At 36.3% G+C, this 72089-nt stretch overlaps 2 protein-coding genes and 1 long non-coding RNA gene across 3 annotated transcripts; all 3 read left to right on the forward strand.

The window, feature by feature from the left end:
- The first annotated feature begins 705 nt into the window (after nucleotides 1-705).
- LOC114263001 (coatomer subunit alpha-1) lies at nucleotides 706-7535 on the forward strand. Its single transcript, XM_028203469.2, has 4 exons — nucleotides 706-1002; nucleotides 1264-1502; nucleotides 2831-3325; nucleotides 4242-7535. Exons 2-4 carry the CDS (start codon nucleotides 1295-1297, stop codon nucleotides 7190-7192), a joined length of 3654 nt encoding a protein of 1217 aa, XP_028059270.1. The 5' UTR covers nucleotides 706-1002; nucleotides 1264-1294; the 3' UTR covers nucleotides 7193-7535.
- Nucleotides 7536-30824: 23289 nt separating this feature from the next.
- On the forward strand, nucleotides 30825-34304 carry LOC145811992 (uncharacterized). The gene is made up of 2 exons (XM_082907584.1): nucleotides 30825-32307; nucleotides 33085-34304. Exons 1-2 carry the CDS (start codon nucleotides 30825-30827, stop codon nucleotides 34302-34304), a joined length of 2703 nt encoding a protein of 900 aa, XP_082763710.1.
- A 3920-nt stretch (nucleotides 34305-38224) lies between these two features.
- Nucleotides 38225-43494, forward strand: LOC145819508 (uncharacterized). Its single transcript, XR_014360257.1, has 2 exons — nucleotides 38225-38513; nucleotides 38767-43494. It is a non-coding gene; the product is annotated as an uncharacterized LOC145819508 (long non-coding RNA).
- Nucleotides 43495-72089: the final 28595 nt, after the last annotated feature.

Consider the following 72089-nt stretch of genomic DNA (forward strand, 5'->3'; position numbering starts at 1 on the left):
GCCGTACTTAGTTTTCGTTTGAAATGTGGGTTGATTTTTTAACTTTTTAGGTATTTTAATCTGGGCTAAAAAGTTTTGTTTGAGATGAGTTTTTTTGACTTTTTAACTTTTGTAAGAAAAAAATAAAATGATTATGATTTTGATGTAATATTTTATTTTATTAATTTTTTAACTTATTTTATCTTTTTATGACTATTTTAACCATAAAAATTCATCCCAAACATAGTCTTAAGATTAAAGGAATGTGATAACTAGCATAAGAGTGATGCTTCTGACCCTTAGTGGGATGACCCCCACTGACGACCCCCAGTGACTTGTCGGCTCCCCATTGGTTAAAAAAAAAAATAATAATTTTTTTTTGACCAATCACACGCGACCCTCAGTATCCCCACTGAGGGTCCGAAGCTTTATTGACTAGCATAACGATTTCAAAAAGTTGATTATTTTAGTGTGTTATTTTATTTTTTGATTATTTTAATAAATTAAAATTTTTGTATTTAAAAAGATGATTATATCTTTTTATTATTAGATGTGATATTTATAAGAAAAAAATAATTATAAATTTGATATGATTTAAATAAAAAAAAAAAAAAAAACCCAAAATCCACTTGTGAAACAAGGCCAAGATATGGCCAAAATATCATAACCATCAAAACTCAATCGGACGGACATTATTTATCTAGAGCATACCGAATTTGCGTAGTCAACATGTACATGATCATTCCCAACCAGCCTCACCCCGACCCTCAACCAAAAAATACTTCAGTTTTTTTTACACCCTCTCTCTCTCTCTCTCAAATTGACGCAGACAATCAACGAGGGCAGATCTGCGAGAGAACTCAAAACCTCCATTCACTCTCTCTCTCTCTCTCTGGATCTACGAGCCTGTAGATTACTTTCTCTATCTAAAATTATCTCTTCCTCTCTATCTCTCTATTCATCTCGTACATGTTCGGTAGTGTAATCCAATCGGATCAATCTTTTAGCTTTGCCAGATCTGAGGTAAATATTCGCATCATTTTCTGAATCAATTCATCAAAAAGAAAGCTATGATCTCTGTAGATCTGTGATTAATTTATATCATTAGGTTTTTATTTAGTGATTAAGTAAAAATTGATTAATTGGGCGTTTTCGTGATTTGTAATTCGTGTATGGTGAGATCTGGATTGAGCCTTCTGAGTTGCAAATCGCGTTAATTTTGGTACTTTTTTTTTTGGGGAGAATTGTGTGGATTTTTTTGATATAAGTGATTGTTGTGTACAGAGTTTTTGAGAATTGTTGTGATTGGGAGAAAATGTTGACGAAATTTGAGACGAAGAGTAATAGAGTGAAGGGACTGAGTTTCCACACTAAGAGACCGTGGATCCTCGCGAGTCTTCACAGCGGTGTGATCCAGCTATGGGATTACAGGATGGGGACTCTCATCGACAGATTCGATGAGCATGATGGTCCTGTTCGTGGCGTTCACTTTCACAAATCTCAGCCACTTTTTGTCTCTGGAGGTATTGAATTATTGCTGTCAATTTAAATTTTAGTCTATCAGTGACCTAGATTTTTACAGTTCTCTACATTGTAGCTGCGGTGATTCTCTGTAGTTTGTTTGTTTTTATTTTAAATTATCGGATTCTGTTTAATGAGACTATTTGTTATTGATATTCGATAGATATATTCGTGAATGGTTTGATGCATTATGTTAATGCCTAGATTTTGCATCGTCTACCTCAAATAATCATTCTTAAAAACAGTGTGTTAGTTAATTTGGAGTTTAGGTGGCTGTGATTCAGACCTGTTTGATATGAATTATGTTTTTAAATTTCTACTTTTACTGCTTTTATGTTAGTACGCCTCATAGCTGAGAAGATTCTATTTTTTTGGAGATTCTGCGTAGAAGTGGGTCAAAATGTCAAGAAATAAATGGTATGCCATTGATGAAATGCAATAAATTGGACTTTTTGTTGTATTCAATATTCACATGGAGAACAATTTGGTGGTTGTGTTTCTTTTATGCTGCTTTATTTTGACATTTTGTTTTTTGTTTTTTAAATTTTGATTTTGATTTTAATGGTCTTGGCCAAGTTGATACAAAATTTCGTATATTTTGTCAGGGAAGGATTAAAGTCTTTTGGAAGAAGTTTAATGGATCTGCATTTAAACAAAATTATAAACTTGAACAACTTGTTGAATATAAATCCTTGTTTGGAGTTATAACACACGGGGGTAGCGATGGCTTAGTCAATGGTGTCAGTTGACACCACTGAATGTTCAAATTTTTGTATAGTATATTCGACTTTTAGCAAAAAAATTTCGACTTTTACAAAGTGACCCCAATGACTTTAGGAAACATAACAATAAATTTATGGGTTTTACAAATTAAACGCAATAGAATAGAAAAAATAACATATATAAAATTATACGTTGAGGTTTGAATAGTCTTCTATTTGAAAGAGAGGAAAACGGCCACCTTAGGAAAGCAAGAGAGAGGGCTCTGTGCTGGTTCTCCTTATTTGTCTCTTTTATGCCAAGAGAAGAAGTAGTTGTTACATTGCAACCTTCGATGTCTGTCTTTATGATTTCCCAACTTTTGTTTTTACATGTAATTTTTAAATTACATTTGTTGATGTAATTAGGAAGATATGAAATTACAATGTGTCATGTGGGAGTTGCTTTTGATGGATTGTGTATAGCTAAAAATTTTACATTGATAATGACTTGTTTAATGATCCCTCTCAATTAAATTCCTAGCTACACTACTGATAACACAATGCACATTTTGTTTATGTGGAGGGTTTTGGTAGCAGTAAGCATCTTATCCACATTGTTGCTTATGCAGGAGATGATTACAAGATTAAGGTTTGGAACTACAAGTTGCATAGGTGTCTTTTTACTCTTCTTGGACACCTTGATTACATCCGCACTGTGCAGTTTCACCATGAGTATCCTTGGATTGTGAGTGCAAGTGATGATCAGACTATCAGGATTTGGAATTGGCAATCCCGTACTTGTATATCTGTTTTAACTGGACACAATCACTATGTAATGTGTGCTTCATTCCACCCTAAGGAAGACCTTGTCGTGTCAGCCTCGCTGGATCAGACAGTTCGTGTTTGGGATATTGGTGCCCTGAGGAAGAAGACTGTCTCCCCTGCTGATGACATTCTGCGGTTGAGTCAGATGAACACAGATCTTTTCGGTGGGGTGGACGCCGTTGTTAAGTATGTCTTGGAAGGTCATGACCGTGGAGTCAACTGGGCTTCATTCCACCCAACCTTGCCTTTGATTGTCTCTGGAGCAGATGATCGTCAAGTGAAGCTGTGGCGCATGAATGGTCAGTTGTTGGAGAATTCCCTTTATGTTTTTACCCCTCTTTAGTTCATAAGGTAGTTATTATGTTATTTTCAAACTGTCATAGTAATTAATGGGTCTAACCACAAGTATTGGAACATGGGAGGAGGGAAAGGGGGGTCAGGAGATCTTGGCCCCTCCAAACACTTGATAAAGCCCATTTTTATATGAGAGCTACCCTTCAAATTTATTGAACCCCATGTAATGGCCTCACCCCAAACTCAATATGGCCCCTTCAAAATTTTGAAAGCCCCCCTTTGTGCAGCAGGGGTTGCCCTCCAAAATTTAATGCCCCATGTAATGGCCCTTCAAAAATTCAATATATTCTTATGTTAAAAAAACCATTGATAATAAACCACATGAAAAATCTTGTAATAAACAAGGAAATATAGTTTCTTGATTTGAGTGAAACCATTTTAAATATATATATATATTTTGGTTTCTAAAAGCAATGAATTTTTAATAGTGAAAATACATTGGTCCGTTATGTGAGCTTCTATAATTTTTAATTAGATCGCTTGAGAAGCTTTATAGGCTTAAGGCATGTTGAGTAATATTCAAATAGATTTATGTGTAATGGGGAGCATGTCTAAATTGAGACAATCACTGGTCTTCTATGCTTTTTGATTGGTCCAATCGGGACTATATTAAATCATATTTCATAAATATTTAAACGTTTAATCCCGACCTAGCCCACCGTCCACCCATACTTTCCTTCTGCCACCCTCCCCCAACGTTGGAAGCCTAGTCTGTACCTGATTAGAAAGTTTCAAAATAATTATGACATCGCAATTGACATGGACAGCAGTGAAACTTCCAGAGAGGTTATATAATTATCATTTTAATAATTGATTTATTAGAACTATCATAACTGTTTGGGCATTCTATTTTTTTTCCAGACACAAAGGCTTGGGAAGTGGATACATTGAGGGGGCACATGAATAATGTGTCATGTGTCATGTTTCATGCCAAGCAGGACATAATTGTTTCCAACTCAGAGGACAAGAGCATTCGTGTTTGGGATGCAACAAAGCGGACTGGTGTTCAAACTTTCCGGCGGGAGCATGATCGATTTTGGATTCTCTCAGCTCACCCTGAGATGAATCTCCTAGCTGCTGGTCACGATAGTGGTATGATTGTGTTTAAGTTGGAAAGAGAAAGGCCTGCCTTTTCTGTTAGTGGAGATGCTATGTTCTATGCCAAAGATCGCTTTTTGCGGTTTTATGAGTTCTCAACACAGAGAGACACACAAGTGATTCCAATTCGACGCCCTGGTTCTACAAGCCTAAATCAAGGTCCACGCACTCTTTCATACAGTCCTACAGAAAATGCTGTTCTAATCTGTTCTGATGTTGATGGTGGCTCTTATGAGCTCTATGCAATTCCTAAAGACAGTATTAATAGGGGTGATACTGTGCAAGAGGCAAAAAGAGGTATGGGAGGGTCAGCAGTCTTTGTTGCTCGAAATAGGTTTGCTGTGATCGACAAAAGTAGCAATCAAATTCTAGTCAAGAACCTTAAGAATGAGATTGTTAAGAAGAGCAGTCTCCCTATTGCTGCTGACGCAATATTCTATGCGGGAACAGGGAACTTGCTTTGTAGGGCAGAGGACAGGGTTGTTATATTTGACCTTCAGCAGAGAATTATTCTTGGTGATCTGCAAACTCCTTTTGTTAAGTATATTATTTGGTCAAATGACATGGAGAGTGTAGCTTTGCTAAGCAAACATGCTATAGTTATTACCAGCAAGAAACTTGTGCACCAGTGCACCCTTCACGAGACGATTCGTGTGAAGAGTGGAGCCTGGGACGACAATGGGGTTTTCATTTATACAACCCTGAATCACATCAAGTACTGCCTTCCCAACGGAGATAGTGGAATAATAAGGACCCTTGATGTCCCAATATACATCACAAAAGTTTCAGGGAATAAGATTTTTTGCTTGGACCGAGATGGAAAGAACAAGGTTCTAGTAATTGATGCAACAGAATATATCTTTAAGCTGTCCTTAATGAAGAAGAAATATGACCATGTTATGAGCATGATAAGGAACTCCCAGCTCTGTGGGCAGGCAATGATTGCTTATTTGCAGCAGAAAGGATTCCCTGAAGTTGCTCTTCATTTTGTGAAAGACGAGAGAACCCGTTTCAATCTGGCTCTCGAGAGTGGGAACATCCAAATTGCGGTTGCTTCAGCAAAAGAAATTGATGAGAAGGATCATTGGTACAGATTAGGGGTGGAGGCTCTTCGCCAAGGTAATGCTGGAATTGTTGAGTATGCCTACCAGAGGACAAAGAATTTCGAGAGGTTGTCTTTCCTTTATCTCATTACTGGCAATGTGGACAAACTATCCAAAATGCTTAAAATTGCCGAGGTCAAGAACGATGTCATGGGTCAGTTCCATAATGCTTTGTATCTTGGTGATGTTCGTGAGCGTGTTAAGATTTTGGAGAATGTCGGGCATTTGCCACTTGCTTATATCACTGCTTCAGTCCACGGCCTACATGATATTGCCGAACATCTAGCGACAAAATTGGGAGATAATGTTCCTGCCTTGCCGAAGGGGAAAGTACCATCTCTTCTGATGTCTCCAACCCCCGTTTTGTGTGGTGGAGATTGGCCCCTCTTGAGAGTCATGAGAGGCATATTTGAGGGTGGGCTTGATAATATTGGGAAGGGTGCTCCTGATGAAGATGAAGAGGCTGCCGATGCTGATTGGGGCGAAGAACTCGATATGGTTGATGTCGATGGCTTACAAAATGGGGATATTGCAGCTGTTCTGGAGGATGGGGAAGTACCTGAAGAAAATGATGAAGAGGGTGGATGGGATCTTGAGGATTTGGAGCTTCCTCCTGAGTCAGATACTCCAAAGGCAGTCAATGCCCGCTCCGCAGTTTTTGTAGCCCCAACTCTTGGCATGCCCGTAAGCCAAATTTGGATCCAGAGATCTTCTCTCGCTGCCGAACATGCAGCCGCTGGCAATTTCGATACCGCAATGCGCTTGCTGAGTCGGCAATTGGGAATAAAGAACTTCAATCCTTTGAAATCCATATTTCTTGATCTTCATTCTGGTAGCCATACCTATCTACATGCATTTTCATCTGCTCCAGTGTTAACCCTGGCAATTGAACGAGGATGGAGCGAGTCTGCTAGCCCTAATGTGAGGGGCCCACCAGCACTTGTGTTCAATTTCTCTCAATTGGAAGAGAAACTAAAGGCTGCTTACAAAGCCACTACTTCTGGGAAATTCACTGAGGCTCTTCGGCTTTTCATTAGTATCCTTCATACCATTCCATTGGTTGTGGTCGAGTCAAGAAGAGAGGTTGACGAAGTGAAGGAATTGATCATTATAGTGAAAGAGTATGTTTTGGGTCTGCAAATGGAGCTCTTGAGGAAGGAAATGAAAGACAACCCAGTACGCCAACAAGAGCTCGCAGCTTATTTTACCCACTGCAACCTTCAAATGCCTCACTTGAGGCTAGCGTTGCAAAACGCAATGACCGTTTGCTACAAGGCTAAGAACCTCAGTACGGCAGCCAATTTTGCGAGACGGCTCTTGGAGACCAATCCTACGAATGACAACCAAGCAAAGATGGCCCGGCAAGTGCTTCAGGCTGCTGAGAAGAACATGAAAGACGTGACTCAGCTGAACTATGATTTCAGAAATCCATTTGTGGTTTGTGGAGCAACACATGTACCCATTTACCGAGGACAGAAAGATGTCTCGTGCCCTTATTGTAGTTCCCGGTTTGTGCCAAGCCAGGAAGGGCAGCTCTGTACTGTTTGTGATCTTGCAGTGGTCGGGGCAGATGCTTCGGGTTTGCTTTGCTCTCCTTCCCAGATAAGATGATCTAGCTGCTGAACCCTGAATATTTTTATACTCATCTTCCAGGAGCGGTGCTGTTCAAGTTGATGCTTTATCTGTGGGCAAAGGTAAGAAAATATTGATCAAGAGTTTTAAGTTTCCATTGAACTGTTTCTCTGCTTCCCTGTCTCCGCCACTTTTAATATTTTGTTTTTATTTTATTTAGTTGATTATGATTTTGAATGTAATAAACAAATTGAGAATTTTGGTTGGGGCTGTTCTTGTGAGTTGTTGATAGACAAGAATGACTTTGTTAAAAATAGACATTGGTCATAGTTAAGACGGAGGGCTTATATATTGGCATATGCAAAAATGTTGTTTGGGAAAATTTGCTTATTTTCTGTGATGTTCATCGCTGTTTCTATTGTCATAGCTTTGTTTTGTGCTTATATATAATTGAATTGAAATTACCAATCTTTGTTCATTTAGCTATTGGATTTCATTGTGATTTTGGTTGCTTTGAAATGTTCATTTGGTTACTGTTTGGCTGCTACGAGTGAGTGATGCTACGAGTGAGTGATGTTAAATTGTGGTCAACTGGATCAAATTGTGGTCAACTAGATCTACTACTTCAGAGCTTACATTGATGAATAGATTTCTTGGTGACTAGCTGTTAAATTTATAAGTCTTGTGATTTTCAATTTGTCGTTAAAGTTTTTGTTGTTATTGATGACGTTTGTTAACTTTTAAAGTCAAACTTGAATGACTTAAGACTTTGCTCGATCCGCTTGCAAGTTGCAACCCTAATTAGAATCTACATGATTAGTTAGTGTTCGTTCGTTTGGAATGTGGATTAACCTTTTGATTTTTTAGCTATTTTAGTCTAGGGCTAAGAAGCTTGGTTTGGGATAGATTTTTTGATTTTTTGGTGAGGTGTCCACATGTAAAATTATCCAAATGCCCTTGGGGTGAAGGTGTTCCCCAACTTGTTGGCCAATGCTGGGCGGGTGGGTTGAGGCTGACACGTTAGCCAATTAATTTTTTTTTTTTTTGTTGTTATTTTTGTTGTTTTTTTTTTTTTTTTAAATTTTTGGTTTAGCATGCTTTTTTATGGTTTTTTTTTTTTATTATTGGGAAAACGATAATTTCGGCTTTTTTTTTTTTATAAAGAAAATGGCAAACATCTCAAAATATTTTTGTCAACAATGGTAATCGATTGTTGGAACATTTTTAAAATATTTTTTTTTTGTTAAATTTTTTGTAAAATTATTTTGGAAAATTACTTTTTCTCTCCTTTACCCAATTTGTTGAACAAAATATGGTACAAATCATATTGGTACTTTTTATCCAAAATTTTGTTGACGGCCACATATTACGTGCCCATTTTAATGTTTTAATGTTTTTAATTTTTCTATCACAATTGTCAAATCAAAATATCACGGTTTGCCATCGTGCTATCTTGCTTAATTATTATAAGTACATAACAAAATTTGTCATTTTTCAACCCAATAATTTTATAAAATAAGGCACGTAAATCATTTAAATTTCAATTTTTCATGTACATACATACATATTGTACAGGATAATATAATCATATACATTCTGACTGTGACTTAATAATGTTACAAGCATACAAATATTTTAGTTAAATATTATATGTTTCTTAACATTATGTTATTATGCATATATACTAACTTGTCCCGTATGCAATCTCGCACCAATGCCATATGTGGATTCTCATCCCCAACCATTAAACTATCCTCATCATGTAGAATTTTCGGTGTGGCATTTACTATTGCCATAGCCTCTTTCTCGTTGAAGATAGGGTTAACAGTTGTTGGATTGCATGTATTTCAACGTATATAATTATGTAACACCATTGACGCACCTACCAACTAAACTTGCATATTTGCAAAATCATACCGAGACATATTTTAAATAAATCCTCATCGATTTTTCCATGCGCCGAAAGTGTGTTCCACTACACTCCGTAACAACGAGTGCACTTTGTTAAATAATTTCTTGGAGGTGTTTGTTGTCTTATGCCTTTCAGTAACGCGAAATTCTTGTTGGTGGTAACAGCTGTCTTTGAATGGTGCTAGGTAACCTATCCGGTTCGGATAGCCACCATTGACAAGATAATATTTTCCTATAAAAAGTACCATAATTTCAAATAAACAACCAAATTTTGTATAATTTTTTGTAAAGATATTTTTCCAAATATTATGTACCAAAAAAATTGAAATGCAATGTGTTAACTTCTTCAGGATGTGGAAAAGGGACATTTTCATTTGTTATTATCTCATTGAAGATGCGACTATCGTGCATACTTCGTTCCCATCCAAGCGATACGAACGTGAAACACATGTCAAAATCGCACGTGGCCATGATATTTTGTGTGTGATAGTATTTACTACTGAAATATGTTGGGGCATCTGGCCTTGTAACTCGCACAGTAACATGTGTTCTATTAATGGCTCCGACACAGTCCTGCCAACAACCCAGTTATCTTGTTGCTAAGGGTATATGTCATGGTTATTTTTCACATGTTACGTCAAAATAATTTTCAAACATTGAAACAAACTTAACTGAGTGAGGTTTGAAAATAGTACCTTAAAAGGTAGGTATTTTCGTTTGGACCGCACGTATGGATGTATATGATGCTGACTATATGTTGGCTTGCAATGTGCAACAGTGAACTCCTTCATCACCGCGAATACATTATGCACGTGTCGGGACACAGCCTTCCCCGAATGTTGGAATCATTCTTGGATTTCGCGATTATGAAACTCTCTCAACACATAGATAAATATGCAACGCTTTTTTGAACAGTTAAGCCATGTTCATGTTGCGGTACTTATAACCCGAAATTAGTTACTAACGTGTGACACAAAGACGCAAAAACTTCCTTCAGCATGTGCACGTTTTCCTCAAATCAACCTACATGGCCCGCATATAGTTCAATTGTCTATGTATGTCCGATCAAAATAGTAGCGCGACATGGTGTCTTACATATGTGTTTTTCGTACCACTCTTGGACATACCGTCATGCTTGGGGGAATGTGCAGTTATTTTGTTGTTGAAACTATATGACTATTTGGTTAAGCATTTCCATTGCACCGTCATTGTTGCTTCCATCCCCCGTGTTCATTACGTCGATTTAAGCAACACCTACAACATTGCAATAGTTTCAATCAATTTACACGTGATGGAGTGGGATAATGTAATAACAGTTCTCAAATACATTGTTTGACCTTCCAAAAATTTATGTTGTGTGACCACGTCGAACATGCCTAACAAACGGGTACAATTGCATATAATAATCTATCAACGCATAATAAACAAACACCGAACCTGCTGCAACTTGGTAATATACAAACCAATAAAAGATCTATTGCATTACCAACACAACTAAACTAACGATATAGAAGCCTAACAAAATAAATAACAAATAAACAAGCAAGACATGGCAGCCCGCCATTGCGAGTTTAATTCCCATAATAAAAAACAAACACAACTATCCTGTTGCATCATGAAAAACACACAAAAACATCTTAATTTCTTGAGCAAACCCATGGGAAAAAAAAAAAAAGAAAAAAAAAATAGCACACACAAGTATCAATTGTTTATTACAAGTCCAACATCCATGGTAATTAACATTTTTTGCAACCAAAGGAAGGCCATCTTCATCATCACACCGCTATCAAATCCAGCGAGCCCCAAACAGGTTCGCAAACGGCGCCGCAGCACTATATTGCAGTTGTTTCTGTGTCAGCCAGCCTATAATATGGTCGTCATCGGGCTGGCACATCATCACCTCTCGGTAATCTGCGTTATCCATCAACGTCGATGCAAAATGGAATAGTGACATACTGAGAAGGGAAAGAATGTTCCTAAGCTATTGCATGCACTCCGAAATTGTGTACAGTGATTTGTTACCTGTGAGGTGCCTGACCGTAACTTGCTGATTTTGGGTCTGAACCACGTTTGTCAAATTATTCATGCTTTCCGCTATAATTGACGCACCACTTGTTGCTTTCTTCGACTTTGCAGAACTTGTTGACGGAGTCCGTTTCCTTTTCACAGCTGTATCAACTGGTTCCATTGAAGAATCTGAATCCACGTCGTCTGCATATGCGGGTATCGGATCAACAAATGTCTAGGATCCGATTCTGTCCGACTCTGTCCATAGAATCGGATGACACAGCGGCAGCTTCAGCGACTTTCTCTCCCGGGATCCAATGGTTCTTACCCGTAGCAGATGCCCCTAAGAAGACCGTCTCCATTAACTCGTACTGTTCCAAAGTTTTTTTTCCTAAACTTTGCACACACCTTGTTTGCCTGCAAAATTGGACATTGTAAAAAAAAGAAAAAAACATTCAGTACATGCAATAAGTGGAATTTTCACTAATAACCAAAATAGAAAATTTAATTGGTAATTGGAAAATATGAAACGAAACAAACATGCGGAAATAAAATTTTACTTACCGATTCCATCTTATCCCACCACTCATCTGACGCCTGAAACATACCAGTTTCGATGTCAAAGCCAATTCCTGGCACTCCTTTGCTGGAATCCATCAACTTTCTCCAAGCATTCCATTCTTTTTTCAGACTCATGTATTTATTCTTCAACTATTTCGGCCCATGTTTCTTTCCAGTTTTTTTTTTTTTTTTTCCCTTTAAATTTCCTTGCCAACGACTTGTACCTAGCTTGGCTTAGGACTAAGAATGAGTGATTTCCTTTTGTGATCTCATTGGCAATCAGCTACAGGAAAATTCGGAGTGACTTACTGTCCTAGGATGCCTTGTGGTTGAACTGCTTGTGTGTGTTTCTTCAACATTGCTAGACTTCTCTAGGGCAATGCTTTTGTTTTTCGATGGGGTATGTCGAGAAGTACGTATGGATGCCATTTGGACTAACCACGCAGCTAAGCCAAGTAATTTATGGGCCAAAATTATCACCATCACAAAATTGCTTATTATTTACATACATATATATATATATATATGACCATACCACAGTAATTTAAATTGGTTGCTACGTAAATAATATATAACCATTGCACAGTAAACAAAACAATTGGATGCTAAGTTAATAGTATATAAACACTGCACAGTAATTAACATAAGAATAACAACACATAACATTCATGCAGAACGAGTGCACATTGGAATACAATCAATACATAAAGTAGTCATTAACGTCTCCCCCAAACTAGTCATGGAACGCAAGGCAAAATGAAAGTGATTATAGTCAACATCCTAACAACAGTCCTTGATTAGAAACTTTAAGTTTCCTTACATACGCAACAATAAAATGACGACGACAATGCACAGCACATAAACAATGGTTTTAAGAAGACGCAACGACTGTTGAATGTGTATGACATCATCCCGCAATTGCATGGCAATGTCGTTTGTGGAGAAGGCATAGTCCGTGCTCTGTCTCCTTGGTTCTTCGCATTAACCAATCTAACTGACAGCGGGCTGACGAGTGAAAATGACGAAACTATTAGTCAATTGGTTCGGAATGAAATGCAATTATGACCGTTAATGAATTGGGCACTCACCAAAGGGCAGGGACATGCAAAAGTAAAGACGCCCTGGATTTTTGGTCGATCTGAATATCTTCACAACATATTGGCCATAGTCACAGGCACACATTCGACGTGGCCTTGTAGTGGAAGTTGCAGTAGAGGTAAACGAAGCCATGGTTTGTTTTTTGACCGTGTGACAAACTAATATGTTAACATGTAGGTGCCACATCTTTCAGAGTTCAGGAATTGGTTATATATAAAATGAGAAATGCCCCCATTTGTTATTTAAAAATGAGGTTTTACAAAAGAAAAAAATGTTATAAGGACAAAGCACTCGACTAACAGTAAATAAGAACTGTGTACATCAAATGTCCTAACTGTGCTATTCCCATTCCCTTTAAGTTGTGGACTTATGCTATTTTTCTGTTAGTATAAAATATATACTTTTGAAGAGGAATACCAGTTATCTTTTCATAGATAGTAATTTGTTGAAAGTCAAAGGTTCATGAGGATTATAATTACAAAAATGTCATTAGTATATTATAAATTTTCCTATACAATTTATGTATATTTTAGTATTTTCCTATAAAACGTAATATTGGCAAATGCGTGTCTATTTGACTATTCTACACCCAAGTTGATGTAAATAAAGTATATCATTAAGACTTTAAAAAAGTATTAAAATCCAAATAATTATAACACTTAACTTTTAGTTCTGATAGATGCAGCGAACTGTTCAAGTTGTTGTTGAACTGATTTATCCATCTGAAAGCTCAGATAGATTGAACTGAGATCTTTTTTTTCCCCTTTTTTCCAAACAGCAAAAATAATAAACACTAGACCAATAAGATAGAAAATACTAGCAACAAAATTGAGAAGTAATAAAGTTGATAAAGTAGAAAATAACAAGAGTTGTATGATGATTTTTCCCCCTGTAATTCAACGAATGATTCTCTATGGGGGTTCTCAATATGAACCCCTGGGTATGAAGAATTTATTTTGTGAAGTTTAGAACAAAGTCTTTGATTTGATCAAAGGTTGTGATAAGGAAGTGATAACCTTTCATCATATTTTAGATAAATTTCATCATATTTTCACCATCTATAAATTCACACGACATACATTATCCAAAAATTAATGGGACAAACAAAAATGAGTTTTATATGTACATTTTTTGTGTGAATTCATTTAAAGATATATATATATATATATATTTATATTTAAATCAATCGATCGGACCATATCTAATAACCCTTAAAATGAAAAAAAATAAAAGTAATAGAAAATGAGAATAAGGTTTGTCTCATTAATTGTGTGTACAATAATTAAGAAAAAAATATTTCGGCAATAAAATCAAGGACTTCCATTTCATCATTGTGTGTACAATAATTTCAAGAATTACTCAACAAAAGTTGAAGATAAGCAGGGTAAATCCAAAAGAACGAACACGGATCGACATACAAATGCTGCCAAGAATGAAAGAGATGAGGAAAATTCGGTAACAGACCCCAAAAATTTCATAGATAATTTGTAAAGAAAACCGAAAGTAATAATCCATCAGAATTTGATTATGGACCATCCATCATTATACAAAACAAATAAAGAACATAAACACATACAAATATTTGGATGAAATTTTTGAATCACCCAGAGCAATGCCTTTCAGAGATAAACCCACTAGATCTGGTTGAAGGAGACTTAATTAAGCAAAACAAAAATAAATAAATTCTAGCGATCGGTGGTGTCGAGGACGCGATGGATGCATTCTCGCCACCAATGTGCACTCTAGTGGGCTTGGGCTATGGAGAGCCTTGCTATTCTTCTTCGCCGTTCAGCGTCATGTTTTCGCCTCCTTCCTTCAGCGTCTGTCAGTGCCCTAGGTGAGAGAGTGTTGTGTGGTTTGAATTGGTGCGGGTGTGAAATAGATTGGCACTATGGGGTAGTTTGGTAAATTCCATCGATGCTGAGTTGTTTCCCAACACGTGAATGTGTATTGTCTTTTGTGACTAATTTAGCCTATTTTGGACAGATGTGGCTAAATTAGCCCAAAACCGGATTGCCAAACCAAGGCTTAGTTGAGTGAGTTGAGATGATGCTACCTTTGACTATAAATAAGAACTCTTAAACAAGTATACGGGAGAAATAAAATAAAATAATAATAATAATTATACAAGTATAAGCTGAGTATCTTAAACTACACATCTTGAAAAGTATTGCTTACAGGGTTTGCAATTCCATTGATTCCATAAAAGCAATCCGTTTAATTTGTTAACCAAAACCAACCCAATAAGAGCCATGATTCATTATATCCACATCATATTCTTTTGAAGTTACATCATTTATATTTGAAGTTTAGTGATGATACTATAAAGTTCATCACTTAACGAGAGCTGTGGTGTAACCATTTAACTTTTCATAGTTAAAGAGGATACAAATAAGGAATTTTCATTCGCACTATAATTTTCTGAACTTGAATTTGAGCACTGACGACAGGGTCATTACACAAAATTAAGGTTCTAAAATGGTTAACTTAAATAGTAAATCATACATGTTTGATTTAAAAATTTAATAACTTTTAAATGTTTTTAAAGTTTATTTAATTTTATTTTGGCAGAATTACGTGTAAGTTTTAATAGGTGGACTTATTGTCCAATATGTTCTATGATAATTGATGGCGTTTTTCATCAAACACTATTAAAAAACATTACTAAGTGTTAATTTTTAGTGACATTGAAATTGTCACAAAAAAGTATCATTAATTATAAGTTTTAGTGACGGTTTTAAAAAAATGTCATAAAAAATACCACTAATTCTTAACTTTTAGCAATAGTTTGGAAAATTCGTTACAGAAAAACATCACTAATTGTAAGTTTTAGCGACAATTTATAAAAATCGTGATAAAAAAAAAGTCATTAATCTTAAATTTTTAGTGACTTGCAAAAAATTATCACAAAAAATCATTTTTAGTGACAATTTTAGTAGGACTTATTTTCAATAGAATTTAATGGGAATTAAGTTAAATTATTAGAACCTATTAATAATTTACCTTTCAATTTTTGTACCGTGTTTTAATTGAAATGGTGTAGAATAGTTTAATTCATTTCAAGATATATAAAATTTGATTAAACCAAAAAAAAAAAAAAAAAAAATCCTATCAAACCAAATTCGAACATAGTTTAAAAAACTAAATGAATTTTGTTAGAAATTGGGTGTCTATGTGGCATGACCCATGAACCTTTTGAACCTTATTCATGTAAGTTTGAATTTGAATTCAAAACTTATTTAGATAACTCACTCATGATATCTATATCTATCATATCAACTGATATGGATAGAAGATATACTTAGCCTATACATCTGATACGATATATGAGATATGGTATAATGAAACAACATATGTTTTTTAATGAAACAACGTATGTTTTTTCCCATACTGACTCTCTCCCATTAAAACAACAAACAAACTTTTTGTGTTGTGACTTGTGTGGGTGATACTCATATTGTGGTATCACTCTACTGCTGGGGGTTCGTTGTTTGCATTTTGAAGCACGTGATTTACCTATGAGATTCTTCGCTTCAGGTTCTATCACCTAAGGTATGATCTGAAATTTTTACCCACTGCGTTATACTTGATTTACATTGGTGTTAAAGCATTAATGGGTATTTTCGTGCTTATTTTATGCATTAAAATGTGTATAATTTTATATAAATATATACACGATATATGCATGAAAATTAATAATTTTACATGAATGATGGTTTTACATGCTTTAATTTCAGTCTACAAATCTTACATATTTATAATTCTTCTTTCGAGACCTTCGAAACCATATATTATTTGTTAGATTTGGATTTACGTTTGATGAGATATATTAAACCCTAATTTGGGTTCATTTTTAATTTCTTGATGGCTTAAGGAGGAAGAAATTTATGTTCATTAAACGTTATTTTTGAGACCACAAATGTTTTTATTTTGGAAAATGAAATTCGGCAGTATCAAAATTAGACCAGAAAATATCCCAGAAGGCGACACGTGAGCCGCATGCGCTAGATGACGCCGTCCGTGGTGGTCACGTGCTTCCACGCGCTGCCACACGCTTACACGCGCCCCCACGCGCTTCCACACGCCAGGTGCGCTACCACGCGCGCGCTGTCTGCGCCATCATGCGCGCGTCAGCCGCGTTGTCCACGCGCACGTCGTTCAAGCTGTCATGCGTGCCGCGCCGAGCCGAGCCGCGCCGTTTTCTGCGCTGGCTTGACTGCTGGGTGCTACGGCGCTGTTTGTTTTTTTTTAAATTCTGAATCGCGTTAAATGGTCATAAATAATTCGTTATAGCTTTGTTTTAAGCGTGGTTGGTACTGTTAGACTCGGAATTAAATTTTCTATCTTCTGTAAAATTTTCAAAATTTTATGAAAATAAAAAATATTTTTCCTGAGATAATAATTCATTATTTCTGTTTTAAAATGCATCTGGTGTTGCATGACTAATTTTCTAGGGTTGAAATTTTTATTGTAGACTACTGCAAAGGTTTACTATTTATTGGTATTTTTTTTTTCAGTTTACCAGATTCTGAAATATTTATTTCTAATTTTATGTGTGTTTATTAGTTATTTAAAATTCCAGAAAATACTAAAAAATTTCAGAAAACTTCAGAAGTGATATACTTTATATTATGGCATAATCTGAACATTAAATACAGAATATTGTTATTTTTTAGAATTTCTAATATGTTGTGATTCGAATAGCATGATTAATTTTTTATTTGTTGAAATTCCATTATTAATTGTAACATAGTATGAGTTGATTGTGAACCTATATTATGATGCTATTGTATGGAATTAGAATATTTTATCATGCTTTTAGACATGCCATAGTCAGTGGGAGGTTGTTCGGTTGAGAGAAATCTTTGTGGATTTACTCCCGAAAACTAATATTTTGCGCATAAATTAAATTAAAATTTGGATAATTGTTACTTGTGACGCAAGAGATGATTACGAGCATAGCGGATTTTCGATCTTGCGACTTGTGTAATATTGTCACTATTTAATTTAGATTTTTGTGGCAAAATTATATTATGCTAATCAAATTAATCTCAATGCAAATTTCTCTCTAAATTGACTTTGCTTATGGAAGTTAATTTGGTTGACCTAGACTTAGTAGAGATGTTCAAAGGTAAACAATGTAATCCTATTCTTTAGATAAGCAAAAGTCTTGAAGACTTTAGGTCAGACTTTAATTGAGCCAAAGTAAAGAAACATGACTCAAAGTCGTCGTGGTTTTGTTGCCTTGTTTGGCACAATAAAAATTAATGCGTGCGCTATAGTTAGCGGCAGGCTACGTATTTTTGGTTGGCGAGTTTTGGAGTTATAAAATTAGTAAGCCCTCAATAGATCTGTATATGATCTTGACTATTGAGCTATGCAAATTGACTTTGTAATTTGACTTGTAATGATATTGCATCATTGGATGAAGTAACATTTAAGAGTCACGCCATCCAAGAAATGCGAGCTTAAATGAATTAGTCATTAAGTGTAAGATGAGTAGCTAGTATGAGCAGTGCTTTGCTCTCTATCCAACTATTGGGAGTGGATGGAGCAAAATTTCATGCACTATTATAGTGTGCATTAAAGTATCACTTGAAGTTAAAAGATTAGCGCTTAGTAGCAGAAAAATCTATTAACACTAAGTAAAGAGATTAGCGCCAAGTGGCTACAAAATCTATTAGTATTGCCAACTTGTTTAAGTCTGGACACTTACTGTTTCTACACTTGAGTGTGAGACATGAGGAAGTGCTTCTTTGTATGGTTCCTTAGCTAGGCTAATGTTTTTGAATAATGTTTACCACTAAGTGCAAACGTTGTAGCATAGTAATGAAAAGGTCAAGGTCGACAAGGTTGTTATGACTCTAAGAATTTGACGCATGGCTCGTGAGAGCATTGTGTTGAATTAGACTCTTTAACCTAATTCGTGCTTAAGTTACTTCGGGAGCTGTCATAGATTGATAGCTTATTTTCTCCTTCTTGTGGATAGTATAATTGATTGCAAGTAACTATGAAGCGAGAAACAGAGATGGCAAGAGGAGCATCGTCATCTTTCAACTAGATGCAGTAAAGTGTATGGAGAATAAAATTGACTTGAAAGTGCAGGGGATTAGCACTTACTAGTTAAATTTGCGACTTAGGCGCACTTGATATCTCCGTGATATCCGTTTATGATCTAGTGAATATGAATTAGTTATGAGTCATTATCTAGTTGGGCCTAAACCTTTAAAACTTGTCTTCGAGAACTCACACATTAGGATGATTGTAATTAGTTTATGACATAGGTCATGAACCGGTAGCTTATTATACTTAATCACATTAATGAGATGATGGCAGGATGGTTTGAGTAGGCCTTCTTGGGCCCACTCGCTTGTGACATACTGCTCTCATGTGAATGTGTAACTTTGTTCGCAATGGTTGCGCACAAGTAAGTAGGAAAGCCGTAGAAGGGCATCTGTATTGGCGCATTTAGTCCACTATGATATCAATCTCGACACATTTATAGATTATAATATGCATTTGAGTCAAGACTATTTGATCTCCCATAAGTCAAAAGTTTTGAAATGATTTTTGACATTGCACATAAAAGGTCGAGATCAATGAGATAACAGCTTTCGTGCTTTTAGTTTTGACCAAGGTGGCGAGTATCTATTTGAGTTATTTTAGAAAACTCTGTAAAGAGAAATGGATGCTTAGAAAATTGATTATTCCTAGTACTCAACAATACAATGGTGTAGTAGAGATAAGGAATTAAGTATTGTTAATGTTAGGTGGATAATGGCGCAAAATGTTTCTCAATTGGGAATTGCACTTTAGTTTGTTGCCTATATCCTTGACTAAGTGCCCTCCATATCAGATTTTACACTCCATTTGAGTAATGGGTTAGCGGAGAGCCATCTATAGGCGATTTGTAACCGTTAAGTAGCTTATCTTTATTTTACTTCTCATTAGGTTGCGAAGTTAAGACCTAGGGTTCTATAGCGTATTATTGTATGTTGTCTTGTAAACATATAGGGTCATGTGGCGCATTATTGTATGCTGTCATGTAAACCCTCCGAGTGATGTGCATATAGGTAAGCAGCTTTGTGGTAGTGTAACTAAGTCACATAAAGCTTTCTTAGTAAATGTGACGTGAATAGAGTTTTGGAACTCTATAAGATAGAAAATTCAAAGCATAGCGCTTTATGTAACCTAGTTGAGAATGAAGAGAAATTTCCAATATCCTAGGGATAGTGGGAGCGATGTGCCTACTAGTGGATTATTCCATTAGAGAAGAATACTCTACATTCTTTGTTGCATGGTAGCAAATGTGAAAATTTCCCACGTCATCACTGGGTGATTGAGAAGGAAACATTCATGATTGCTCCACAAGATGATAAAGAGCCTAGGACAATGCCAAACGCTCTAGTCCCCTGTTTTTAGAAAGTGGATCAATGTTGCGCAGTTTAAGACAAAGTCTTTGAGGATTAATCATTTCTATAATTTAGTTGACTTTCCATTATGACGCGAAACTATTCTAAAGTTATGCGTAATTTGGATAGTCATTGTTGAGGCATAAGGCTCGCTAGATACCAAAAAGTCGCACCATTGAGGAAGGTGTAAACTAAGAGAAGACTTTCTCCTGGGGAGTGAGGTTATTTCAACTTAGGCTATAATTGACATAAGTTCAGAATATTGATTTGTGGACGTTGTGACCCAACTTCTCGTTGGAGAATTAGATAAGTAGATCCGTAGGGATTTGCCTTCTACTTTTATGGTGAAAAGTTGGGAGCGCAAAAAGGTTGCTAGTTCCAATAAATCTTTTACAGCCTAAAACAGTTATCCAAATAGTGGTTCTTAGATTTCGTCAAGCCATGATAGGCCAATGATGATCGATGAAGACCATTAAGGCATGATCAATGGTCCAAAAGAAGTTTTTCCTTACTTAGTCATTATGAGCCAGGAATTTATAAGGTTGTTGCCACTTAGGATGGGCAATCCTCTGTTTTAGATACGATGGACATGGGTGATATAATTTATATGCTCGGATGTAGGATCCTTATGGGATTGTTTTGGGAGAATTCCCAGTTTGTCTTTGATGACTTACATAAGGAATATCCTAGAATGATTCTAGATGCAAAATTGCAAACCCATTGACTTACCTATCGGTAAAAGTCAGAGCCTTAGCTATTGAGTGAATTCTCGGATTGTCTTTGAGAGAAACAGACGACCTATACTCCTTGATTTTTTTTGTTTTGTTGTGGGAGCCTAAAATACGCTATGTGGGCGTGTTCGACATGATAAGTGTTATCTTTGGTAAATGGTCAACTGAGTTGTTTAGACATTGACTTTGCTCATTAGACTGTAGATAGAATGCTTTACTAGTAGTATATAAATTTGCCCATTGTAAGACTCAATGTGCTAGTTAGGCGCATCCAGAATGAACGGAAATTCGTCACCAAAATATCTTTAAAGAGGTTATTGTGCAAGAGATAGTGATCTTGAATCACTTCATGTGAGGCGCACATGGTGGATTCCATTGTATATACTTATCGCAAGAGGTGCTGATAAGGCTTATGTTTGGAATCTAGAATTGCGCAAGCTGTGGTCATTTTTTTAAAATCGATCACTTATTTGTTGTGAGATGGTGAGATGTTGACATTATTATGGTTTGTGTCATAATGATTAGCAGATGATGATGTTAGTAGGCAAGATTGGCTCACTCACACGAGCAATCGCCCTTGGCGCTTAGGAGCGAGCAAGGATGAGACTAGTGGTTTATTTTTATTTGGAGCCAAGAGAGGCTTAAATTATCCACTATGTATGTCGCCTTGGTTACAACCAAGATGAGTTCGTGTTAAGGACCAAACATGGGTGTTAGTACCTATTTTTCCATGATGTGTCTGTTATGGATAGCCAGATGCGAGATCTCATTTCATGCCTGAGAGGCGAGCAAATAGAGAATTCGAGTTAGATGCTAGGAAGCGACTTGTGCGCTTAAGAGCGACTAGACTAAGATCTTTATGGTGTGTGAGTTTAATATCACTCTTTGGAAGAGTTACTCCATTATAACATGCATTCGTACTGCATGTGCTTATTGACCCGTTAGCGAGGTGAAAGAATGGATCCCTACTTCTTTACTGTGTGAGTCCTAAAAGTCATTTTTCCCTAAATGACTTCACTTTGTGCCTTTTGTGACCTTTGATTGTGTCATAAGATGAAGAGTTGATGTTCAACTACTTTGGTATGTTGTCTGCGGTTATGTATGATTCGGCTTTAAGGGACATTATTGGGAAAGCAGTCAATTTCAAATTAAATGATATGAGGGTAAAGGGAAAATCATCTAGTTCTATATCTCTACTCTATATTCACTATCGACAACTCACATCGCTCTCTATGGGATGCTGATTGGGTGTGAATATATGCGGGACCTAGGAGAGTCAAACATGCTCTTTGAGGGATTAAAGATGCTTTTTGGACCGATGTAGCTAGATGGGTCTGGGTACATGAGACACTATTTCTGTTCATTTTTTGGTTGATGTCTCTATACTGACTCATATTGAGTTTCTAGTATAAAGCTCCCACATGCAGGTGTTCTCAGCAGTCGCACGGTACATTGGCTAGTACGAGATTGTTCATTTTTGAGGAGATTGAGACAAAGATGTAGTAGTGTCATGCCAACTCATGTATGAGTGAGAGATGTTAGAAATTGGGCACTCATGTGGCATGACCCATGAACCTTTTGAATCTTATCCATGTAAGTTTGAATTTGAATTCAAAACTTATTTGGATAACTCATTCATGATATCTATATCTATCATATCAACTGATATGGATAGAAGATATACTTAGCCTATATATCTAATACGATATATAGGATATGATATAATGAAACAGCGTATGTTTTTTAATGAAACAACGCATGTTTTTTCCCATACTGACTCTCTCCCATTAAAACAACGAACAAACTTTTTACACTGTGACTTGTGTGGGTGATACTCATATTGTAGTATTACTCCACTGCTGGGGGTTCGTTGTTCACATTTTGAAGCTACGAGATTCTTCACTTCAGGTTCTATCACTTAAGGTATGATCTGAAAATTTTATCCGCTGCGTTATACTTGATTTACAAATTTGAACCTTCCAAAATTTAAAGAAAATATAGTAAATTTTAAAATTTTAATTTAATTATATTAAGTTCGTTAAAAAATTTAATTCATATAATACTTAATTTTATTTTTATTGATTGTATGAATTAAAAATAGGGATACTTATTCATCAATCTCTCTTCTCCTATGTTCCACTTAATCCAAATTATTTTTTTTATTCTAATAAATCTTAATGTTCCATGAACATTCACATTTATTCACATTATAAAATATTTAAATATGAGAATTAAGATTTGATGGATCAAACGTCTAAATAATAAAATTTATTAAAATACAAGAATATGTTATGAATTAATTAGGATATAAATACTTAAAAAAAATATTTCCGAATAAATCCTCCTAAAAAATAATATTATCATATTTTTTTAAAATTATAAGAAAATTAAATATTTACTCTAAATGGTAAATGGATTTTTAACGATCCAAATACTATTAAACTCAAATACCCATCCAAAATCGACCCAAGCGTGTAGAAATTTCAAATAGTCTGGCCCAGGTGGCAAGTTTTGCTTTCTTCTTCTTTTTCTTTTTAAATTTTAAATCAGCCACGTACAACAGGCCAATGAATAATAACTACGTAAAACACTACCCAATTCGCAATTGCCACGTCACACTTTGGCACTATTTAACATTCTATATATATATATTTTATCATTTTTTATGTCAATTTATATTTTTATTTTTTACTATGATATCCAATGATATTGAGACAGATGTATTATAAGAATTTTAATGCATTTAACATTATTCAAGAAAATAAAATTGAATATTTTATAACTAACACTAAAAGATATAATTGGCCAATGAGATTTTTAGATATATTGCTATTACTATTATACATGTGGAAAAGACTCCATTGAATTTTTTATTTTTTATTTATTTTTTTTGTGGAGAAATTGCACTTCAATACAAGTTTCCAAAGAAATTTACAAATAGGTGAATTTTTTTTTATTAATTTTAATAATTAAAATTATAAATTTTTCCTTGAATTTGTAATATTTTGTACAAATATCATTTATTTGAAATTTTACCTTCTTTTTTTTTTATTATCACAATTAGAAATTTGTAATGTTTGGTTTTATTTTCAGAGTTTATTTTTAAATAGTTGAGTTTAGAATGAATAATTCGCGTGCGAAACTCATAATCCCTCGACCCATTGCTGTAACTTGCACTGGAAACTTAGACTTGTAATTATTCACCACAATTTTCACTGATATATAATTTTCCATTCTTCTTCGTTCTATTTGGGTGGGCCATAAGCCCAAAAGTGCTTTGCCCTTCTTCATGGTTTCATGGCTATGATGGGCTCATTCAAAACTTCATGGGTTGATGTTGATTGGACACGTACAGTTATTTTCGTGGTTAAGGGGTAGACATGGGCCGTTATGGCCCATATTTTTTATGATTTGAAATCAGCCCAATTATAAAGGCCCATTGAATTGTTGGCAATGATTTAGCTCACTCCGGAGTCCATCCCGATTTTAGCCCACTTGTTTATGATCGTAAAGAAGCTCAATTCTAAAGGCCCATATTAAAATCGGATTTGAAATTTTGGCAATGATTTAGCCCACTCCAAAGTCCGCCCCCATTTTTATTTGGGTCAACTACTAATAAGTCTTAGGACAAATTACCAAGAAGTCTTCTTTAAAAAAACGTGTAACTTATTTAATCCCATAACATTTTATTTATACTCAAAAGTCCTATAACTTTTTTTTTTTCTTTTTTTGTCTTTCTTCTCTGTTTCTTTTGCTTTTTCTAATTTTCGGTGATCATTGACAGTCAACCACATTTTACTCCTTCTCTTTCTCTTTCTGATATATAATCACCGGCGACCAATGACTTACATTGATTGGAGTTCACCGGCAACTACCGACCGCCGACTCCTTACTTCACCCACATTGATGATGAAGAAGATATGTTTTCGACGAAGAAGATGAGTAGATTTATTTAAATCTGATGTAGATCTACATCAGATCCAACTAGATCTAAATAAATAATAATTGTCAGAGTGCAATCATCTCTCTATATTTGCCTCTCTCTTTCGATCTCTTAATTTTTCTATATTTTCTCTACTATACAGTTCTTTTTTTTTTTAATGGAGAAAATTTTTAGGTTATGAACAAGTTGTTTTCGAGTTTTAGTTACAGGCGGTGAAAACTATAAAATTTTGTAATTTCAATTTTTTTTGGCGCTGAAATGAATCATGGCTTAAAACTCTAAAATTTTGTAGTTTCAAAACATTATTTAAAACTATAAAATTTTACAGTTTCATAACATGTTTTCTAGTTTGATTAATAAGGATAAATGCTTAATAGATTTCTGCTCTGAAACTGTAACATTTTACAGTTTCAAAGCTTATTTTTCAGTTTGATCAATATTGGAAATTATTTGTTTAAACCCTACAAAAATTGAAAAATAACATATGTTTTTTCCCATTATTGCTATTTTTTGTCATTACATTTTTTTTTCTTTTAGTTTATCAATATTTAGCACATTTTATTATTTTTTTCGCTTTAATTTCTCAATTTATTTATTTATTTTTTTCGAAAATATTCTAGACATTTCGGTGAGTCTCCAACGATTTCCTTAATGTCCAACGAATGTTCTGGACATTCCGGCGACTGCCATTGACATTCATAACACTCCGGTGAACTTCCGACAATACTCCGACGACTTCCCAGTGATGTTGAACATTCTGGCGAATCTCCAGTGACCGTCTGATGGAAGTCCGATGGTAGTGGGATCTAACAACATCTGTAAATTAAAAAAGAAAATAATTTTTTTTTTGTAACAATTAAAAATATATATGACTAATTGGTGCAAGTGTTTTGTTTTGGGATTAGATGGGGTTTGAACTTTATATATGAGACTTTTTGGTAAGTTCTAAGTCTTAATAGTTTGATAGTTTTCATAAAATTCTATTAGAAATAAGTTCCAGTAAAATTGTTATTAAAAATAATTTTTTTGAAACTCTTTTGCGTATGTCGTTAAAATTGACAATTAATAACTTTTTTTTGTCACGATTTTTATAAATTATCGCTAAAATTTATAATTACTGACATTTTTATGTGACGATTTTTTCAAACTATCACTGAAAGTTGAAAATTAGTGACCTTTTTTTTGATAATTTTTTTAAATTGTCGCTAAAACTTATAATTAGTGACATTTTTTATAACAAAATTTTCAAACTATCGCAAAAAAATTAACAATTAGTGACTTTTTTAATGGTATTTAATGAAAAACGCCATTCATTTTGTTTGGTTTTGATTTTCAAAATTTATTTTTCAGAAAATTCTATTTTTTTTCATATTTTTTGTTTTCACTTAATTTTTTTAATATTTTAAGTAATTTTTTTTAAAAAAAATTTAAACACACCTAACATAAATAAATTTAAAAATTATAATATTTGTGAAGAAAAATCTTTAAAAAAATTGTTAAATACGAAAAAATACAAAAAAAAACTAAAATTCAATACATTTTTAGTATTTTTGTGTATTTATTAATTTTTTTAAAATATATATATTTTTAGATACATTTAAATAAGGTGTATCTTTAAAAATAAAAAAATTACTTAACATTTTAAAAATATTTACTAAAAATAAAAAAATAAGAAAATAAAAAATTCAATTTTCAAAAAATTAAATTCAAAAAATTAAAACCAAATACATTGATTAATTTTCACATGATCTATCAAGTAACTTCTTTTTTTAACTTTTCAATTCTAATTACACTTCTACCCTTGCCAAAAAAATCATTTTGTTCCCCCACTGTTGTGGTGGACTTGTAAAACAAATAATGATAAAAAATAAATGAAATAAATTATGTTATTTGGTAAAAGCTGCAACTAATAGTATTTCACTAATCTTTCTTTGGAAAGAAAGCGTGAAATTGTTCACTAATCTTTTATGAAATACCATATATGTATAATTATAATTTTTAAATTTACTTACAATAACATGATAAGTATGATAAGCGGATTAGTCTATATATAGTTGAGTTCATAATAAATAAAAAAACTAACACATGGATGGTGTTTGGAAAATTGACTATTTTAGTAGATTATTTTAGTTTTGGACTAGTTTAGTAGGCTAAAATAGTTGTGTTTGAGAAGATGGTTGGATTTTTTTGTAATTTGATTTCATATTTGTAAGAGAAAAAATAAAATTATTATAAATTTGATGTGATATTTTGATCGTTTTTGAAAAAGAGGTTAAAAGTAATTTTTTGGTTTTTAACCTCTTTTGAGTCACATAACCTCTCTATTTTTTTATAGATTTTTAAAATAAAAAATCAAAAAACTAATTTTTTTCTTTTAACATTATTTTTTTTTAAAAAAAAAAACCTAAAAAGTAGCTTCTCAAACACCCCCTAATCTATCAAACAACCATAGATAAAAGTAAAATATATTTTTTAAATGTCTCGATCTTTATATCTATATCTATACTTATAATATAAGAACAAGTTACTACTTGAAATATCACCTTAATTATTATGAGAGTGTTTGAAAAAGAAAGCGGATGTATGCACATCTAATAATATATTATTATCTCTCTCTAACGGATAGCTTGAGATCTACGCACCAACGATGGCTTCTTCCGACGAGATCACTCTGATCTCTGCCGGAACAACCTCTAATGATCCCGATCCTCCGATCATCAATGAAGATCACCCTATGGTTGAGATTTCACCGAATCCTCCCCATCTACTTGCTGGTTGCCAACCAGTGACCATTGTAGAGGAACCTAAGCCTAATACCCTGTCCACTGCAGCCGATGCTCAAATGCTTGACCCCTCTGCAAACGCAATTGAAGATTCGTCCCCAACCCATCCAATTGCAAAAGGGGATTAACGTATTAGGGCCCAAGAAACTGAAACCCAGCAAAAATCCTTCAAGCAAGTGCTGCTAGACCCAAAATTCAACGAAAAACTTTTCAATAGTGATGAGGACAATCTCTCTACCAACGATGAGCTCATGAGTGATGGAGAAATAGAAGACTTACCTGAGGCGGACTCAAATCTCAGCACCTCTATACCCAGAGTCCTGCTCCCTCAAAGACTTTTAAGGAAAATCCGAAGGCCATGGAAGGATTGCTTAATTGTTAAATTAATGGGCATGAGCATAGGTTACAAAGCTCTTCTGAATAGGGTCAAGAAGCTGTGGGAAATCCAAGGTGATTTCGAAGCTGTTGATCTGGGATTAGGATTTTTCCTATTCAAGTTTGAGGTAAAGTCAGATTTCACAAAAGTATTCACGGGAGGCCCTTGGGTTATTTTAGATCATTATTTGACTGTGAGAAAATGGAAGGCAGATTTCAAGCCATCTGTAGCTGAAGACATCTCCACAGCTGTGTGGGTGAGGTTTCCACAATTGCCTATTGAATACTACAATGAAAAGGTCCTCTTCCACATAGCCAAGTTAATTGGCAAACCAATCAAAGTTGATCTCAATACTGCTACAACAACCAGAGGGCGCTATGCTAGAGTTTGTGAAGAAATCAACCTGGGAAACCCGCTGACTTCGCAATTCGCTATAGGTAAATATGTCTATAATGTAGAATTTGAACACTTACACCCTTTTTGCTTTTCTTGTGGCAGGGTGGGTCACCGGCAAGAGCACTGTGGAAGGACTCTGACTACGAAGCCAGACAAGTCCACAGAAGCTTTAGACAGCACCAACGCACACCGGCGCGTGGAAAACTCAGCTTCTACTGAAATTATGGAGTCCGGATCAGACGAAACCAGGTATGGGCCATGGATGCTAGTAGAGGTGTGCGCGGTGCGGGTCGGTGCGGTTTGAGAGAAAAATAGAAACCGTATGGCGGGTGACGGATTGATAAAAGTGTCACTAGAATTTGTCATTTTTCTTATAAAAAATCGGCGGTTTGGTTGGCAAATAATGGCGGATTTGCCTTGGCGGTTTGGGCGGATTGGCGGTTTATAAAAAATATAATTCAAATTACAAAACTTAAATCAAAGAGTAAAAAAAAGATGAGAGATATCGTGATATTAAGCATCTTGTGAAGCTTTCTTCTAATGCAGCAAGTGTAGCAACAACATGATAATATCAACGACTATGCCATCAGTTCATTACAAGCATCTGTGGAAGCTACAATGATCAAATACAATACATAAAATTAATATCATTAAGGGTTTACAATATATTGAAAATGTTTACTGTTGAAAAGTATTTAGATTGAAAAGTGAGCTGATGCAAGTTTGCAACATGGCCAGAAAAAAAAAAGATTGAAAAGTGAATTGGAATCCAACTTTATTTTGGATTACTGACATCTTGAATTTCCCTCGAGCAGTAATGTAATACTATATTCTAAGGTATAGAACAATAAGCAAACTTAAATTAAAAAAAAAAATTAGAATCTTATAAAACATGATTTAATAGCGATGCGGGTCGGTGCAGTTTGGAAGAAAAATAGAAACCGGCGGATTGATAAAAGTGTCACTAGAATTTGCCATTTTTCTTACCAAAAACCGGCGGTTCGATTGGCAAATAATAACGAATTTGCCTTGGCGGTGCGGTTCGGTGCGGTTTCGGCGGTTTCGGCGGTATTATGCACACCCCTAGATGCTAGTAGCTCGAAAGCCCAAAAGACCAAACCAAGGGAAAAAACCTATAACCAACCAACCCAATTTGGAAAAGAACAGATTTGGTCCGCTACAAAATGCTAAAGAAGGCCCATTTAAATACAAACATTCTGAACCTAAGCACAAAACTAAAATGGCCCAAACTCAACCCTCTACTTCTCAACCCAACACTGTTTTTACAGCCACAGAAAATCAGTCAGATTCCTCTTGTATGGATAGAGATATGTTATTGACGTCGGATGTAGACACAATTCCTGAAGTGCAAATCACCACCGTCAATGCCTTATCTCCTTCTGAGAAACCTGCAATGAAGAGTAATAAAGTTGATATTGCAATGAAGAGAAATAAAGCTGATGCTTCTGTCCACCCTACGTCTACTTCTACAACCTCAACAGAGATGGAAAATTTTCATAACTCTCTTACCTCTCCAAACCATAACCAACCAGCAAATGATCTAAACTCCAATCTCACCCAACATCATCACTTTCACTTATCTCCAGTTCAATCTAACCTTAAAGAAAGACCCCCTGATACCTCAATTCGTCATGGATCCAACGGAACTAACCCATCATCGCATGAAATACAACAATGTGAGTTTGTTCATCGAGCCAGAGACCAAAGCAACTCACCTAGTCGTCGTAGAATGGTGGGTAGAACACGCAAGGATGAGTATCGAACCAAGATGGAAATGCCTCTCGGGCCACATTCAACACCTGGTGAAACTAGCATCAATGAAGTCCACTCTGGACGATTACAAGAGAGTTAATCACATCATGGGTCAACCAGACTTCAACACTCTCCCAGAACTTCCCAATAAGGGATCAATGAATTTGCTTATCTGGAACTGCCGAGGGGCTGGCAATAACACCTTCAAGAGAAACATCCGGGACCTCATCCGAAACCACAAACTTGATATGATAATTCTCATGGAAACCAAAGTCACACTTAGTTCTATGGGCACATTTTTCAACAACTTGGGCTTCACTGCCTCACCTAGTGTTGATCCAAATGGTAGAGCTGGAGGAATTTGGCTCTTATGGGAGCCCTCACAGGTCAGTGTTAATGTATTCGAAGCCAACAACCAAGTAATACATGCCACAATCAACAGAGTGGATTACGAGGAATGGGTTCTTTCAGCCGTGTATGCTAGTCCTAATCCCAGAAATAGAGATGCTCTATGGGAAGGCATTAAAGCTATCTCTGAAGACATTCAAAACCCATAGCTAGTGGCAGGTGACTTTAATGATTTTGCTAATCAAGAGGAAAGAAGAAGTTTCACCCCCAACACTAATACGAGTAGGAATTCGAAATTTCTTGAAAGACTCAGCAACTGCAACCTCATGGACATGGGCTGTTCTGGTCCAAAACTTACTTGGACCAATAATCGTCAAGGATTAGCCAATACCAAAGAAAGACTTGATCGTGCTCTTTGCAACACTCCATGGATGAACGCATTCCCTGAAAGCTGTGTCCGGAATCTTCCCCGAACATACTTTGACCATGCTCCGTTGGTGGTCTACATTGAAGGTATGCACTTTACCCCTACTCCAGTAAATAGACCTTTTAGATTTGAAGCTGCTTGGATTACCCATCCTAATTTTAAAGAAGTTATTCAAAATGCTTGGAATGATTGTAACTCTTCCTTGATTGATAAAACCAACTTCATGATGTCTAAAGTTAAAATCTGGAACAAAGACATTTTTCGCAACATTTTTCATAAAAAAAAGAGACTGTTATCTCTCATTGAAGGCATTCAAAAAGCCCAAGACTCTAAGTTTACTCACAACATGTTTCTCCTTGAAAAAGACCTCATAAAAGAATTCAATCTTGTTCTTCGCCAAGAGGAAATCCTTTGCTATCAAAAATCTAGAGTTAAGTGGCTCACCCAATGGGAAAGAAATACCAAGTATTTTCACGTGGCTACCATCACTAGAAGAAGAAAACTTAGGATCTGCATGCTTTGTGATGATAATGGTATCTGGATTAACAACCCCAATGACTTGAAATCCCTTGTTATTAATTATTTTCGCAATCTCTTTAGTCATGAAGATGTCCTAACTCTTGAGCATTACAATAACATTGCTAATGTTAAAATCAACGAAGAAGAGAATCGTCATCTTAAGCAACCTATTAGTAATAAAGAGATCTGGGACACTGTTAAGAACATTGGGGCCTTTAAAGCTCCTGGCCCTGATGGTGTTCAAGGTGTCTTTTATCATAAATTTTGGGACGTTGTTGGTTCATCTGTTTGTATGTTTGTTAAAAATTGTTTTTCTAATAAAGAAATTCCTATTGAGGCTAATGAAACCTTGATCACTTTGATCCCCAAAATTGCTAACCCTAAGAATATCAAGCAATTTAGGCCAGTCAGCCTCTGCAATGTGAGCTACAAAATAATCACTAAAATTATTGTTAACAGAATTAGACCTCTCATTGATCAGATTATCAGCCCCAATCAAAGTAGCTTTATTTCTGGTAGATCAACCACTGATAACATCATCATTACCCAAGAAATTCTGCACATTTTGAGACATAAAAAAGGCAAACTTGGCGGTATGATTCTTAAAATTGATCTTGAAAAAGCTTTTGATAGGATCTCTTGGGACTTTATTTTTAATACCCTTGTTGAATTTAATTTTAATAAAGACTTGATTGATCTTATTATGAGCTGTATCTCTTCTGTGAACACTGCTATTTTATGGAATGGTGAAGCCTTGCCAGCTTTTCACACTGGTAGAGGCATCAGACAGGGCGATCCCCTTTCTTCCTATATTTTTGTCCTTTGCATGGAAAGGCTCTCTAACATGATCAATCTTAAGGTTGATTCTGGTGATTGGAAAGGGATAAAAGCCTCTAATAACTGCCCTCCTCTAACTCACCTTTCTTTGCTGATGACCTCATTCTTTTTGCCCAAGCAAATATGGTTCATTGTGATATGGTGATAGAAGTTTTGAATGATTTTTGTGATATTTCTGGCCAAAAAATCAATTTTCATAAGTCCAAGCTTTTTATCTCTGCTAATGTCTCTAGGAATAAGGCTTGAAATCTTAGCCACCATTGTGGTATTCCTCTCACTCAAGATCTTGGTAAATACCTTGGCACTCCTCTTCTTCACAACCGTGTCAATAGAGCTCAATTCCAATTCATCATTGAAAAAATGCACAAAAAGCTCTCTTGTTGGAAAACTAATACACTCTCCTTGGCTGGTAGAGCAACCCTCATCCAATCTGTCACCTTAGCCATGCCCTCCTATGCTATGCGAACCATTGAGCTCCCCAAAAACCTTTGCAATAACATTGACAAATTAAACAGAAATTTTCTTTGGGGCGACTCTATTTTCAAGAAAAAAAATTCACCTCATTAATTGGGACCAAGTTTGCTTACCTGAAAATAAAGGGGGGCTTGGCATTAGAAAAGCTAGCCACCATAAGCATGCCCTCATTGCCAAACTAGGTTGGAAAATCCTTAATGATGATCATAGCCTGTGGACCGTTATCTTGAAAAAGAAGTACCTCCATAAACACTTCCTTTTTGACTGGCCTTGGGGTAAGAGAGGCTCTCCCTTGTGGAAAAGCATTGTTAAAACTAGAGATACTCTTAGACTAGGTACCAAATGGACTATTGGGGATGGTAATAGAGCTTCTCTTTGGAATGACTGGTGGTGCGGAACCCAACCTTTAGCTAATACTTCTCCTGGCCCTCACACTAACACTCATAACACTGTCAACACTATCATCAATGAGGAGGGGGACTGGAATTTGAACCTGATTGCTAGTCACCTTTCACCTACTGATATTGCTAACATCCATAAAGTCAAACTTCCCCAATTTGTGACTTTTCCTGATAAACCCCACTGGACAGGTTCTCTCCAAGGTAGATTCTCTTCCAAATCTGCTTATGACCTCATTATTAATGTTGAAGATCATAACTTTTGTTGGAATTGGATTTGGAAATTAAAAATTTCTCAAAAACTCAAAGGCTTCTTATGGCTTGTTATGCATGGTCGATTCCTCACAAACCAACTCAGAGTCAGCAGAGGTTTTGATAGCAATGATCTTTGTCCTAGATGCCATTCTAATGGGGAAAGCATGAGCCACCTCCTTAGAGATTGCTATTACTCAAGGGAGTTGTGGAAAAATTTGAAAAATGATCAATGGATTAAGGATGGCATTGATAAGCCTCTGGATGTTTGGCTTTCTTTCAATCTTTGTGATAAAACAAAACTTGCAAGTATCAACTGGAACATATGGTTCACTGTCACCCTTTGGTTCATCTGGAAAGGTAAGAATAAAACTGTTTTTGATAATTGTGATGTTCACATTATTGACAGCTTACGCCTAGTGTTCCAGTATACTCAAGAGATCCATGAGGCTTTCCAATGCCCCTTTAGCTCTGATCATCAAAGAATTAAACTAATCAATTGGTTGCCCCCTTCTACAAGTAATATCAAGCTAAATGCTGATGGATGTGTCAAGGAAAGTTTGGGAAAAGCTGGTTTTGGAGGACTCTTTAGAGATGCAAAAAGTTCTTGGATTCTGGGATACTCTGGAAAGTTGGATGTAGCAACAAGCCTCGAAGCAGAAATATGGGCTATTTATCGCGGAACAACCATCATTCATGAAAGAGGTTGGAGAAATGTGATAATTGAAACAGACTGTCAAGATGCTGTCAACCTCATCAATGATAGAGCTCATCCAAATTGCCCTTACCGTGCTCTTGTGGAAGACATTAAATTCCTTACTTCTCGTATGGATTGCACTATCAAACACATTTTTCGAGAAGCCAATAAGTGCGCAGATGCCCTTGCTCATATGGGAGAAAACTAAGTGGAAGATTTGAAGATCTATGAAGACCCTCCAATTTTGTTAAGGCCCATTCTTGTGGCTGATATGGTTGGAATCGTGTATGAGAGGGATTAACCCTCTATTTTCTTTTCTTTTTTCTGTTGTTTAACTTTCCTTATTATCTAAAAAAAATTACTACTTGCTACAGTAGAAGAGGCTCTCTTTTGAGTTTATCATGTTGCCTTTGTTGAGCCTTTATGCAAGTTAAACACTTGAGGGCTATTCGGTAATTTGATATGGGGTGCATCGTGTTTCGGTTTTCACTTATGGAGGGAGGATGTGGGTTTGTCTTGGGAAGCTACCGCAGCCCTTATTGCTCCTACCTCAGCAAAAAAAAATAAAAAAATAAAAAAAAATGATTGAAGTTTGATAAACATCAGACCTGTCTCCACCACTCTCTTGTCTCCTTTATTCTTTGCTTGTCTCTGCCTCTACCACTCTCTCTTGTCTCTTCCTTTATTCTTTGCTTCTTTCTCTTCTACAACGTTAGCGAGAACGGTGAGACAAAGGTGAATCCAAAACCTCAAAGGAAAAAGCTAAGAACACTATAATGATAAAGAATAAGGATTTGCAGAAAATCGTATTAGAGGGTTTTCATCTCATTTTCTCATTGGTGCATCCCATTTTACGACTATTCTCTTTTTCTCTTATTCTTCCCTCCTCTCTGCCATTTTGTTCTTTGTTTATTTTCTTACATTTTGATCAGGTGTTTCTTGTGAGTTCTACATAGGATTTCTCTGCATTCAGGTAATTTTGGTTATGCTAAAGGGTTTAATTTGTCATTTTATTTATTTATTTGTTTACTAGGCTGCAATTGAGTGCATATTGCTAATAATTTTCAATAATCATTTCCATTTGCAAGTCTGAAAGTTCAAATTTTGACCACACATTTCTTATCTCTTTGTTCATTTTTATACATCTACAATCCATCTCTCTTTGGTGACTCCTCTCGATAGCTTAACTTTTAAGAGTGATTGGTAGCTACAATAGTGCTTCAGAGTTCACCAAACAACCATTTTATTGTTTTCTCTGACTCTCTTCATACTATCTGTACAATGATCTACACTTTTCAAATCTCCATGGTTTGAGCTACACTGCTGGTTGGAGTTTTCAACCAGGTAGTACTATTCTCTTCTTATGTCTCCATTTTGTGAGTGTGTTTCTAAATTTTTAGTCAATTTTTTAGATTAACACTTTAAAACATAAGGAATAATTTTAATGAAGCATTCATAAATTTATTTATTTTGTATGTGCTCTGTTATTCCATTGATAAAATACCCACACTTACACCTACAAATCTATAATCTGATAAATTTATCATTCATAAATTACTGAGTGATAAATTTATCACTGAATTAAGTAACAAATTTATCAGATCAATTATATGTTTGTAAAAGATCAACAATACCTTTCAATGCACTGATTGGATACTTTGCATCCCAAATCGGTGATGGAGGAAGATGGTGGCAACAACGATGTCGAAGATGGTAGATCGATAATAGAGGATTACAGTGTTGAAGCTAGCAGATGAATGATGGGGGAGAAGCAGCGATGATGGTAACGAGGGACAAACACGGTGGTGTTAGGCGAGGGAGGAGAAGAATGACAACCTTGGTTGAGGCAAGTATTGTTGACAATGATAGATGAAGATGGTGGTTGAGCTGAGCTACATATATGGTGATAGAGGAGGAGGAGATAGTGTGCCAAAGACAGAAATATGAGAGAGAGAGAGAGAGAGAGAGATATTTTGGATTTAGAATAAAATCACTCAACTGAATATAAAGGGTAAAAATAGAATATCGACTAAATTATTTTGGGTCAGAATTTCTTAAGAATTAAGTCTGGTCCAAAAGACGGCCCATAACTCCCCCCTTAAATTTTTGCAATGATTTAGCCCACTCCGAAATTCATCCTGACTTTGGCCCACTTTTTTGTGATTGTAAAGAAGCCCAATTCTCAAGGCCTACATTAAAATCGGATTTGAAATTACGGCAATGATTTAGCCCATGGCCCTACGGCAATGATTTAGCCCGTGGCTCCATTTCTATTTGAGTAAATTAGTAATAGGTGTTAATAATTAGATTTAATTTTTATTTAGTTATATTAAAAATGAGTTTTAATAAAATCGTTATTAAAAATAAATTTTTTTGAAACTTTCTTACATATTTCATTAAAAATTGACAATTAGTATTTTTTTTTGTCACTATTTTTATAAATTGTCGCTAAAACTTATAATTAGTGACATTTTTCTGTGACTATTTTTTCAAACTATCGCTGAAAGTTAAAAATTAGTGATTTTTTTAGATAATCTTTTTAAATTGTCGCTAAAACTTATAATTAGTGACTTTTTTATGACAAAAATTTCAAACTGTTGCAGAAAATTAACAATTAGTGAAGTTTTTTAATAGTATTTGATGAAAAATGTCATTTACTTAGTTTGGTTTTGGTTTCCAAAATTTATTCATATTTTTTTGTTCTCACTTAATATTTTTAATTATTTAAGTATTTTTTTTAATTTTTAGACATACCTAACATAAATACACTTAAAAAGTATAATATTTATGAAAAAAATGCTTTAAAAATTTATTAAATACCCAAAATATATAAAAAAATTATATTAAAATTCAATACATTTTTTTATATTTTTGTGTATATATTAAGTTTTTTAAATATTACTTTTAGATACATTTAAGTAAGGTGCATTTTAAAAAAAATTACTTAAAATTTAAAAAATATTCACTAAAAATAAAAAATATAAAAAATAAAAAACTTAATTTTTTCAAAAAATTAAATTTAAAAAATTAAAACTAAATACACTAATTAATTTTCACAGGATATATTAGATAAGAAGTTTACCTATTATAACTTACATGTAACTTTCTTTCTTTTTTTTTACTTTTCAATTCTAATTACACTTCTAATCTTGTGAAAAAATCATTTTGCTCCCCCCGTCGTTGTGGTGGACTTGTAAAACAAATAATGATAAAAAAACAAATAAAATAAATTATGTTATTTGAAAAAGGCTGCAACTAATAGGATTTCACTAATCTTTGTTCGGGGAAAAAAGCGTGATTTTTTTTTTTTTTTTTTTTTGAACATAAAAGCGTGAAATTGTTCACTCATCTTTTATGATGCGTTGATAGAAAAGAAATACCATATATTTATAATTATAATTTTTAGATTTACTCACAATAACATGAGAGGTATGATAAGTGGATTAGTCTATATATTTTTGAGTTTATAATAAATAAAAAATTAACACCTAGCTAGTGTTTAGAAAGTTGACTATTTTAGTTTTTGACTATTTTAGTAAGTTAAAATAATTGTGTTTGAGAAGATGGTTGGATTTTTTGAAATTGGATGTTATGTTTATGAGAGAAAAAGTAAAATAATTATGGATTTGATGTAATATTTTGATCTCTTTTGAAAAAGAGGTTAAAAGCAGTTTTTTTTTTGGCTTTTAACCTCTTTTGATTCACATAACCTCTCTATTTTGTTACACATTTAAAAAAAAAATCAAAAAACTAACTTTTGTCTTTTAATATTATTTTAACCAAAAAAAAAAAAAAACAACCCAAAAAGTATCTTCCCAAACACCCCCTAATCTATCAAACCACCATGGATAAAATTAAAATATATTTTTTAAATGTCTCAATCTTTATAGCTATATCTATACTTATAATATAAGAACGAGTTATCACTTGCTACAGTAGAAGAGGCTCTCTTTTTTGTTTCTCATTTTGCCCTCGTTGGGCCTTTATGTAATTTAACCACTTGAAGGCTATTCGGTAATTTGATATGAGGTGTATTGTGTTTCGATTTTTCCTTGTGGAGGGAGAACTTCAACCACCGTAGCCCCTACTGCTCCTGCTACAAAAATAAATAAATAAATAAAACAAAATTGATTGAAGTTTGATAGACATCAGACCTGCCTCCACTATTCTCTCTTGTCTCTTCCTCTATTCTTTCCTTCTGTCTCTGTCTTCTCCTATGCAAAAACGACCAAGACCGCTCATCAAACTGTGACCATGGCACAGCGTCACCAGCTTCTTTCTCTTCTACAATGTTAGTGAGAACGGAGACAATGGTGAATCGGAAACCTCAAAGGAAAAAGCTGAGAACATTATGACGATGGAGAATAAGAATTTGCAGAAAATCGTATCAGAGGGTTTTCATCTCATTTTCTCATTGGTGCATCCCATTTTACGACTATTATCTTTTTCTCTCATTCTTTCCTCCTCTCTGCTATTTTGTTCTTTGTCTCTTTTTTTACATTTTTATCAAGTGTTTGTTGTGAGTTCTGCATAGGATTTCTTTGGATTCAGGTAATTTTGGTTACTCTAAAGGGTTTAGTTTGTCTTTTTATTTTTATTTTTTTTTTGTTTCCTAGGCTGCAATTGAGTGCATGCTACTAATAATTTTCAATAATTTTTTCCATTTGCAGGTCTAGAAGGTTCAAATTCTAATAACACATGTCTTATCTCTTGGTTCATTTTTATACATCTACGATCCATCCCTCTTGGTAGACTTATTTATTTTTGATGATTATTTTGATTTTGTTTCTGATTTATTTGGAAGAGAAAAATAGATTGAAATCTTATATTATATACAATTATATTATCTGTCCTAATCATATTTTTGGAGTGTAAAAATATGCTTAATCGGGTGTTAATTTCAGCTCAACACAGCAGTAGCCGAAGTAGGCTAGCCCAAAAGGGGCCGGACGCCCGTCCAAGGGTTTTTGGCTCAATTTTGCTACAATTCAATTTTGCTTCGCACTGATTGTCAACCTAGTAGTATATCCTTGACAATCGGGGACCCCATTGGGCATCCGGGAGGATGTTCAGGGGGACATTCGGGCGGACGTCCCTCAAGAATAAAATTTCATTTTGGACATCAGGCTGGACAACCACTTTGTACTACAATAGCTCTTTTTCAAAAATAGTTGTCATTAATCGAACCCATATTTTAACTCCTTCATGATCTAATCTTGTATGGGAAATGCAAATTTGAGTAGTGTAGATTTAACCAAAATCTTACTCAATCTTCTCATCACACGCAACAGTCAACGGTCCTTGATTTGCTGCTTGATAAATAGTAGGGCTTCTGCTAAACAAAAAACAACAAGAAAACAATAACACAAGCAAGAAATTTTCTCTGATCTTTCATCACTCTCATATTTCTCTATTCTCTGAAGTGTTCTTCATCTGTTTTTTTTTTACCTTCAGAAATTATAGGGAGCTTTAACTTTAAATATATATATATATATATATTTATGAGGGTTTTATTTTTACTGATATAAACTTAAAGCTTCAATCTTTGTAATAATTCTTGAAAGAGTTTCATTTCAAACTTTCTGTGAAAGCAAAACCTATCATTCAAATTTTGTAAGAGTGTAGTACACTCAGGTTTCTTAACTCTTTGAGTGTGATTGAGAATCAACTAAAAAGGGCAAGGTTTTGGACTTGGTATAGTCTTTGTAAAATCTGTGGAGGATTACTCTATTTGGGAAGATGTTGCTAGCACCCAGTGAAGTTAGAAGATAGTAAAAAATCTCAAGTGAAGCATGGGGAGTGGATGTAGGCTTGGTTGAATCTGAACCACTATAAATCTGTTTGCCTCATTTTCCTTAATCTCTTTACTTAACTGATATAACTATTTACTGTAATTACATACTTTACTGTTAAATTCTTCATTAAGCATTATCATTAATTGTTATTCATCTACTACTTGGAATTAATTATCTGTTGTGCAAATTGTAATTTTTATTGGGTATTATTATTTTGTATTTGTCAAAACCTAATTTACCCCCCTCTTAAGTTGTTTTTTGGGTAACAATGGGTATCAGAGCCTAGACTCTTGTTTAGATTTAACCATCTGAGAGTTTTCGATCCATGGCTATTACTAGCACTATTGAAGGACAACCCACCAATAGGCCACCCTTGTTTGATGGAAATAATTATAGTCATTGGAAAGACAAGATGACCCTATATCTTCAAGCCACAGATTATGCTATGTGGATTATAGTCACCAAATGTACAAAAATTCCTACCAAATTAGTAGACAATATTAGTGTACCTAAAACTGAAGATGAATGTGATAAGAGGGATCACAGATTATTGCAAGCCAATGCTAAAGCCATACTCACCTTTGTTTGTGGATTAAACTATAAGGAGTATAACAAATTATTTAGTTGTGACTCTGCTAAAGAAATTTGGGACAAACTTGAAATAACTTATGAAAGAACCAACCAAGTTAAAGAATCTCGTATTGATATGCTTGTTCATAGTTATGAATTATTTAAAATGAAATCTAATGAATCTATTTCAAGCATGTTTACTAGATTTACTGAAATTGTAAACTCTTTGAAATCTCTTGGCAAAATCTGTACTAATAGTGAGTTGGTGAGAAAAATTCTTGGGTGTTTACCAAAGAATTGGGAAGCTAAAGTCACTGTAATTATTAAAGCAAAGAACCTCTCCACACATGGATTGGATGAGCTTATGGGTTTCTTGATAACTCATGAAATCACTATGAAGGGACATGAAAATGATGAGGATTAAAAGAAGAATGGAATTGCATTCAAAGCCTCATCCCATGAAGAAAAAAATGAAGACTCTAGTGAAGATAAAGGATATGCCATGTTTAGTAGGAATCTCAAAAAGTACTACAAGAAAGACAATCATGGAGAAAGAAGACCTTTCAAGAAAGAATACAAGAAAGACGACATCCAAAAAAAGATCCTATTATTTACTATGAGTGCAAAAATCCGGGACACATGAAGATGGATTGTCCAAAATTGAAAAAAGTTAGAAAAGACTACAAAAGGAACAAAAAGGCCATGGTAGCAGCTTGGGGCTAAGGTGATGATAATAGCTCAAATGATGAAGCTGAATAATAAAGTAGCCAACCCGTGTTTCATGGTTTTAGGAGAAGAAGATTTCACTCAAGATGAGGTGACCTTTAATTATAAAGAACTTGAAAGTGCTTTCAATGAATAACAAGATGAGTTTAGAAAAGTTGATGCCAAAAATAATGTACTAAAGAAACCTGTTGCATCTTTATCTAGTAATGTAGAAGAATTAAAGAAAGAGAAAATTGTTTTGAAAAATGATTTTGACACCATCTCTAATGAGAAAATTGCCTGGAAAAATAATGTTATGATTTGACAAAAACACTTGAAAATTTTGTAAAATGTAGAGATAATCTCGACATGCTTCTTGGAAATCAAATATGTGTTTTTGATACGGCGGGCATTGGATATGACCCTATTAAGAAACAAAAGAATCTCAAAATAATTTTTGAAAAGGTACTTCTCATAACACACCTTCATATCACTTGTCATTATTGTAGAAAGAAAGACCATTATATATCTTCTTGTCCTTTCAAAAAGATTATGAACATGGAAATTAAAAAGATTTGGATTGTTAAGGGAACTAATAAAACTAACCAAGAAGGACTTAAGAAATCATGGGTACCAAAATCCAATATTTGATTATTATTTTGTAGGTATGCCTTAAGTCCAAAACTAAAGAAGGAAGGTAATATCTTGATAGTGGATGCTCTAGATACATGACTGGAGACAAATCGTTCTTTATTACTCTATCACCCCAAAATGGAGGATTTGTCACATTTGGAGACAACAAGAAAGGAAAAATCATTGGTATTGGTAGCATCGGTATGTCTCATAATCCTTCCATTGAAAGTGTTTTACTCATTGATGGATTTAAGCATAATCTACTTAGTATTAGCCAATTATGTGATAAGGGCAATCGTGTTGTTTTTGATAAATCACATTGCACAATACAATTGATCACAAAACCCTATTTGTTGGTAATCTCCATGATAATGTTTATGTTTTTCATCTCAATGATCTCTATACTAGTGATGTTAAATGTTTATATGCTAATAGTGATAATAGTTGGTTATGGTATAGAAGACTTGGTCATGCTCATATAGATTTAATTGCTAAACTTTTGAGAAAAGATTTGGTCGTTGGACTTTCAAAAATTAAATTTGAAAAAGATTGACTTTGTGGTGCTTGTCAACAAGGAAAACAAACCAAAACATCTTTTAAATCAAAATCTCATATTTCTATAACTAGACCTTTACAATTATTGCATATGGATTTATTTGGTCCTTCAAGGACATCTAGTCTTGGTGGTAAACATTATTGTCTTGTTGTTGTTGATAATTATTCAAGATTTACATGGGTTATGTTTTTAGTACACAAAGATGAAACCTTTTCTTCTGTCATAAAGCTGTGTCGTAAAATTCAAAATGAAAAAGGTTTACTTATTACTAATATTCGAATCGGCCATGGTACAGAACTTGAAAATGAAAATTTTGAATTGTTTTGTGATGAGCATGGTATGAGACATAATTTTTCAGCACCTAGAACCCCTCAACAAAATGGTGTAGTAGAAAGGAAGAATAAAACTTTAGAAGAAATGTGTAAAATAATGTTTTGCAAAAATTATCTTCCTAAATATTTTTGGGCCGAGGCCATTCACACCACATACTATATTTTAAATCGTGCATTGATTAGACATATTCTCAAAAAGACTCCTTATGAACTTTGGCATGATAAAAAGTCCAACATTAGTCACTTGCATGTTTTTTATTGTAAATGTTATGTGCATAATAATAGTAAGGACGACTTAGGTAAATTTGATTCAAAATCTGATGAAGCAATTTTTCTTGGCTATTCCTTAACTAGCAAAGCTTATCATGTTTTTAATAAAAAAAAACTATTGTTGTTGAAGAATCTATACATGTGGCATTTGATGAAACTAACATCTCTTCTCAAAAGTAAGTTGCTAGTGATAATATAGATTTGGAACCAAATGTGGAGGATTCAAGTATTTACAAAGAAGATGACCAACCGTGTGAGTTGAACAAAGAGGTTGAACAACCTATTCTCCCTCCTCAAGAAGAAGGAAGAAACAACAATGATTTGCCAAGAGAATGAAAGTTTGTTCACAATCACCCTAAGGATTTAATCCTAGGTGATCCCACCAAAGGTGTTACCACTCGTTTTTTTTTTAGAAACATTTGTGGTAACTTAGCTTTTCTTTCACAGATTGAGCCAGAGAATTATCAAGAAGCTGAATTCGATTAACATTGAATGATAGCTATGCATAAATAGCTTAACTAATTTGAGATAAACAAAGTTTGGAATCTAGTGCCAAGGCCTAAAGATCATTCCATTATTGCCACAAAATGGATCTTTAGAAACAAACTTGATGAATCTGACACCATTGTTAGAAATAAAGCTAGACTCGTAGCTCAAGGGTACAATCAAGAAGAAGGTATCGATTTCGATGAAACATTTGCTCCGGTTGCTAAATTAGAAGCCATTCACATGTTACTTGCATTTGCATGTTATAGAGATTTCAAAGTTTATCAAATGGATGTAAAAATCACTTTTCTAAATGGTTTCATAAATGAGGAAGTTTATGTAAAACAACCCCCAACTTTTGAAGATCATGTTTTTCCAAATCTTGTATTTAAACTCTTAAAAACTTTGTATGGTTTGAAATAAGCACCTCGTGCATAGTATGAACGCTTGAGTAATTTTTTAATTGAAAATAGTTTTACTAGAGGAAAGATTGACACAACACATTTTGTTAAAACCAAAAATGATAATTTACTTTGTGCAAATATATGTGGATGACATTATATTTGGTGCTGCTAATGAAATCTTGTATAAGGAATTTGCTAAGTGTATGTAAGGTGAGTTTGAGATGAGCATGATTGGGGAGCTAAATTATTTCCTTGGGTTTCAAATCAAACAATATAAAGAAGCGATTTACATTAACCAAGCTAAGTACACAAAGGAATTACTCAAAAAGTTTGGTATGTATGATTCAAAAATAGCTGAAACACCTATGAGCACGTCAATTAAGCTAGACAAGGATGAAAATGGTAAGTCCATTGAGCAAACAAAATATCAAGGTATGATTGGCTCACTTCTCTATTTAACCGCAAGTAGACCCGATATTATGTTTAATGTTTGCATGTGTGCTAGATATCAATCAAATCCTACGGAATCACATCTTAGTGTTGTTAAAAGAATTTTTTAGATATCTTGTTGGCACCCAAAATTTGGGACTGTTTTATCCTAGAGGTGTTGCATTTGATTTAATTGGTTACTCAGATGTTGACATTGCCGGGTACAAACTTGATAGAAAAAGTACCAGTGGCACTTGTCACTTCCTTGGTAACTTATTAGTATCTTGGTTTAGCAAAAAGTAAAATTTTGTTGCTTTATCAATGGCCGAAGCTGAATATATAGTTTCCAAAAGTTGTTGTGTCATGACCCGATCCCGCTCCTAAGGATTAAGGTCATGACCGGCCAATAATCATGAGATTATCTACAGCCTCAAACAATTTCAGAAATATTAAAGGGGTCAAAACGGTAGCAGATTTAAAAACTCTGTTCAATGAGTTGTGCTTACATGGTATAGCAAAATCATTCCGGAGGCATTTCATAATAACTCACACATATAAATAGAGTTAACATCTTACATACATCCAGGAACATTCAGATATGCAGCCAGCTAAACAAAACTTATATACATAGGTGATCCAACGTGATCACCAAAATAGCAAAGAGTAATAAAAGGGCAAAAGGGACAAAAACAAAATCTTGTGCGTGAGACATTCAGGCTGACCCCTCAAAAACTTAACTTCTTTTCATAATCTTCACCGAGGCTGGGTTTGAACGTCTCTTTGCTCACCTACATACACATGAATGTGAGTGAGCGAAAGCCCAATAAATAATATCAAATAAGGAAGCTACATGAATAAAAATTTGTTAACAAACATATCAAATGGCCTTAGGCCTATTCATGTTTTTATCTAATACATCAAACGGCCTTAGGCCTAAATGTATCAAACGGCCTTGCGCCCAATTCATTTTTATCAAACGGCCTTAAGCCCAATTCGCTCGTGTCAAACGGCCTTTGGCCAAAGCGTTCATGTCAAACGGTCTTTAGCCCAATCATTTCTATCAAATGGTCTTTGGCCTAATCATTAATGTCAAACAGCCTTTGGCCCAATCATTCATATCAAACGACCTTTAGTCCAATCATTTCTATCAAACGGCCTTTGCCCCAATCATTTGTATGACGAATATCCAATTCGATTTAATAACTCTATAAAACTCATACATAAGTGAGCATTTGGAAGTAGCATACTTCAATACATTCTTATTAAGATATTACTCACAGTGTTTTGCCAGTGGATTCGCCCTTGTGCTTGACCTTACACATTTCATAACATATCGGGTTACAAACAATTCAATTTGTTCTTAATTTGTTTATTTCTCTTAGGCCTCTTCTTATCCTTTTAGGTCCATTACAATGCCCAATGCATGCCTAAGAGTGCTTAGAAATGAAAGAGAACGGAAAACAAAACACAAAAATAACTTGTCAAATTTGCTAAAACAGGGCTTCCCGCTCAAGCGCAGTTTTGGCCGCTCGAGCGGACCCCTCTTTTGGTCTGCAAAAGTACTGGTTGCTTGTAATTTACGCTCGAGCGAAACTTTCGGCGATAAGCGAGGAGTCTTGTAAAACAAGGTACGCTCGAGTGCAGCTTTGACCGCTCGAGCTACCATGCAGTTTTCTGCAAAACTTCTGGGAGTTAAGTTTTCACGCTCAAGCGAGACTTTCCTCGCTCAAGTGGATAAGTCGAATTCTGGGTTTTCCAAAATTCTGTCTAAGCTTCAAAACAAATCTTCAAATGTCTAAAGCTCATGTACTTGATACAAAATCATGGAAATCTTTATACAACATAAAGACATAAGCAAATTGAGTCTAATTTGTCCAAAACCATAATTCAAATCCCAAATCATTTCACATTTTTCTTGACAACCTCATAACACAAGTTACCAAACTTCATATCTTCAAGGATGGCACATGCATGTAATTTATGGACTCTAATTCCATGTCAAATGATATAGATAATGGTCAAAGCCAACAGGTTCAACAAATTATGCATGCATGTAAATTTTAGTGCCCAATTCTTCATATTTAACATGCTTCATGCTAGATTATGCAAATTCATGACAATTCTCTACATGCATGTGAAATTGACTTCAAATTCATCATATATAGCTTAAACTTTGTCCTTAATTACCAATTCTCTTTGAATTCATATAATTACAACTCAAACTCATGAATTAAGGGTTGGTTACTCACCTAGAAGTTCTAATCCTTCCAAATTTGGCTAATTTCTTAGGTCTAGCTTCCAATTTCCCAAGCTTTGAACTAAATTCACAATTTGAGCCTTCTTTTCTCTCTAGAACCAGCCCTCTCTCTCTCTAGAATGTGATTTCAGCCAAGTTGTAAGGAATGAGCTCAAAAAGTGAACATAAGTGTAAATAAGTCACTTATATATATTTGCCTAATCAATTTGGGTTAAGGCTAATCAATTTAATCTAATTAATTTGGTCTGAATCAATTTTTAATTAAACTTCACCGTAGACTCTAAAAATCATGCTATGGATACAAATACAGTCAATTTCACTTTTTGACACCTCTACGGCCTTCAATGTAAATTCTATAGTAGAAAACTAAGCAGATTTTCCTACGGTGAACAGATAAAAATTCAAACACACGCATAATCATATAAATGGCACTCAAAATCATATCAAGCACATAACCATAATCATAATTAAGATTAATTAACATAACACGGGACAGGGTTATCACATGTTGTGCCTAGGTACTTTTGATGAAACAACAATTGGAAGACTTTGATTTGCATTATGATCACATCCCTATTAAATGTGAATTAGTGCCATCAACTTAAGCAAAAATCCAATTCAACACTCAAGAACAAAACATATTGAAATTTGACACCACTTTTTAAGAGATCATGTTCAAAAAAGGGATATTATTCTTGAATTTATAAACACCGACAATCAATTGGAGGATATTTTCACAAAACTCCTAAACGAGGATCGCTTCAATTTTATTCATAGCGAACTTGGAATGTCGAATTCTACTTAAAAGGTTTTGTTGTAAATGTGACACTCGAATTTTTCTTAAAATGATGTATTTGTACTATTACATTAATATGAAAACATTTATATTAATTGAATGCTATCAAGTCTCTCATACATTTCTTCTTCAACATAATTTTGATATCAAACAATTTTTTATTATTATTGTGATTCTATTTTTATCTATCCAAAAACCACATCTGCATAAGCCTTAGCCATAACCAGCAACCTCAGCAACATAATAGGACTACAAAAAAAAAAAAAAATTGCCTGACCGCTTGTCTGGGGGGACAACCAGGGGGTCGACCGGTGCCCACCTGGACAGGTTTTAAATACTCTAAACTGACTGCTCTGTCCAGATTTTCCCCTTAGTCTTCGACAATCTGTGCCCTACCTCTTAAACCTTCATCTCTTCTTCTCCTAAAGCTCTCTAAAATCACATATTTCATCAAATCCTTACACAAATTCAAGTAAGTTTTCCTACATTTCTTGTTTTTCCTTATGTTTTGGTTTCAAACTCCATGATTTTACTTGAGATATACATCTATGGTGGGTTTTGTTCAAAACTGAAAATGGTGAACTCTTTTCATCAACCTTGTTTCCCACGTGAATATTTTGCTTAGAATAGAATAGATTGATGTTGCTTAATTCATTTTTTTTTTCATATCTGTACTTGAAATTTGTTTTTAGTGTTTACATTGCCTACACACACACACACACACACACACACACATACATGCTTATATATATATATATATATATCTTTATATATATAGATGTTTGTGGCTGACTTGTAGAACCTCCGGAAAATTTTCCCAACTATGTAGTCAATTTCTATGATAATATAAAGATTGTGCTCAGCATCTGTATAATCACTAACTGTCATAATTTATGTTTCCATCTCTTGTTTCCCTAATATCCTTAAAAGGATCAGAAACAATTAAGTTCCTTCTGGAAGTAATAATCAATTTTGTCCTGATGTGTCAAAATTTAGGATGATTTCATCTTTTCCATTGATACTTCACTAAATTATGTCTTTATTATATACCTTTATGTTAGGAACTTATCTATTTATCAACATGGTTATTTGGCTTCAATATCTTGAATTTTTTTTTGACTCTGCAACTTGTATTCCTTTTTATCAGTCAGTGCCATGAGACCTGATATTTTTTTTTTATTTTAAAAACACTAATTTTTTTTGGTTGTGCCTCAGCACTACTGAATTATAATTGCTCATATGTGCCTACCATTATTAACCTCATTTGAAGGACCAGATATTTTTTTTGCTTGATTATTAACCATTGTCAAATGGTTGTTCTGTTTTATTTTCAAACAATTATGGCTCCGCGCACTAAGAAGCCTTGAACCCGAGAGGAAGGTCAGTCTTCACATCCAGCATATCAACATCTAACTATTGACTTCCTCACACCATTCCATCGGGTCCAACCTTTAAGCCAAACACCTTAAACCCCATCTTCGCATTCTCCATTACTTTTTATTAGAAAATGTCACTTCCAAAGCCAGTCATTATGATGTTCCTACTTTTAATGCCTATTTGCTTTATTGTTTTGAGATTGGGTACCTATAGCGATTCTGGTTTTGGCCCATCACTTGTTGTGTTCTGGACTCGAGTTGTATAGTCCTGAATAGTGATTCATATCTTGTTTCCCTTGTCTCCCCTTTATTTTGGTTATCGAGTTGTGGTTGCGTGTTTGGAACAGGTTGGTTGTGTATTTTTCCAAACCTGTGATGCTCAAATTTTGGATTTTCCACTCGAGCGGGCATTCTAGCGCTTGAACGGGCTTCACAAATTTTGCTCCTCTGCTCGATCTGCCATTCACACGCTCCAGCGAGATTTGTCAACTCTCAATATTTTTGCAGGTATGTAAATACTGGGAGAGTACATTGGACGCTCGAGCGGGGTCCTTCGTCTACAAAACTTCTGGAAGTGCGTATCCTACGCTCGAGTGCCACTTTTCACACTTGAGCGAAGCATTGTGTCTGACGCTTGATCGTCACTTTCTACGCTCGAGTGGACTGCGTGTATAACAATCCATGAAGATGACTTTTTGAATCACTTTTTCATATCTCTCTCTCTCTAAAACTTCTCAAAAAGCTAGATCTTGAGTTTCTCTCTCTAAAAGTCACATTCTCTCTTCGATTTCATCTAGATCCGTTGATCTCTTCACCTTTGTGTCTTTGAGAAAAAGGTAGATCGTCTTAAGATCTTCATTTTGATTTGAATAGAAGTGGGTTTCGGTGTTCTTGGAGTTTCACTCTCGTTTGGGTTATCTTCTCTCTTTGAGGTAGGGATCTTTTTTACACCCTCACATGATATTTAACTTAGTTATTTGTCTCTTGTGTACCAATGGTGCGATTTGGAGATGTTTTAAACAAACCTAGGGTTTGGGTATGAGATGAAAAGAGGGGTTTTGGGTGAAGGTAAAATAAATGATTGTGGGGTTTGAAAGTGATGTTGTGTTGTGTCTAATTTGATGATTTTGGCACACATAATTGAAATTGGCATTAAAAATGCGAGATTGGATGGTTATTGATATGAATGGTGGGATTGGTTATATACTATCTCACTCTTTGGAAATCTTGAATAGATTATCTGTCTTTAGATTGAATATTTGTTTACAAATAACTGTATTGGGCTATCAGTGGAGAAAAGTTATGATTGTTGTAGAAATTACATGTGGATTAGGTGAATTGAGACTGGTCCGTGGTTGGTTATCATTGAATATGATTATGCTATGAATACATTGTATATATATGATTATATGGGAGTGGAAAGGGGATGCGCTCCATTGTTTGGGAGGAGAAAGGGGATGGACTCCACTATAATTAAGTTGGCCGGAGTGTCTAGGGTGAAAGTAACGAAACTATACATGGGTGTCGATCTCACGGATGAAATATCTGTAAAATGGAAAATAGAAATTATATATGGGTGTCAATCCCGCAGATGAAATATCCATAAAATGGCAGTTTGAAGTGCTTATGTATGACTTGTATGATTGGAAAACCCTTGAGTTGTAGTCTCAATTTGGTTGCTGAAAAATGATGAAAATGACTCATGAATTGAGATAAATAAATGGATTGGAAATGAATTAATGGAAATCGGACTATGTTTTGAAATTTGATGTATTATGAGTATAAGAATTTGTGGACATTTTATCATAGGCATTATATGTGCATATTGTACTTATACCTTTACAAAATTTCATACACTGTGTTATATGATTTCTACTGGGCTGTGACTCACCCTATTTGAGAATAACATTTTCAGATGTTGGTGACATGCCTCCACCAAGGCAATAGCATTGGAGGGATCTTGGGAAGCAAGAGTTTTCCTGTTTTGTTTTATTTTTGTATAGCCTAGAGCTAAATTTGTATGAGTTAGTCTCCTTTTGTTGTAACCAAGCCAAGACTTGGAAACGTGTAAGCCCGAAGGACATTTATTTATGTTTAACTCTTTTGTATCATTAACTTTTTTAATGAAAGGGCTAATACTTTGATTTATACTGTTATATATATATACATTCTTTTGGGTTGTATTTATAGTATAATTTGGGGGCGTTACAGTACCTTCTTGATTTGTGCTATATCATCATGAGAGAAATGACCCTTGTTTCTCCTTCACGTGACAAATCCTTGGCTTTTGGAGCCTTGTTGACAAAGCTCTTCAAACATATCAAAGTCAAATTTACCAAAGAGCCAGAATCACCTATTGCCTCTAACATCAATGAATACACGATCAACCATGCTGAAAGAGGTGATATTCTATTAGGAAGTATGGCTGCTCTTGATATTCCCATGGAGGATCCTTAAGGTCATCCTCCAATTGCCATGCCACCACCCTACTAACTGCCTTCTTCTTATTGGACGGATTTTTTAGCTATGGAACAGGACCACTACAATCAACGCGTAACATGGAAACAACAAATGGCACAGCAACTGACTTAATTTGGCGATGCTCAAAGCTCTTTGATTCAGTAATTTGGCGACCTCACCACTCATGTTGATCATATTGAGGCCCACATTGATGCCATCTATCACCATCACTTCCCTCCTCCATCCCCAGATTCTGAGCAGTGACTTTTGATTTTTTTTTGATAATGTCATAGAAGGAGAAATTGTGATGCTTTGTTTCAAACAAACTAGTAAAGGAAAAATGGTGATGTTTATTTTTGGAATGATGTTATGTTTTGCATTAGTAAAAACTTATCTTGCCTAAGATTTTTATGTTTGCCTTAGGAAGAAAATTAGTTTGAACCCTTCCTTCTAAAAAGCTGTTATGTTTGGCACCATAGTTTGGGCATATTATTTTAACTAATCTCCTACATCTATAGTATGGTATCTTAATCTCATACCATGCCTTGATTAAAATCATATTGATTGCTAAGGTGCTAACTTGTGTATCTGGTATGAGCAATCATTCAGGTGGAGCACGACATGAGGGAGAGTTTTTTCTTACTCTCAAACAAATCAAAACATCATGGTGTGCCATTATTAAAAAGGGAGAGATTGTTAGACTTATTTATTTTTGATATTATTTTGATTATGTTTCTGATTTATTTGGAATAGAAAAATAGATTGAAATCCTTTATTATATACAATTATATTATCTTTCCTAATCATTTTTTTTGGAGTGTAAAAATATTCTTAATCAGGTGTTAATTTCAGTCCAAAATAGAGTCCAAAACAGCCTGACACAGTAGCAGCCGAAGCAGGCTAGCCCAGAGGGGGCCGGACGTCCGGGAGGACATCTGGTCGGACGACCGTCTAAGGGTTTTGCACAATTTTACTTCAATTCAATTTTGCTTCGCACCAGTTGTCAGTACAGTAGTATACTCGTCAACCGTGGAATTCATCCTTGACGACCGGAACCCCACCTTGACGACCGGAACCCCACTGGACATCCAAGCGGATGTCCTTTAAGAACAAAATTTGATTTTGGACATCCAACTAGATGACCACTCTGTACTACAACGGCTCTTTTTCAAAAATAGTTGTCATTAATCAGACCCATATTTCAACTCCTTCACGATCTAATCTTGTATAGGAAATGCAAATTTGAGTCAAGTAGATTTAACCAAAATCTTACTTAATCTCCTCGTCACACGTAACTCCTTGATTTGCTGCTTGATAAATAACAGAGCTTCTGCTGAACAAAAAAAAAAAAAAAGAAAGCAACAACACAAGCAAGAAATTTTCTTTGATCTTTCATCACTCTCATCTTTCTCTATTCTCTGAAGTGTTCTTTATTTGGTTTTCTTTTTACCTTAAAAAATTACAGTGAGCTTTAGCTTTAAGTATATATATTCCTGTAAGGGTTTTATTTTTATTGATATAAACTCAAAGCTTCAATCTTTGTAATAATTCTTGAGAGAGTTTCATTTCAAGCTTTCTGTGAATGCAAAACCTATAATTCAAATTTTGTAAGAGTGTAGTACACTCAGGTTTCTTGACTTTTTGAGTGTGATTAAGAATCAGCTAAAGAGGGCAAGGTTTTGGACTTGGTATAGTCTTTGTAAAATTTGTGAAGGATTACTCCATTTGTGAAGAGGTTGCTAGCACCCATTGAAGCTAAAAGATAGGTGAAAATCTCAAGTGAGGCTTGAGGAGTGAATGTAGGTTTGGTTGAAACTGAACCACTATAAATCTGTTTGCCTCATCTTTCTTAATCTTTTTGCTTAACTGATATAACTATTTACTGTAATTACATACTTCATTGTTAAATTTTTTATTAAGCATTATCATTAACTATTATTCATCTACTACTTGGAATTAATTATCTGTTGTGCAAATTGTAATTTTTATTGGGTATTATTATTTTGTATTTGTCAAAACCTAATTCACCTCCCTCTTAAGTTGTCTTTTGGATAACACCTCTTTGTGACTCCTCTTGATAGCTTTGTTGGAATTTATGATTTTTATAGGCTTATTTTGAGCCAACTTTGAGCTCAAATTTGAGTGGAGTTCACACGTTTTTTGAGGTGATTCCAAAGAGGTGACGTATTCCTTGCCGCATGACAAGTCACATGATGAAGACGATTCGTCAAAACCATTTATGAGTGAATGGGAACTTGATATCGTTTTCGGGTTCGTGGAATGGACAATTCAAGAAGTAAAATGTGGGTTTCCTTGAAATGAGTTATCCCACATTGAAACTTTAATAGAGCTTGTGTATGTATACAAGCTCTAAGTGGCAACACTTGGGTTGGGCTCCAAGGGACCTCCCAAGTTTGTAGAAGGAAGAAGTTATGGATAATGTGAATTTTAGCCCAAACCACCACACGAACGTGTGCCGCCGCCACCAGCCGAACAAGCCGAGCCGAGCCGTACTGGGCACGAGTATGGGTCGGGTCGGTTCTAATATTAATTTTTTAGACAAAATTTATTTAAAATTTTCTAAATTCTTGTAGGAAATTATTTAAATTGCTAAATGTATTTGAATTCAATTTTTTTGTCCAAAAATTGTGCCTCTTCCAAGTTCGAATTCTACAAAATTCTCAACAGATAAACGATTTTTAACAGATTTAAACTGCCTAGTAGTTATCTGCCCAAAACTACCAGCAGATTTGTTCAAATTTGAACTACACCAGTTCTAGTCTGAAAACAGATCTATTCATCCCTTTTGTACCTGTTCGAACAAATCTAAAGGTCACTTATTTTGCCTATAAATACTACATCATTTCTAGCAGTTTGGGATGCAGAAATTCTCTTATTGCATTGAATTTTTGCTCTCTTTGCATTATTCTACATACTAGTTTTATAGAAAAAAATTTCAGAGAGTTTAGAACACAGGTTTTGTTTGCTGTACAGATTGTTTGGAGTGCTACTACAATTTGTGAAGATCATTGTATCCTAGGAGATAGACACCATTTATTCGTAAGTACTGTAGCGGGGTGAATCTGTCTTCAGAAGAGAGTGTCTCACACTCGATTTGATCTTTTTGTACTTTTACATTTCGGTAAAATAAATTCAGTAAGTAATTTATTTTTATTTGTTTGATTTGTTTCAAGTTATTTATTTTACACATAAGATTGTTCCAACAATTTTAAAATAGACTCGAATTATTCTGTTTAAACAGAATTTTTTGTAACAACCCAGATTTTTAATTATTCTGTAAAATTTATACTATTATTATTTAATTACAATTGGAAAAATATATGATTTATTTTGTATTATTATGTGTAGTTTTGCAAAGTATTATGAATTTAGGGGTCAAAGTATACATAAATACTAATAATAATCGGTGTGGTAGTAAAATAAATAATTAATTTTCTGTTGGCATACAATAGAGTGCAATTTAATTAGGGATTAATTTATTTATATAATTATATTAAAAAAATTGGGTCAAAATATAATTATCTTAAATATTTATTAGAAATAAGTATGAATCTATATAATTAATGAACGAATCTGGAGAGAGGGATGCGCCGGGCCACGTGTTGGCCAACTGACGCTCTCACCTCCTTATAAATAAGGAGTTGGTGATCTTGGAAAGAAAAGGAAAAGAAGGAAAGAAAGAAAAGAAATAAAGGAAAGAAATAAAAGAGAGAAGGAAGGAAAGAATAGTGGAAGTCGAGAGGGTCTTTGGTAGTGGAAAAAAAGAGTAAGGTATTACTTTTAAGGTGAGTTATATTATACCTTGAGTTACCATTATATGTTTTACGTACGTTTTGACTTACCATATTTATTTTATACAAGTTATGTTTTATAAATTATTACAAATTGTATTACTATTTTAGTTACGTGGTTTAATTTCTAAACCCTATTTGTGAAAGTGAAACTTATGAATATGTTTGTTTATATTTTAAAGAATATTTGATTATGACCTTATAAACAATTATTTTTGTAAGTACCACCACGGGAGTTCCACGCCTTGGGACACTTAAATAACCATTGGCCTCTGTTTGACCACTTTGTGGTCCCTTGTTTGTCATGGATCCATTGACTTCTGTTCGGTGCGGAGCAAAGTGCTGTATGAAGTTAAGTGTTACACTGTTGTGGGAGCCACCTCCAGAGTTCATACGAGCCACCTCTTGACTCCGTACCTCTGTTTTGACTGTCACTTCTGTGACCTCTGTTTTGTTTTGTTCTGTACCATACTTATGGTTATATATTTACATAATTTATGTATTTCAATTTCTGCCACTTAAATAATTTATTTACCAGACTGAGTTATATAAATGTTTTAGCCTAATTAACTATCCATGGTTATTTTGTGTCCCTTATACTCTTGGTATAATATTTCTTACTCTGCCATGTGCTTATAGCTGTTTACCAATTTTCAGAAAACATGCAATTCAGAAATAGCTTTTGAAAAGTCTAAGATACGAGACTGCGGAATAGACACACACAACACTTTTATTGATATTTTTCTATGTAAATATCGGTCTTTTTGGTCAATATAATTTTGTAATAAAAATAGAAACTCCAATTATTATTTTGGTACTCTCATTTAAATATTACTTTCGCTCGCGTTTATTTGTTTGTTTAAGAATTGGCCGGAGATAACCTCAGTTACTGGCCATCACGATGTTTAACCCTTGGGTACGGGGAGCGGGTCGTGACAAATGGTATCAGAGCAATGGTTTATGAAAAATTTAAAAAAAAATCATCATTGGAGCATGGACATATGCACATTTAAGAAGTAGGATAACGGGTAATTAGTACCTAAATATTATATTTTGTTAGTCGATTTAATTATATTATAATTTTATATGATTTTATATATATAATTTTTTTTTTGTGTGCATAATTTGTGAAGGATATTAGATATAATTTATATTTGTTATAACAAAAGAAAGAAAAGAAACAAGGAATGTCGAGCTCAAGCACCCACAAAAATTATAATATAATTACATATATATAATTTTCAGTTCAGTGTTCAACAAAAAAAAAAAAATTATTTCGATTTTTTTAAAAGTGTGTTCAAATTATAAAGATACTAATTTTGAAACTATTTCCCATCAATGAAAAGTTCACCTCAAATTTTTTCAACTCTTACATATGATTCTGTCATTGTGTTCTCATTTTTTTATTTTTTTATTTTTATCGTAAACAAAACGAGTGAAAAGTTTTTAAAGTCACCCATTATTTCTCATTTTAGCTCAAATCAATTTTTGACAACTAGACCGTGAGTTGTTTTTGGTAAAGTTTTTTTTTTGAGTTAATATTTTCTATCAGATTAATCATCTAATAAATATTTATCAGAGTGCGCAGCAGATAGTTTACATACATGACAAATTTTGAGGACGAAATTTTAAAAGGAGGGAAGATTGTAACAACCCAAATTTTTAATTATTCTGTAAAATTTATACTAATATTATTTAATTACCGTTGGGAAAATATATGATTTATTTTGTATTATTATGTGTAATTTTATAAGATATTATGAATTTAGGGGTCAAAGTATAAATAGATAATAATAATAATGGGTGTGGTAATAAAATAAATAATTAATTTTCTGTTAATATACGATAGAGTGTAATTTAATTAAGGATTAATTTATTTATATAATTATATTAAAAAAATTAGGTCAAAATATAATTATTTTAAATATCTCTTAGAGATAAGTATAAATCTATATAATTAATGAACGAATCTGGAGAGAGAATGCGCCGGGCCACGTGTTGGCCAACTGACGCTCTCACCTCCTTATAAATAATGAGGTGGTGATCCTGGAAAGAAAAAGGAAAAGAAGGAAAGAAAGAAAGGAAAGAAAGAAAAGGGAGAAAGAATGAAAGAATAGTGGAAGTCGAGAGGATCTTTGCTAGTAGAAAAAAAGAGCAAGGTATTACTTTTAAGGTAAGTTATATTATACCTTGAGTTACCATTATATGTTTTACGTACGTTTTGACTTACCATATTTATTTTATACAAGTTATGTTTTATAAATTATTATAAATTGTATTACTATTTCAGTTATGTGGTTTAATTTCTGAACCCTATTTGTGAAAATGAAACCCATGAATATGTTTATTTATATTTTAAAGAATATTTGACTATGACCTTATAAACAATTATTTTTGTGAGTACCACCACGGGACTCCCATGCCTTGGAGGACTTAAATAATCATTGACCTCTGTTTGACCACTTTATGGTCCTCTGTTTGTCATGGATCCATTGACCTCTGTTCGGTGCGGAGTAAAGTGCTGTACGGAGCTAAGTGCTACACTGTTATAGGAGCCACCTCTAGAGTTCGTACGAGTCACCTCTATTCTGACTGTCACTTCTGTGACCTCTGTTCTGTTCTGTTCTGTATCGTGGTTATGGTTATATATTTACATAATTTATGTATTTCAGTTTCTGCCACTTAACTGATTTATTCAACTGAGTTTTGTAAATGTTTTGGCCTAATTAACTATCCATGGTTATTTTGTGTCCCTTATACTCTTGGTATAATATTTCTCACTCTGCCATGTGCTTATAGCTGTTTACCAATTTTCAGGAAACATGCAATTCAGAAATTGCTTTTGGAAAGTCTTAGATGCGAGACTGTGGAATAGACATAAACAACACTTTTATTGATATTTTTCTATGTAAATATCAGTTTTTTTTGTCAATATAATTTTGTAATAAAAATAGAAACTCCAATGATTATTTTGGTACTCTCATTTAAATATTACTTTCTGCTCGCGTTTATTGATTTGTTTAAGAATTGGCCGGAGGTAGCCTCAGTTACTGGCCATCACGATACTTAACCCTTGGGTACGGAGAGCAGGTTGTGACATTTTTCGTCTGTTTCCTTTCTTCTTTTCTTCTTCTTACAGAAATGATTTTTTGTGGTTGTACAAATAATATTCTGGTTAGAAAAATAAATAGTAATAATATACTGTTTGAAAAATAGTAATAATATACTAGTTATTTTCTTTGACAACTAGTTGTAATATACTGGTAGTCCTTAACAATTTAGAATATTTTTTTGTGAAGTTGGTCAGAAATTAATTTTGGTTTTCAGAAATAATTTCTGAGTGTCCATTGTAGGAGCCGGATAATTGGAAGAGTCAGAAGCGTACTCTGGAAGACAGACACTACTCGACTCTATCCTACACGATCAAAATGCTGAATAATACAGATAGGACGAATAAATATTGAACTATGGAGCCGAGTAAATAAGAGGATGATGAGTGAAAAGTGGGCCTGGCCCCGAGGCCCAGGGAACAAGTATAAATAAAGGACTAACAGAATAAGAAAGGTATGTGAGAATTGTTGTGCTAAACATAGAATATAAGCATTCTTGAGTGTGTAGACTGCTTGTCCGTCGAAGTGCTAATTCTGGCACCCCTGACTGAAGTGTTTATTCCTTTTCAGGTGACTATCAGCGGATCACAAGCTCCCCTCAGGATCAGAAGAGTATTTCCAAACCATATCTCCACAATTGGCGCTATCTGTGGGAATACTCAAACACATCCATAGCGGGCGCAACGGAAGACCCTCCGATAGCCACTGATGAAACAACGCAAAGAGACGACCTCACTCCATCAAACATGCTTGGACCAGACACCATCCCTGTAAGACGCGCTCTGAACTTCGCCTCACCCTCGACTCCAGAGCATGAAGCAATGCAAGCGATCATGGAACAAGCAAAGCAAAACGAACAAAGGTTGGAGAACATGATCGCGGAGAACGAACGTCTTCGTGAAGATTTGGCCTTGGAAGTGGCGAAGTCCAAACAAGCTGTTCGCCTAAAGGCGAATCGATCTCCGCAGGCAGGTGGTCGACGACCTCGAGCTCGACAAGATGACATTGATAGTGGCTCCGACTCGTTATCCCCGGAGCCCAGGAAGAAGGGGCAACCTAAAATTGCCATTTCTTCTGAAGAAAGTCCCCGTATAAGGCACAAGCGAAGAAGGCACAGTTCGGACGAAGATCAACATGATCCCTTCGTACGACGGATTGCAAAGGCAGTGCTACCCAAGAAATTCAAAGCACCGTCATTCACCTTGTACGACTGCAAATCAGACCCCACTGACCACATCCGCCACTACAAGCAAGCCATGACATTGCATGCAGATGACGAGGCCCTTATGTGCCGAATATTCCCCAGCAGTTTGGGACCATTGGCCGTCAGGTGGTATTAAAAACTGGAGCCGGCTTCGATCAAAACTTTCCACCAATTATAGAAATCCTTCAGGGCCAGATTCATCACTAACGAGGTCCAGCCGAAACAAGTCGACTCTCTCTGGGCAATGCAGATCTAGCCGGGAGAAACACTAAGGGCATATTTGGCACGATATTGGGAGTGCTTTAATCTTGTTGATGACGCCTGCAACGACTCAATGGCCATCACCGCCTTCAAAATGGGATTACACCCAAACAATGCCCTCCGCAGCTCCCTGACAAGAAGGCCCCCCAAAAAAGTCTGGGCATTGATGAAGAAAGTTGAGGAATACTGCAAAATGGAAGACGACGCCTTGCGAGTTAAAGCTAGACAAATGGCCAACAAAACGGCCCCTCCTGAAATTTCTCAGCCAATAAGTTCTGTACCACCTCAGAGTCCTGAACCACGCCAACAAGCTAAACGAGACAAGAAATTTGATTCTCGTCGATCAAGCGATCAATGCTCACACCGAGCAAATGAGCAACTGCAGATCGATAGCAGGCGCACAAAGCGCGCCGACAAGAAATATACGGAGCTGTCAGAGCCAATCAGCTTGGTTATGTCCAAAAACCAGCATCTTCCGTTCTTCAAATGGTCGTCCAAAATGGTTGGACCCCCTGACACGAGAAGGCGGAACAGGCGGTGTGAATATCACAAAGATCACGGTCATGATACGGACAGTTGCTATGCTTTGAAAGACCACATTGAGGAATTGGTACAGGATGGTCGCCTCCAGCAACATGTCTGAAAGAGCGCAATCAAAACAGTTGCCCTTCGGTAGGACTCACCTCTGCTCGGCGTTATTCATATGATATACAGCCTTCCAACACCACGTACCATACACGCAATTCAGTCAGCCCCCCAGAGGCAACGCACACCAACGAAACAACCCCACGAAGCTCCGAGTATTGCCTTCGACAATTTCAATCTTATCGGCATAACACTCCCCCATATTGATCCATTGGTCATTGAACTACACATAAACCGAATTACCGTTGAACACGTCCTCATAGACCAGGGGAGCACTTCGAAGGCTATGTATTACGAGACCTTCATCAAACTCGGCTTCAACAAATCAGACCTGTCTCCGGCTCCTCACCCATTATTCGGCTTCAACACAAATCTAGAGTAACCGTTGGGGAAAATCGCACTTCCCGTTCGAGCGGGTTCCCAAACAGTGGATGTGGAATTCTTGGTCGTCAATCTCCCTTCGCTGTATAATCTCATCATGGGGCGAACTTGGTTACATCATATTCAGGCCGTGTCAACCACCTATCATCAGCTGCTACGCTTCCCAACCAAACACGGCATTGAGCAGATCCATAGTTCCCGGCAATCCGCACAAAGCATGTTATCTCCTTTCTGGAAAGACACCAACGGAGTCGCAGGTCAACTCCACTGAAGTGCCGAATCGAAACAGCCTCGACGACATCGGACGGCTCCCTAGCGAAAAGCCATGGAAGCTCTAGGCGATACCAGCGGCAGCTTGCCAGGACGTATCATCAATGCGTTCAGCCGCGCCGCTACACGCTAGGAAAGTTGCTCCTGAAGGTATTTTCAGATGATAGGAGACCGGTTGATGAAAAATTAGGTACGCGGCATTGCTCCAGAAGCACTCATGAAAATTCTGTCATCAAACCCGACTTGTGGGGAATGATCCTAGTTCTAAAAGATTCGCCATGTACACATTCCACCTTTGTAATGGAAGGATTCTTGTTCAGAAGCTGGATTATTATTTAAAATAGCGCTCCGACGGAAAAGCCTCCGGATTCGGAGCGCCCTTCGTGGATATCACGATTGGCCAAACTAAGTCTCCAGATTCGGAGCCCCATCGGCGCATAATGTCTTTGAGACGAAAAAGCCTCCGGATTCGGAGCGCCCTTCGTGGATATCACGATTGGCCAAACTAAGTCTTCGGATTCTGAGCGCCCTTCGTAGATTTCATGATTGGCCAAACTAAGTCTCCGGATTCGGAGCCCCATCGGCGCATGACGTCTTTGGGCCGATTAAGCCTACGGATTCGGAGCGCCCTTCGTGGATATTACGATTGGTCAAACTAAGTCTCCGGATTTAGAGCCCCATCAGCGCATGACGTCTTTGGGCCGATTAAGCCTCCGGATTCGGAGTGCCCTTCGTGGATATCACGATTGGCCAAACTAAGTCTCCGGATTTGGAGCCCCATCGGCTCATGACGTCTTTGGACCGATTAAGCCTCTGTATTCGGAGCGCCCTTCGTGGATATCACGATTAGCCGAACTAAGTCTCTGGATGCGGAGGCCCATCGGCGCATGACGCCTTTGGGCCGAAAAAACCTCTAGATTCGGAGCCCCATCGGCACATGACGTCTTTGGCCAATAAAGCTTCCAAGCTCAAGGGCCGAGTAGTATTCGAATTCGGAGCACCCTCTAGAATGAAAATATTTACACATCAAGGCAGGGATATGTAGGTTGAGCCTGTCATGACCCGAACCCGCCCCCGTGGGTTAAGGACATAACCGGCCAGTAATCGTGAGATTACCTACGGCCTCAAACCAAACCAAACGTATTTTAACAGAGTTAATGGGGGCCAAACGGAAGCAATTTAAAAACTTTGTCCTTAGAGCTGTGCTTATATGGCACGTCAAACAAGTCATACATATAAACATTACTAACTCACAACAGAATTAAAGTATCAAAAAGTTCTGTACAGACAGGATCATCCAAAACTAAGTCAACCCATGAACTATATACAAACATATACAAAGGCTTCGCCAACGTGACAACATAAACAAAATAACAAAGGCAAAGGCGAGTCTCATGCGTGAGACAGATAGGCTAACTTTCCAAAACTCGGTTGTTCCATACAGACTTCACTGGGGCTAGGTCTGGACCTCTCTTGGCTCACCTACAAACACATGAATGAGCGGGAGCGGAAGCCCAGTGAATAATATCAAATAAAGAAAATACATTGGAACATTATACATCAGACGGCCTTGGGCCCAATTCATTCATGTCAAACTGACCTTTGGCCATTTTTGAACGTTTATATCAGACTGGCCTTTTTGGCCTTATCAAACTTTCGTATCAGACTGGCCTTTCGGCCCTTCCAAACTTGTCATATCAAACTAGCATTTAAGCCTTTCAAACTTGTTATATCGAACTGGCATTTAAGCCTTTCAAACTTGTCATATCAGACTGGCATTCAAGCCTTTCAAACTTGTTATGTCAAACTGGCATTTAAGCCTTTCAAACTTGTCATATCAAACTGGCATTCAAGCCTTTCAAACTTGTAATGTCAAACTGTCATTTAAGCCTTTCAAACTTGTCATATTAAACTGGCATTCAAGCTTTCCAAACTTGTTATGTCAAACTGGCATTTAAGCCTTTCAAACTTTGTCCACCATTCAAAATTAATGAACTTTACAAAACTTACATAGAAGTAAGCAATTGGACAACAATATGTATTTCAGATATTACTCATAGTAATCGGCTTGTGGATTTGCCCTGGAGCTTGACCCTACACATCACATAACACATATGGGTCACAATTAATTTAATCCGTTCTTTAATTTACATTTTCCTCTTTAGGCTTCATTCTTATCTCTTTAATTCAATTACAATGCTCAAAGTATGCCTAAGAGTGATTAGAAATGAAAGAGGACAGAAAACAAAACACAAAACGCGTAAACAAAATATCAGAAAATAGGGTTCTCGCTCGAGCGTGGACTTCTCCGCTCGAGCGGACCCTTAAGGCCTGAAAAGTACTGGTTGCATGAAAAATATGCTCGAGCGTGAAATAGGGCGCTCGAGCGGAAGGCCTGTCTACAAAGCTCCCCCGCTCGAGCATGAAATACCCCGCTCGAGCGGACACCAAGTTTGCAAAAAGTACTGGGAGCACGTATTTCCTGCTCGAGCGTCCATTACCTCGCTCGAGCGGACATCAAAGTTCTGGGTTTCCCAGATTGTGTTCTTGAGTTCAAATTCGACTCTCAACCAACATTTCATGCATTTTATAGCTCCAATTCCACACATACTTGTACTAACATGGTATAAACACCAAAATACATCAACATGGAGCTCAATTTCAAAGATTTAACACATGTATGGCTCAAATTGACACCAAACTCAATTCTAACATACACATTTATGCATTCAAAGCTCTTATCTTCATAGATTGTACATGCATGTGATGTCTAGCTCCCATTCTCAACTTAGATGATACCAATGGTGATTATAAATGAGCTTCAACTACAAATTTACATGGATTTCAACCAAATTGCAACATGAATCATGTAATTCAAGCTCAATTATGCAAATTCCAAACAATTACATACATGCATGCATATATGGTCTTCCAATTCAACAAAACAAATTCAAAACATGCTCTTGACCATTAATTAACTTTGAACACACAAGATTATACCTTGAACTCATGAATTCAAGAATCAATGCTTAACTAGAAGCCCAATCTATGGTTAATTCTTGAACTAGACTTCAAATTCCCAAGCTTGAGTAAAAAATTACACAATTCTCTCCCTCTCTCTCTCTAACACCCGGGCCTCTCTCTTTCTTAGAGTTTGATCGGCCCAAGTGAAGACACAAGAGGGAATGGGAGGTGTAGTGCTCTTACACAACCAAGCCCACTAACCAAAATTACAAATATTAACAATTTGAGCACAAAGCCATTAAATAAATCAATTTAATCTGACCCGAATCAATTTTCAATTAAATTTCACGGTAGGCTCTAAAAATTATGCCAATCACAATGGCGCAATCAATTTCGGATTCTGTGGCCGATAAGGCCTTCAATTTAATTTCCAAAGCAGATAATCAAACAGATATTCCTACGGTGAACAGATAGAAATTCAAAACCACATATTTTCACATAATGGTGCACACAATCATGTCAAAACACATAATCACATTCATATTAAGGACCAATTAACATATTACGGAACGGGGGTATCACAGAGCCAGTACAACCGCATGAACAAGACAAAACGTGCCAGCATTCAAAATAAGATGCTTAATTAAGCATATAAAAATTCAGAATGAGATAAACTTTCAAAATAAAACATTTTATTCGATTAAACAGTAATTACAAAAACGCAATCCGCGTTCGAAGCATTACAATATCTGTTCTCATACGGCGTCGCGCTGGTACAGCAGCAACGCCGAATCAACGCCCGTTGATCGGAGAGCATTCGTAACTTGAAATGCCTTGATCTGACAGACAGTAGTAGTACAGTACAGTAACAGTAGATTGCTATGGATGCCACGAATACAGTTCACAAATAGGACATCATTTATTCAGAAACAGTATCATTTCAGAAAACAGTACAGTTCAATTGTTCAGAAGATAATCATTATTGAACATATCTTTACAACATTGTTACTCACAGAGTTTTGGACTACAGATAGGCTAGTACGCGTCCTCGGATGCCAACCCTACACAATTACAGAGTGAATACACACTAAGCTACACAGTTGGGAAATAATAACGTAATCCCTAATTTGCCTCAGTGTGGTTTTACATCAATATCCTCATTAAGATGCCTTAAACTAGGCCTAGGAATGCCTAGGATGGAATGAGGATGCAAAGATGCACTTTAAAACACTTTTCAGAATTTTTAGAAAACAGGGGTCTCGCTCAAGCGTGGCTTTCTACACTCGAGCGGACATGCAGACAAATGATCTTCGCTCGAGCGTAACTTACGTCGCTCGAGCGGACTGTAAGCTACAGTAAAAGTACTGGATGCACAAAAATCACGCTCGACGGGCGCTCGATCCACGCTCGAGCGTGAGACACAAGTCCTCGCTCGAGCATGAACTCTCTCGCTCGAGCGGACTGTAAACACATGCAAAGTACTGGATACACGAATTTCACGCTCGAGCACCACTTTCCTCGCTCAAGCGGACTTCATGTATTCAGAGTGTACGCTCGAGCGGGGAGTTCCTCGCTCGAGCGTAGGTCCAAAATCTGGAAATTCCAGATTTGAACCTCAAGCTCAAAACTCAACTCTAATGCATCAAATTCGATCATTTTGGGCCAATTTTCTGAAAAACACTTGTAAATTCATAGTATAACATGATTCAAAGCTCAATTTGTAAAATCAAGGCCCAAAGGTAGTTTAATTGAACATAAATTTAAGCAAATTCCATGAACATGATGTAAAACATAACATGTATGAATTAAATCAACTTCAAGCTTCCAAAACATGAACAAATGAGCCAATTCTTTCTATAACAAGATGAATTCATGGACTATACTCAAGATATGGACATGCATGTGAGGAATTTATGAATTACAACCTCAAAACTTCAAAATATGTACATGCATGCAAGAATTAAACTCTTAACTCAACACATTAAGCCATATCTTGGCTCTAAACTTCAAAATTAACATAGACCATGCAAGGCACAACTTAACTCACAACCAAGAAGATGAGTTCTAACCTTAGGTCCTCAATTACAAGAATGGGAGCTCAAATATGCACTTATCCTTCAAATCTTCCAATTTTCTAAGCAATTCTCTAGATGAAGCCAAGTTTCTCTACCCCTCTCTCTCTCTCATTCGGTTTTGCTCTCAAAATGGTTGAAGATGAGTGCTAAAAATAAACTCAATGTGTTTTATGAAGTGGGCCACTAAGTGGTATAATGGTGAATAAGGCCAACTATTGCAATTTATCATTATTTAATCTAATTTAAACATACCAAATCAAATTTCAATTAAATATACCATAAAATCACATAAATCCTAACTAGCATAAAACACTAATCAATTTCTGGTTCGGCCGCCAATAAGGCCTTCAATTTGCAGTTTAAACAAAATACATGAACAGATAATTTAACAGTCAAACAGATAGAATTGCATCAAATTAACACACTCAATCAATCAGTTCAGAATTTCAGTCAATCAGTTAATTAACATGCTTAATCATGGATTAGCACTAATCAGTGGTGTTATCAGTAAACAGTAGTGAGGGTTGTCACATAGAGGCTGACGTTTTTACCATTTTTTGAACGCCCTACCTCCCGTACGAGTGGGTTCTCTGCTACGATTCATTGCAATGCCAAGCTCAACTAAAGTCGAAGTTTCTCCTCTGCTACTGAAGAAAACTCCATTTGACATTCACACTTATCTAACCCCACGCAACAAAATTGTTTTAAATCAAGCCTGAACACTGTAAGCGAAGTTACTAGAGCGAAAAGTCTGAGGCACTTTATTTCTAAATCCTTGCAACGACCCCGAGGCGATTTCATTAACCCAACCTCAAAAGACAGACGCCGAGCGATATTTGCCACAGCCACTCCACGTACTAATTTTTGGCTTTTTTGGAGTTAAAATGGCCTAATTATATAAACGGTAATTATAGATGGGCTAACTGTCTCCGAATTCGGAGCCCCAAGTGCATGACACCTTTGGGCTAGTTACGCCTCCGAATTCGGAGCCTCATCGGCACAATGGACCGTGCGTGACATGCCAAATATATATTTAATGAAGAATGCTCATGACAAGCCGGCATGTAACCGGAATTAAAATGCCTAGTTGACTCGGGCCAGTCAATGTTTATACAATGAAACACATGCAAACATGTGTGTGTCGAATGCAAATTACAATGAAACATTTTATTCAATCAGACAAAAATTATATAGTTATGAACGCGATCTGCGTTCGAAAGTTACATTGAGTGTTTTTACACGACGTTGCCCTCATCCTCACTCTGCTCGACTTCAAAGGCGGGAAACGGCAAATGGTTACGCTGGTACAGTGGCAATGCCAAGTCGACGCCCACTGCTCGGAGAGCTTCTTCGGCTTGAAGCGCCTTGATCCAACCATGCCTAAATCCACAATTTTCGCATCGGCAAACTTTCTCGACGAGCTTTTCCTTGGTCTTCTATATGCTTACTTTTCGCCCTTTATGGAAGCCTTGTTCATAGGCCCTCCCCTTTGCGGATTCCATCGCGAACATGCTCGCCGTATCGTGATCGGCGAGCACGGTACTGATAACCCACTGGGTGACCCTTTTTTCCACGATTAGGTTACCCTGTCCGGCGGGTTGTGCCTGAATGGCCTTGACCTTTCTTAGCTCACGCTCAGCCGCCTCCGTACGAGCCTCCAAGCTTCGGATGCGTTCATCCCTCTTCTCTATTTCTTGGTGGCAGCACGGAGATGCATGCCGATTTCGTAGGCGATGTAGAGCCCCTTCACTACACTGTAAATGCCTTCATGAAACACTTTGAAGTCCTGCCGACCTACCATCAACTGCTAGACCTCGAGAGGAAAAATCTGTCGAGCAAATTCAACTGCCACACTTGAATTTCGAACGATCGAGTCCGCATCTGTCATGGGTCTATTCCCTATGAAGACTGCAAAACTCAGTGGGCGTGGGTTCGCACCAGGCTCCCTTCCAGAACGGGGTTGCGGGGATTTGCCCTGTGGCTCCTTGTCCCTCCTAGGTGACCTACTTTGACAACGAGGAGATTCACGTCTCTCTCGATCCCTCGAAATCCTTCCTCCCGCACGCCAAGGTTCGCCACTTCGATTCATGTCTCCTCTCAGCTCAGCTAGCGTCCTTGCCTCCCCTTTGTTGTTAAAGAAGAGTCTATTCGATATTCGCACTTGTTTATTCTTCATCAAAGACCTGGACTGAGTTGCTCACTAAGCACATAGATAGAACCTTTATTCATTTATTCCCTACGAAGGTAGCGCCACCGAGGCAATCTCATTAATATCGAAACCTTAACAGCCCGGCGCCGACCGAGTCGTGCCCCCATCAAATACTGCTATTCGGCAGTCTTAACTTTCGCAAGGGCAGATTCATCAATCTATTCGGCTTAAGTGCCGCAGCTGCTTTACGAATTGACTCGACAATATTGTCTGATTCGGCGTTAAAGTTCATGAACCAGCTGGGGCAGGGGCAGATTCATCAATCTATTCGGCTTAAGTGCCGCAGCCGCTTCACGAATCGACTCCTCAATATTGTCTGATTCGGCGTTTAACGTTTATGAACCAGCTGGGGCAGGGGCAGATTCATCAATCTTTTCAGCTTAAGTGCCGCAGCCGCTTCACGAATCGACTCGTCAATATTGTCTGATTCGGCATTTAACGTTCACGAACCGGCTGAGGCAGGAGCAGATTTATCAATCTATTCGGCTTCAGTGCTGCAGCCGCTTCACGAATCGACTCGTCAATGTTGTCTGATTCGGCGTTTAACGTCCATGAACCAGCTGGGGCAGGGACATATTCATCAATCTTTTCGACTTAAGTGCCGCAGCCGCTTCACGAATCGACTCCTCAATATTGTCTGATTCAGGGTTTAACGTTCATGAACCAGCTGGGGCAAGGGCAGGTTCATCAATCTATTCGGCTTGAGTGCCGCAGCCACTTCACGAATCGATTTACTAGTCCTATTCAGCACCAAGAGTCGATTTACTTGTTCGGATAAATTAAAGTTTAAAGTAATATAATTGCCAAGATTACACTGCTATCCAATCGATAGTTAGAAGGCACAACGAACAATAATCATTTTATCCAAAGTAGTGGAAGGCAAAACTCTTCATTAATATCAAAAACTGCATACAAGTAATAGTGAAACGGGAAGGAAATTTTCATTAATAAATTGAGCACAGATAATGACTAATTTATACATGAAAATTACCTTGAACTAACAAGAATCCACTAAACAAAAACGTACATTGAAATTGAAGATACCTAATAAAACTAGAATGTCTCCCAGATCAATCTCGAGATCAGACTCAAGTGGCTCAACGTCCACTTGCTCATATGGAATTGACAAGGCCAATGTAACTCCAGCGGCAGCAAAGGCTTTGAGTCACCCATGTTTCAATCCCCGATTCTCAAATTTGGGGACCTCATCTACGTATTCCTTTAAGGCGGCGCTCTTCCCAGCCTCTAGCGCCGTAGAAGCTTCAGATTCGAATTTTTCCTTGGCCACCTTCAATTCTTCTAACTCGGCCTCTGCCTTGGAAAGCGCCTCTTAGGCTAACTTGAGTGATTTCTCGCTCGCGTTCGCCCTATCCTCGGCTTCAGATCTGAGCAGGTCAACAGTCCGAGCCCTCTCCTTTTCATCTTCGGCTTGAGCACTTTCCATTATGTCTCTCATTGCCTCGAACTCGGCCCTACTTCTTTCACCTTCAGCTTTAAACTTAAGCGGCCAATTCTTTCAATGGCATCACGCTGCCAGCAGCCTAGTTCGGCTATCATTCCAACCGTCTGCAAAACAAATTTGGATCACCACACCAAGCAATATCGTATGCAAACCAAACCAAATGAGCAAAAAAGAAAGTATCGTATTCATACCAGAAGGGCCGACTGGGCAATGAACGCTATAGCTACCAAATCCGGCTCTTCTCGAAAGGTGGCTTTGTCAGCCGGTAGCAAAACTGAGGCGGCCAAGCTCAACGCCACGGCTGGATCCTTCATGGCAGATGCGTCAGAAGAGATTGGCGTGTCTTTGATCTTTGGTTGAACAATGAAAGGGACAACCACGTCGGACTCCTCTAAGCGAGGCTCTTTGTCAACGGGGCTATCCTCTGAACCGGCCCCTCCCTCGGCAGAACGTTTTTCGTCCCGTTCTTTTGAAACCAGTCGTTCTTCCATAACCTGCTGTTCAGCCCCCTCTATCTCGGCCACAACAACTTGAGCCGTTTCTTCTCTAGTAACCGGCTATAAAGATTCAACTGGGGCAGGCTCAGAACGGGCGGCCTTGGCTTTCTTTCAGGCGGCCATTCGCTTGGCATTTCTCTTTCTCGCCATCTGCGTGAGATTTTCCCCAGCCATGCCTTCAGAAAAAACGTCGAGTAGATCTCCCAAGTTTGTAAAAATATCTCCGAAGGAGAACTTTGCCCGACCCGAAATGGACGAAGAGTTAGGCTGGTTAAGACCGGCTGCCGCAAACGCTGATTTCAGAGCTTCGTCGACCTCTTCGGCCTCCGCAGCGAACACCTTCGTTGATTCGACAACTGCTTCGACCACCGGCTCTAAGTCTTGCTCCGAATCAGAAGCTTCGAGACCAATTTGCCTGAGGGCCTTAAAGTTGGAGAAGACAAGAGCCGTAAGGTGTTGTTCACCGGTTGGGATTGGAATGTTGTCCACGGCCGAGAATGTAGTATAGGTAGACTCGTACCACAAGAGAATATAGGCGGCTCTCCATTGCTTATGTACGTTTGGACGGCCAAAGTACTTTAGTGCAGTCTTAATATCCGCAAGGACTTCGTTGTTAGCCAAGGTCAGAATCCTCTTAAACTTATTGCCTGTAAAAACAAAGGGTTAGACTTCGAGAAAAAGCCGAATAAAAGAAAGATCAACAAACAGGGAGTCATACGGTAACCTGGTTCACCCCTCCGCCTGGGAATAGGGTCTAGGCGATCTTCGCCTTCGCTGAATTCCCAGTTACCTCGGACATTGACCATTATATCATCAACTCGTTTGCCAGAGCTGGCAAGCATCGTTACCAAGTGATGGTCGGTGACCGGAGGATTTGGCTAAAGTGTAGCAGTGCCGAATCGCCGGAATGTTAAGATTGATCCCGAGATGCCGGTTCAACTCTACGATTCCCATTATAATTCGAAAAAAATTCACATTGGGTTGCAAATAAATCAAACTCCAATAGCGGAGGACGGCCCTAAGAAATGGGTGTATGGGAAAGCGAACTCCGCCCTCCGCAATGGATAGAAGAGGAAATACGATTGTATTTTGGTTGTCCCTCTCCATATCAAGGGTATTGTCCGTTACTAGAGATAGACGGACATTGTCGAGGATAGAGAAATGTCTTCAGAACCCAGAAATTCGACCCTCAGAAAGGAGGTCTTTCAAATGCTTAGCCATCCTAGTAAGGACCCAAGGATATTCTAAAATCAAAGATAAATATGGAAAGTACAGTTGCAAAGAGAAGAGAAGAAAACTTACGAAAAGCAAATGAGAAGACGGAGAAGAGTCGCAGAAAACGCGTTGGAGAAGAGACACCGACTGGCAATCCAAGAGGTTCAAATATTCGAAAAAGCATGCATTCGAAGGGACTGGAGTTTCAAATCGTAATAAATACGAGAGAAGCATGAATGAGGTGGGAAAGCGTTGCAGTGACCAAAAAGCATGTACGCGTTCTGACGCGCATCGGGAAGAGGGTTAATCGCCGAATTTTTGACTGCCCAGACTAGAAGCCAAACACGTCGACTAACTGATGCTGGTGGGGTGTTTGGGGGGTAATTGTGGGAGCCGGATAATTAGAAGAGTCGGAAGCGTACTCTGGAAGACAGACACTACTTGGCTCTATCCTACACGATCAGAATGCTGAATAATACAAATAGGCCGAATAAATATTGAACTATGGAGCCGAGTAAATAAGAGGATGATGAGTGAAAAGTGGGCCTAGCCCCGAGGCCCAGGGAACAAGTATAAATAAAGGAGTAATAGAATAAGAAAGGTATGTAAGAATTGTTGTGCTAAACATAAAATACAAGCATTCTTGAGTGTGCAGACTAACTTGTCCGTCGGAGTGCTAATTCCGGCACCCCCGACTGGACTGTTTATTCCTTTTCAGGTGACTATCAGCGGATCACAAGCTCCTCCCAGGATCAGAAGAGTATTTCCAAACCACATCTCCACATTCATTAATTAAAATTTTGTTTTCCGTATTTTAAT

This window comes from Camellia sinensis, chromosome 2 (assembly GCF_055761805.1).
Source record: "Camellia sinensis isolate YWXY chromosome 2, ASM5576180v1, whole genome shotgun sequence".
NCBI classification, from domain to species: Eukaryota; Viridiplantae; Streptophyta; class Magnoliopsida; order Ericales; family Theaceae; genus Camellia; species Camellia sinensis.

Bases quoted from the DNA above. Each gene is read 5' to 3' on its own strand.
- LOC145811992 (XM_082907584.1), top strand. From the start codon at position 30,825: ATGGGCTGTTCTGGTCCAAAACTTACTTGGACCAATAATCGTCAAGGA. The intron at 32,308-33,084 runs GTGATTGGAAAG...CTCTTAGACTAG, and splicing joins CAATCTTAAGGTTGATTCTG to GTACCAAATGGACTATTGGG.
- LOC114263001 (XM_028203469.2), top strand. From the start codon at position 1,295: ATGTTGACGAAATTTGAGACGAAGAGTAATAGAGTGAAGGGACTGAGT. The intron at 1,503-2,830 runs GTATTGAATTAT...TTGCTTATGCAG, and splicing joins GCCACTTTTTGTCTCTGGAG to GAGATGATTACAAGATTAAG. The intron at 3,326-4,241 runs GTCAGTTGTTGG...TTTTTTTTCCAG, and splicing joins GAAGCTGTGGCGCATGAATG to ACACAAAGGCTTGGGAAGTG.